The sequence below is a fragment of the Archocentrus centrarchus genome, unplaced genomic scaffold, assembly GCF_007364275.1.
Source record: "Archocentrus centrarchus isolate MPI-CPG fArcCen1 unplaced genomic scaffold, fArcCen1 scaffold_52_ctg1, whole genome shotgun sequence".
NCBI classification, from domain to species: Eukaryota; Metazoa; Chordata; class Actinopteri; order Cichliformes; family Cichlidae; genus Archocentrus; species Archocentrus centrarchus.
Window position 1 is genome coordinate 84971 of NW_022060274.1, and position 71167 is coordinate 156137.

Below are 71167 nucleotides of genomic sequence, written 5' to 3' on the forward strand. Positions count from 1 at the left end.
AAGAAGCGCTCATATTTTGGCTGTCCTTGTTGTACACGTCTGAAAATATGTCTGACCACTAGAATACGCGACTTCACTGAGCTAGTGGGTATTTTAAAGTGGAAACGCAGAGTGCAGATAACCTCCCTCCAATTTAAAGAGTTGATAGTTGTTGCTATTTAGTGTACGTTGAAGGTGTGGAATGACCTATGATAGCCTTCTGTCCATGGTAGATGTCATAATAAACACAATACCACTGCCTATAAGTTAGGCTGACAGGAAGAGGTGGAGGCTTTGCGTTTACTTTACCAGTTTAATAACATTTAATAACTGAAGGATCTTGTTAATTATTGTGTAATGAAAGAACAAATAATTACATTTCACTTAAACTGACCTAACCTGCAACTAGTTCCCAGTAGTAATCACAGGTTTGCTCATAAATGCATGAAAATATAGACTATATGGATCCAGGTGATGGTTAATTTTTCAGCTAAAGCTACTTTCAGCTGCTCCCTTATTCACCACAGCAGGTGGCTCTGCATGTTTGATTTGGCATAGTGTCTATGCAGAATGCCCATCCTGTCACTACCCCAAAAGGATCGCAGCTGTGCCTGGGATTGAACCATGGATCTTTCACTTTATAGGCAAATGTGTAAACCACTACACACTAAGGGGGGTCACCAACGTTCCATTAAATGTTAGGAAAAAAAATTTATTTGGCTGTTGATCACCGGGCTGGACATATAGCCTAAAATTTTATGATAAAAATGTTCACATCAGTTGACACTGATCATTATCATGATAGATGTTAAAACATTATTTCTTTATTTAGTGTAAAGGTTCTGTGCTGGAAAATACTGGCTCTGTTGTGGTGACAGGGTTAGTGCTGGTTGAGTCTACGTCCACTAACAGCACTATGTTGGATGATGTTTTAACTGGTGAAACAGATTTGTAGTGTTACCCATCTGCAGTGCACACAGAGTGAAAAATTATCTTCATTTACTTACACTTATAAATGATGCTGCTTGCAAGCTTCAATAAGACATTTTTCTACTTTTTTCTATATTGTCAGAAATATCATTATTGCACATTTTCTTGAATTAATGTGATATAATTTTGTGGCCCCTGCTTGTCGGTGTGAATAGTCAGTGAGCCTGCAGTTTCCCATGGCTTCTCAGTCAGATACACCCCTTGTTCATCACATCTGTTTCCAGAACACTCCAGTGGTGAAAAGGATAAGCTTGAAGCTTCAAAACAGGATTTCCTGTTAAAAGGGAGTTTTTACTTCCCACTGTCACCAAGTACTTGCTCACAGGAGGTCATGCAATTGTTGAGGTTTCTTCATAATATTGTATGAATATTGTATTCATAATATTGTTACCTTACAGTATAAAGCACCTTGAGGCAACAGTTGTTGCAAACTGGCACTATATAAATAAATTTGAACTAAATTGAATTTTTGTAGTTATGGCTAAGGAGGCGCAGTGGTCCCTTCAAATGTCCAGATTCACTGTTTTACATATTCTCTAACGTGTTCCATTAAAAAGGGTTGTCAAAAAAATAGATACTCGGATACTAATTGACACGAAAACTTGCTATTGGATTAGATAGTCATTTGTATCAATACCAGCAGTGCCATCTTTGCCTCCTCCAGCTGACACAGGACTTCACACAGTAGCACTATAAACAGCAGGTACCAGCCCCCTCATTCACAACACTGAACAGCACTTTATGAGGACTGTCAAGGGTCAGTAAAGCGCCCATTTCAGTAACATAGAAATATTAAACAGTTATCATAAACACTGTGAAACCCCTTTGGGAAATAAAAGAGCAGCCAATAGTATCTTTATTTAGACACATTAGCCATCTATTAAGTTATCCTTAAGATAGCAGCTGTGGCTAATAATAAAACTACTAGCACAAGCTAAGAAAGACAACTTAAAAATGGTGTTGCCATTGATTTTATTGTTTATATTATTTGTAATTATTTGTCCCTATGGTATAAAAAAAATGGTATCTGAGTATTTGTTGAGTTTGAAATTATCATATTGTGACAACCCTATCATAAAATCAGTTTTGTTATCTTTTTTTTTTTGCCAGCTGCTCATGACAAACAAACATAGCAGGACCATGAAGACAGTCCATCAGCAGGTCCCGATTATTACTGTAGTCAGATTATGTTCACTCATAATCTTAAAACTTACAAAAGCTCATTAAAACAGCAGCTTAACCAGTAAGTTACAACACGGGGTCAAACTCAGCTACTGTTGGACAAAAGAAACAGTCTGAAATGGATAAAATAGCGTGTCAACCGGTCATAGCTGTACTCTCTTTTGACATATCTAGGTCAGTCTGAGTGTTGAAGTCACAGTGAAGCTACAGCATGCTGTCATTATTTATTCCATTTCATAGCTCAGATCTTAGTAAAACAGCACGTGGATGAATCCCAAAGGAAACATCTCTGTTTTTGACAAGCGTGCGTGCAGGGCCCCTTCTTAATAACTCAGATCGTGACTAAGGTGTGACTCTTAGAAGCTTGCTACATTCAGCCGTTGCAGGTTGACTGTATTGCTACTGCTCCAGACAACTGAACGAGCTGTGTTATGTTGCAGATGGACGGAGACAGCTCAACCACTGACGCCTCCCAGCTGGGCATCACTGGAGAATACATGGCTTCCAGTCACTATGTTCTCCAGTCTCAAGAAGGTGAGGAGAAAAACAGTGTCAGTAGACAGTCATTGCAGTGCTTTCTGGCTTCGTTCTTATAGAGCTGAGTGTCTGTGTGTTTTATAGATGATGGTGAGGAGAATCTGAATGACCATGAAGATGGCGGCATCAAGGAGAATTACAGGGAACAGGACATATATCTTCCCATTGCTAATGTGGCTCGCATCATGAAAAACGCCGTTCCTCAAACTGGAAAGGTGTGTGAGGGAGGACAGGGAGCAGAAATACCAGATTTTCTTTTAAGATGGTTAACATCTTGGTTATTTTAATGACAATAGTAATAACTTTGTCTGGAGAAGAAATGATTGACCCATAATAAGCTTTTTGGGTGTTACTCTGTCATTTACACTACAAGCCACACTCGCCCCGTCACAGTGTGCTCACACAGATGGACATGTGGGAATTTGGTGTTCAGTATCTAGTCTGGAGGAACATAAAAGCCATTTTCTGGCTGAATAAATGTTTAAAAAAAGTTATATTTCAAACTCCTAGCATAGAGTTTGATTAGCAGTCTTTGCTAATCAAACTCTTAGATATTGCTAAGTGGTTGTTGGGCAAGAACCTTCAGGCCTAAAGTGTATCTGTGTGCCTGATTGTGTGTGAGCTGGTAGACGAAACAAACACACAGATTTCATGTATTATAGTTAGAGTCCAATCCCTGCTCAGCGGTCAAGGTTAAAGTAACATATGCACATAGCATATGCTAAATTTTTTTGTTTAGACATAATTGATGAGGAGTATAAGCAGAACTACCATCAGTACAGTATTTTTTAACGATTTCTCTTTGGCCTGATGAAAATGTGTTTTATTCTCAGACAGCTTTGAATCCTCTGTAATGTCTGCATCTCTTTTTTTTTCCTCACAGATTGCAAAAGATGCCAAAGAGTGTGTGCAGGAGTGCGTGAGCGAGTTCATCAGCTTCATCACGTCCGAGGCGAGCGAGCGCTGTCACCAGGAAAAGAGGAAGACCATCAATGGGGAGGACATCTTGTTTGCAATGTCCACTTTGGGCTTTGACATGTACGTGGATCCGCTGAAGCTTTACCTGCAGAAGTTCAGAGAGGTGAGGCTCAAGTTCCTCTTCTTCTAGAGCCCATTTCATTTGATATTTAAGTTCAGATTCTGAACTACGTCACGTTTCTGTGACTGCTCAGGTTTACTGGTCAGAACTGCTGTTTGATGAATTCAGAGCTTCCAGCGTGATTTAACCAACTAACACTTTTCAGAAGTAACCTGGTGTTATGAATGTAAAAAGCAGCAATGATGAGATACAGGTTTAATGTATGGTGCAGTGATTATGACCATATCTGTCAGTTGTGATACAAGGCAGCCCATTTTGGCAGCACCATAAGGCGGATAAACCAGATGTGTTTGGAACTCATGCAAGGATATCAGTAGACCTCCAACCTTCATGTGGCCTTCAGATCAGCTCAAGAACAGTGTAGATATGCACATGTGCCGCAGTGGATAGGGCCAGTCACACGGCTCTGCTTGCTGTGATGTGTGGTGACCTTTTGCACTATAGTCATTTAGGCTCACGATACATAACAATACACATAGGGCCTTTTGGGGGGGGGGGGGGCAGGTGTATCATGCAGTGGTTAGTGAGTGAAGCTGCCGGCGTGGCCCCACTCGCCTCATCACTGCTCCCTGCTCCTCAATTTTATCTGCACCTGAGACACTGGGGGGGAAGCAGTAATGGTGCACTTGGTTTTTCACATGACTGCATGGAAAACAAACCTGAAAATGTTTTCAAATTGTGTTTAGTTTCAGGTGTTGCTGTGTTCATAACTGTAATGTTTCCTGCTGTCTCTGCTGTTTTCCAGGCAATGAAGGGGGAGAAGGGAATGGCAGGTATGTCAGGGGGAGAAGGCCTGAGTGAGGACCTCTCAGAGGACAGCTTCAGTAAGTGGAGCACAGGCCGTGTTTTCTCTTTAGGTTTTTGCCCTCTCACTCTTTTTCCTCCAAACTGTTCATGAGAAATCCTAATAAATTCCACTCTTTCTCTCATCAGCAAATCCACTGCCAGCCGGGATTATCACAGCAGATGGTCAGCAGCAGAATGTTATGGTGTACACCACTTCATATCAACAGGTAAAACTCACATAATTGTTGCATTTGCTGTTAGTATCAAACATTATGATTTGTTTCCTTTTATTACCACCATCTGGAATAAACAGATCAATTATTTCACCCTGAACTGAATAAACTCTGAAGTTTTGGAAAAGTCTTTAATATTAGCTGACATTAGTATATGTGCCTCAGTTAAAATCTATATGCAGTTAGTTATAGACTCTGACCTAAATTGCAGTGTGCACTTAGAGTATATATATTTTTATTAATGCTGGGAAAATGCAGTTTGGGTCCAGCTTCATTTGTAAAAGTATTAGGTGCTGCCAGGACCCAAGATGTGCAGCCTGTGGACTGTGAAGCAAAAGGTTAGATATGTCAAATATAGAGGAGGATGCACAGCTCGCCTTACTGACGGAGTTTATCTTCAGCTGCTGTTCTGCACGAAGCCGCTCTCAAACCTATCAGCAGCTTTTTCATCCCAGTGACATGTCACCCACTACAAGCTGCACTGCTTCACACAAGCAGCAACACAGTACTGGGTGCTGAAGGCATAAAGCAGCTGTCATAATGTAGCTGTTATGTTTCCAGTTTGAATCTGTTTTCATGGCAAAACGTGGTCCTGGAGACGCTTTCTGTGAACTGTCATGATGGTTTGGAGTAGTTCAGCAGGTGTTCTCACCTCTTTCTGTCTTGTGGGAAGCTCATGGAAAGCTACACACTGTTGCAGTCGTGTGCAGATGCTCCTTCCATTGAGGAGGAGCATCGTCAGAGCACAATCACTTTTGCAGGGCAGTGTGCTTGAACCACACAGATGTTATTGATATTAATACGTTGTCCCTGAAGAGAACATGCTTATATAGAACTCGAGGGGCAAATAAATATTACTCAACTCGTGTTTTCCAAAATGAAGGAATCAGGTGGGATTTTTTTAAATTGGCTGGCACAGGGGTGGGGATCAATAATCACAGGTCCTTCTAAAAATTCTATCAGAGTTACATAAATTGTTGGAAAATCTTTGAGGCTCTTGTGCAGCGCTCTGTGCCAAGATGAGACACTTTTAAATGAAAAACGATGCTGCGCAGGAGCCTGAAAATTTGTTAATGTTGAACAAGAGTATGGCACGGAGGTGGATGCATGATTGAAATCCTCTGCTCAGACTAAGGTTGTGATTGCTCTTATATGACGTGTAGTTTTTGTCAGCTAAAGAAAAACAGCTGCCATCTCGTTGCTGTTGACTGAGTCAAATAGGGAGCAACTTATTGCTGAGGCTGAATATCAGCAATAAATTTGCTTTTGGTAAATGTGATGACAGGGTTGAAAAAAGGCACATTTGTGTTTTTAACTGTGTGCACAACACTCCCAGTTGTGCTTTCATACATTTTCCCATTACCTTTTCATGTTATTTATATTTTGCATGTCTATAGATGTGTCTGATCATTTTTTATGAAACTTGCCTCGGTTTTGCTGGTAATGCTGTGTATGAATGCTCTTATCTAACACACTTTGTTCCAGATTCCCACTGTACAGCAGATCCAGTTTTCATGACGAGGCCTCACTCTCCCAGCCTGAGCACAGCGGCTCCGCGCAGAGCTCCACTCACCGGATGACCTGTGACCCGGCCACTGGGTAAAGGGTATCAGACAGAGAACAGGAGGCATCTGCAGAATCCCTCATGTACAGAGAAGTCACTACCTGTTTAGTAGAAAGTGTAGTTTCTAGTTTCAAGGTTCCAGATGTTTTGGAGAGCTTCCAAAGCAGCTGGAAAATTCAAGGCTTTATTTTTAAGGCTAGTCTTCATACATGATTTAGTGGTGGAATTCTTTTTTTGTGCGTGTTAATGTGTTTGCTTTTATGCATCTTTTTTCTGGGGCAGGGGCTGGAATAGAGGGGTTACAAAGGGAAATGTTGCATTGGATGCTTTTTTTTAATGTCTTCTCTGTTTGAATCAAGAGGAGCCATGTTGTTACTGTCATAATAGATGATGCAGCTCTTTTGTAAGTTCACAGTTTACCATGTGCTTTAATGTCATAAAAATCCTTTGAATAAAAATTCAAAAGTGATGTTTCAGACTTTGTTTATTTCATTGTGTAAAGTGACCCCAGTTTGCACTTCTCAAAAGCTGAGTGGTTACTTGGTGTCCTACCTGACTGCAGAGTGTCGCAGCTTATAGAGCGGTGGTGGTCTTGAGAAGGATGCAAGACCTCCAGAGCGTAGCAGGCAGCCAGCAGCTACAGCGGGGGAAATATTTGACCCCCTGCTCAATTTGAGTTTGCTCACTTAAAAAGAAATGAAGTCTCATTTTAATAGAGTGAAGTAGAACATGAACCAAAGGTCCAGTAAAGTTATAAATTGATTTACATATCATTGAGTGAAATAAGGATTTGATCCCCAAGCAAAAGAAACCTGGGACCTTTCCTGATTGTGGTGTCAGTGAATCCGTTCTCTGTCACGTATGAGCTCGTCCTCTTGGCCAGTACAGAAAAGATCATTTTGGCTTCTACACTCGGCACTGTGTTGTTCTGAATTGGTCGACAGTTGAGGAGTTTCCTTCTTTTGGCACGAAACAGCCCTCAGCCTTCTTCAATAAACATCATCTTCAGAGAACTTGCAGTGCCATGGGAAGAGGGGTGCAAACACGCCTTTGAAAGGAAGAGTGCCAAGTACCAAGACCTCCTGCATGACTGCAGGGGAAAAGGATGGCAGGCACAGCTGTTCCCAGTCAAGGTTGGCTGTAGAGGATTCACCACCCAGTCACAGTCAGACCTCAGCTCCTCCACAAGCAGAAGATTCTGGGAGAGGACTTTTACATGCTGTAGGCTGATGTCAGTGAAACAATCTTGTTTGCTTCAGGAGTGGAAAACTAGCAGCTTCCATCGGGACCTATTTTTATGCATCTGACCATCAGCTTGCCTTTGCACCTGGGAGGACTAACAAGGCCCAAGGTTGCATTTTCCTCCAGCTGGCCGAGTAGATAATGACATAATTAGCAACTTAAAACACAGCTTTAAAAAAAAAAAAATCTAAATAAAATCAACATTGCTATAAGATATTTATTTTAATTATAGTTCTAATATTCTTCTCGTGCACTGGCCTAAACTTGAGGTGGAATGACCCAGGGAGCCAAGGTCACCTTAAACTGATGATAGGAGGACTGACAGTGTCACTCCCTGGACTGGTCAGCAGTCTGTCACTCAGCACTGTGTGTAGTCAGTCTGACCTACATGTCTTTGGGAAGAAATGGGAGCAACAAGATGAAACCCACACAAAGACTTGGAAAACATGCAAAGTCCACAGGAAAAGGCTCAGCTGCTCCGCAGGTCATCCTGCTCACTGTCAGGGAACAAAGCAGCCACAGCTAACTGAAGACATCGACCCTGAAACACTCCCATCACCTCCCTGCTGAGAATCTCTGTGGTCTGACCGTCTTCTGGTCAGAGACTGAACTACAGCAACAAACCTGCATTAACAGAAAGAATGCTGCATCAAACATAATGTGGGAGAAAAGGTATTAATAGTAATATATGACATTTAAAGAGTGTTCAGCATTCTAATATTACATATTTAAAAGTTTAATCAATATTTTAACAAATCAGTGAACTCGTGTTGTTTTCTTTCTCCCAGCCTTCAGTGTCCACACGGGAACCAGCTGGTTTGATATGGGATGAAATAAAATGCTTACATATGAAATGAGTTTTGTGTGTTTTGAGATCGTGTGTCCTCACTGATGGGGGGGGGGGGGTCAAGGACTTGTTAAAATACTGAATAACATGTCACATTTAAAGGGGGCCTCTGACAGAAGGTGTACTGAGATCTCACGCAGACTGCTCACAGTCTGATAGTGGATTAACCTGGAACATCTGTGCATGTTGCGCCTCCCAGTGGTCCATTTAAGCATTGTTCAAAGTGCCCTGAAAAACTCCCGTTTTCAAACATGGCAATAGAAGATGTGCAGATGTGGCATTTTATAAAGCATGAAAAAAACATAAATATTCTGCACACACTAATATTTTCTTAGGACTAGTTTGCGTAGATGGTAAAAAGAAGAGGCTTTTGTCATCTGTAAGCTTCTAGTAGTGTATAAATGGGGAAGCTGTATTTTCCCAGGCTCCACAAAGAAACCTTCCCATCTCAGGATCACTTGAGAACCAAAAGAAACGTTGCTGTAGGTAAATGAGAGGTTGTGAGAGGATGCTTTATTATTCGGCTTGTAGATGATTGTTACTACTTCTACAAGGCTACAGGTACAATAATACTCAAATCAATTTTATCGATCATAGGTGTGGAGATGAATATCAGGCAACTGCTGGGGTTGTGTGAGGGGCACTAAGCACAACAATCAATTCAATTATATTGAACTGAATTGAATATAAATAATTTGTCTTTTGTGGATTTTGTTATGTAAATAAAAAATATTTTAATATTTTCGAATCCCGTATTAGTTCATTCACATAATCGGACATATAAAGCGCTTTATAAGAACTAGTCCATTTACCGTTTACATAATCTGCAAAATGTTGTTTTACCAAAGAATTTACTAAAACTAAACACCAGGACTCAATGAAAGGTTAATAAATTGAATTTACAAAACTGAATTAAATTTAACTTGCAACTCTATGTTCATATATTCATATGAATTTATCAAGATAGATTTAAGTACACTTGATTAGTTTAGACAGTAATATGGTAACTGTCATAATTACACAGAAGATGGACTCCAAAGACAGACTCAGCTCACAGATGGAAATTTAAAAGGTTTATTGAACAAGTTATTGGAGAGTTATGGGGACTGGAAAGTGAGTGGCTTGGAAAGAGAAACAGGTTATCGATACACAAGTGGAGATTCTGCAGACGAGGAGAGAGGGTGTTATTCTTGAGAGTGAAGAACTGGAATTGCCTTATTTGGGATTATCCAGACATGATGCAATATAAACCATAGTGCTGTTGGTACAAATCCCTGTCTTACTACAGACACACATACAGCCAGTTTACATATGAACACAAAGAACATTTGAAAACCAACCCCTGCTCCTCCCCGTATTGTGACTGGATCATTTTTTAAACTCAGTTTTCATCAGCCATTTGGACCACCTCATCTAAGTAAAGACTTGTTTTAGTTTCAGTCTGTTTTGCAGTCTGCAGTTTGTGTCTGAATTCCACTCACATTATGATGTATTTTTGATTGAAAACCTAGTCTGTTGGATGGGATAATAAAGATACAGAAGTAACTTCATAAACAGGGACTGTGGAGTTGCTATTGGGCACCCAGAGAAATCCCACACAGACATGAAGACAGCACACCTGCTCTTCCTGCTGGCTTCTCCACAACTGTGCCGTCTTCTGTGTGGTTCAGTTGTCACATACTGTGCTGCTCGTAGGTGGGAAGTGTAAAAGTTTATTCTGGCCTCCATCCATTAATGCTTGGTGTTCAGACACCATTATTCATGCCACAATTATCAGGACCTACCCTTTATTAGTCTGCAATATTTCAAAGATTACATTTAAATTGGTCCATCTGAATTTGTACACAGTATATTGTGTAATTTGAACTGAATATTTTCCCCTTTGTATATGAAGTGTGGAAATTCATTTATGACAATAACTAAAAACAGTAATTCTGTAACTTTCATTTAATTTTGGACAAAAGGATGAACCAAATCAGGCAAGTTGTGCAGCTAATAACAATTGTGTTAGTGTGACAAGTTTGAGGGTAAAACTGCAGATCCACACAGTCATCTGCAGTGTGGAGCAGAAAAGCTGCGATTATAGAGGTGCATCAGGTACCCATTTTGAAGGCTAAATTTAAATCCAATACTTTTCACGAGTGGAGTCACCAAACTTTTTGATTATACTTGGAATTTGTATAAGGTACAAAGTGTGATGTGTGAACAATTTAATATTCATCCTTTGAAGTGATTTAGGCCAAGGTTTGAGGTTGTCAGCAGTCTTCATTCAGTCACATGTAAATCTCTACATGTAAATTCCTCCATTGTCCTCATGATGTCATCATCTTAAACTGCTGTCCACTAAGTCAGAAAGGTTCAAACACACACCCTGCCCTGCACACTCCCTCCTCTATGGTCAGTCAGTAGTTACGGGTTCCCCTGCTTTGTGCAGTGAAGACTTGAAGTGATCTGAGGGGGGAGGTGAGGGAGCCTGCACCAGTACTTATAGTGTGTCTGACATAGATTTTATATATATATATATATTTGTTTTATGTTGAATCATAAATTCAGATTTACAAAAATCAAATATCTCCTGAGAAAAAAAAAAAAAGTCACCCAGCCGCAGCTTCCCTCTTTCTCTTGAGATTTTTTCTTCAGCATCCTGACTCCATCCTGTTGCAGTCATCACTATTGGTCTGCCCCACACAGTCCTTGTTCATAGGCTCATTTGAAGAGGCTGTGCTAAAGTGCTGGGTGCTCACTGTGTACCTCCCTTGGGAATCGAACCCCAAAGCAGGGACAAAGCGGCAGTTGAACTCGATTTCTTGGCGCAGGTAGGAGGTTCTTTTCTTGCAGGAGTCCCCAGTTCCCTCCTGAAAGGCTGACAGAAAGACCACCAACTCAAAGTGGGTGGAGGAGCCCTCACAAAGTGCAGGGTAGAGGGGGCTCTGATGATCCAGGGGGTGGTAAAAGGTGAGTGGGAACATGAAGAAGGGGCATGCCTGCTGGCCCAAATCATCTAAATAGAAGCCCAGAGAGGTCTGGTGCAGAGCCTGACCTTCACGCTCCGCGTAAAGCACAGCACTCACCTTTACGTCAACCAGAGGTCTCTGCAGCACATTGGTGGCTCGAATCATGAGGCATGTCTGACCCAGGTGTTGGCCTACCACCGCTCGGCTGCTGAACTGGATGGCAGCAGCTCGCTTCTGGGGGCGTGCAATCTTGGCTACAAATGCACCTGAATGTTGAGACAAAGACACTTCATTCATGAAATATTTGGACCTTTTTTATTTATTTATTTTTTGTGGATCATGCCAGAAGAAACGTTGTTGGACAATATGGATTAGTAATGTGCCAACATTTGGATATTCTTAAAGATTGGAGCCAAAGTGGGAGGAAGTGGAACTGTTGCCGGCAGTGTGTCTTTATAGAAAGAAATGTTTTAAATTATCCTGATCAGATGTTTCTGATGGTGCAGATGTGCTTCTGTTTCATCACTGCCGCTCTCCAGCCAAATGACTTAATATTTTATCTGTCACTTGAATTTTGCATAAAGCAGTCTAATGTAGGATCAGTCAGTGTTACAGGAATGTCTGAATGAAGCAGAGATATATCCAAACAAAAGAGATCAGGGACTTTTTTTCCCCCATTTATAGATTTCTTGAGATGATTAATGGAACAAATAACTTATAATACAATAATCTCTTGTAATATAGCTAACATGTAACAACAGATCTAGTCTTCCACTTTAAAGATCTATGTTTAAGTTGTAGAGGTGGTTTTATAGGTAACTGGTTGGAGTTAAGCACTGTGAGGAAAATGAGAAAATGCCCACTTTCACAAACAAGCCAGTATGAGTTCATGAAAACACCTGCTGTTGTGAATATGTAAATGCTCATTTCTTTTAATATAAAAGAGCCCCGACTTTCTCAAAAAAAAAGAAAGTTAACTTTAACAAATGGAACAGTGTGGAAATTAGCTTCTCGTTTGTCTCACAATTTGTAAATTAAAGCCAGCGATGAGACTTGCATTAGAACAATTGATGTTTTAATCGAGAGGTTTACCTGTGATAAATGCTTCCAGCATGAGACCCAGCAGCATCTGTACAGCCAGCAGTGCTATGCCACTGGGACATTCTCCACTGGGATACATGGTGCCATAACCGATGGTTAGCTGTGTCTCCAAGGAGAAGGAAAAGGCAGCAGTGAAGCTTGTAATGTACTTTACACAGACTACATGGCCTTCTGGTGGGGCATCGTGATCCTGCACATCAAGGTCTCCATTGAGATGGGCCAACAAGTACCAGAGACAGGCAAAAAACAGCCAGTGGGCCAGGAAGGAACTGCAGAAGGCCAGAAGGGTCCACCTCCAGCGAAGATTCACCAGCAGTCCCCACGGGTCCTGTAGAGCCAGAATCCAGGCTCTGCACAAGGACTCACACCATGAGCCCGAAGGAGACTGAAGCACACAACGTCCATCTTTGGTGATCAGGCGCTGGTGATGTGGAGACGACAGGAATGGAGATGAACAAGCCTTGCCATCTAGAGCTCTACTCTTGGATTTGGTTGTCATGGTTGTAGGAAAAGGGCTGAGGATGATCCTGAAATGAAATAACAGGGGCTGTCACAGGGAAAAGTCAGCACGTAGAATCAGAGACTGTTATCTGTGTGTGTGCAGAAATAGATCTGAGACCAGACTATCACTGACACTTTAAAGTTTAATCTTTATTCTACTGAGAAACCTGGATTCAAAGATTTACATGTAAAATATTATCCAGTTAGCTCATACTAATATGTTAACCACACTGTCATGTGAAATAGACTGGATGGAAAAAAGGTGGGGGCCAGAACATTGGTGGGCTGTGGGCGAATTATTGTACGATGAGCTACTCATTAGATAGGCTGTGATTGTTCTAAGTGTCTTCTCAAGTCCCAACGTTCCCAAGATTATATCCTGACATTGGAATTTAGTTCAAAAACACGTTGTCCTGCACTTATCCCTGGAACTGTTTGGATTTTGGTGGGTGTAGGCTTGTGGGTCCTTTGTGCTACTGACATAATAGCAATGTAATTACTTCAAGTCAAACCTAAGTGTGTGGAGGAAACACAAAAAAGTAATATATCGATATATGTACATAAATATGACATAATCCATCCATCCATCCATCCATCCATCCTCCTTTCTTTCTCTCCAGAGTTTCCATTTCTATATCATTATTGTTGGCAGGAGTAAAGACATCCCAGCTGGGAATCTGAGGAACATACTGGCATGCAGAATGGGAATGTGTCTTTCACCTGCAGGGTGCTTTAAGCTTATTACACTACATGGCTCTCTGCTCGTCTTGTACACCAGTTAAAATAGCCTATTTTTTCCCATCCTTTCATATGTATTTATTAAGCAGCTATTTTTTTAACTGGAAACTTTATACACACAAAAATAGTGTAAAAATACCTACAAAACCAAATGGTAATAAATATATGATGTGGGTCTTCAGAGACTAGAAAATAATCTACAAAACCTGAAGTAACAACTAATGTGTAAGGTGAATGTGTAGCTGATCTGTTAATAGGTTTAACTTTTTAACTTCTGTGGGGAAACAGTGGTCTGACATTTAGCAAAGGTAGCACATGGAGCTAATATAAGTTTCATCTGTGTGTCATACAGAGATAGACCTGAGAGGAGACACTGGAACTGTTCAGCATGGCAAAGATTTACATGTGAAATATTATCCAGGCAGCTCATATTAATATGGTACCCACACTGTCATGAGAAACACACAGGATGGAAAAAAAGGTGAAGTGAGAACCTTGGTGGGATATTTGTGAATTATTGTGTGATGAGCTAACCTTGCTGTTTGCTCACAATAGAGTTTCTGTCTTCACTTTTTTTAATTGTTTTTTTTTTCTGTGACCAATAAATAAATAAAAAAAAATAGTAAACATTTATTTTTTATATAAACCTAAAAAAGTATATGTTTTATATATACCTTATTAGTCACAGTCAAATGTTAGCTGCATTTATAAAAAAATACAAAAAGTAAATAGCACATAGAATGAGTATTACATACATACATACTACAAGACAGTATACATCAATACTATAGCACCAATGCTCTTGTGAGAATTCAGTCCACTATGTATCAAAACGGGTTCGACAAAAACATCGTCCTTATAGTGGAACCGACATGTCAAATAATCCACAGAGACAGAATTGAGTATAACTTTCTGCCATTGTATCTTGAGGGGATTTTTTCAGCTACCCAGTTCAGGAGAAGGTATTTTCTAGCACAATATTCTGTAGAGCTTTCTTTTATATTTGTCATTGATAACAGGATCAGTTATTCCAAGTAACAACAATAAAGGATCAGCATTTAAATTAACGGGCAGAATCTTGTTTATTTCCCCACCAACGATCTGCCAGAATTGTTTCATTTTAGTTCAAGATCAGAAGCAGTGTGTAAGGGGACCAGTCTCAGTCTTATATTTCAAGCTGTGGAGATTACGTAGGTTTGAATTTTTGCCTTTGATCAGGTGAAATGTGAGCTCTGTGGAGAATCATAAGTTGAGTTGCTTTGATTCTGTTACAAACACTCAGTAATACTACAGTTAAGTTCTTTTTCCCATCATTCCTTCAAGTGAGAGGTTTTCCCTGGATTGTGACCTTTAAGAGCGTTATAAAGTGTGCTAATGGAAGTAGCCGACTTGGTCAAAAAAAGTTGTCTTTCTTTATCTGATATGTCCTGACAGACCAAAAGTGTTGTGTTTCTCCTAATAAAATCCCTAACCTGTAAGTACTGGAAAAAGTCCTTATTTGAAAAATTGTATTTTTCAATTAGTTGATTAAATGACATCAGGGCAGGTCCTTCTAATAAGTCCTGTGATTTAGAGATTCCTTTATCAGTCCAATTTGTAAAATTATTATCTATCATTCCAGGTAAAAAAATCTGGATTTCCACATATTGGAGTAAAAACAGAAGTTATTTGCGACCTGCCCTCCAGTTTTCTGATTGTTCACCATGCCAAAGCTGTGGCTATTGTAATTGGGTTGGTACAAAAAAAAAAGTGATTATAACTGTATGGATATACACTCACTTTATTAGGAACCCCTTTGCCTTCAGAACTGTCTTAATTCCTTGTGGATTCAACAAGGTGCTGGAAAGATTCCTCAGAGGTTTTGGTCCATGTTGCCATGATAGCATCACGGTTGCTGCAAATCTGTCGATTACATGTGCATGATGCAAATTTCCTCTTTCACCACATCCCGAAGGTAGTTTGTTGGATTGAGATCTGGTGACTGTGGAGGTCATTTGAGTACAGTAAAAATCAAGAAAGCAGTCTGAGATGATCTGAACTTTGTGAAATGATGTCCCATCCTGCTGAAGATGGGTACACTGTGACCATAAAGGGATAGTCATGGTCAACAGCAATATTCAGGTATGCTGGATATTTAAATGATGCTCAGTTGGTACCAAAGGTCCCAAAGTGTGCCAAGAAAATTCTGAGCCATGCTTTGATGTTGTCTACACCAAATTCTGAACCTGTTATCCAAATGTGGCAGCAGAAATTGGGACCCATCAGACCAGTTTTTTCAGTCTTCTGTTTTCTAGTTTTCATGAGCCATGCAAAATATAACCTGAGTTTCCTGTTCTTACCTGACAGAAGTGGCACCCGGTGTGGTCTTCTGCCGCTGTAGTCCATCTGCTTCTGTTCAACGTGCCAGAGATGCCCTTCAGGTCAAGATCACCTTAGTAGGTCACCTTGACCATGTTCACATGCCTAAATGAATCATGTTGCTGCTCATTAGATATTCGTGATCAAAAGCGCTTGAACAGGTGTACCTAACAAAGTGGCCAGTGAGTGTATATTTTCGGGTATATGTTTTAATTACAGCTCAGGTGATACTTCATCTTAAAGGCAAATCATTACAGCTTCAACAATTTAAGCTGTCATTCACGATTTAAAGCTGCTCCCGTCTGCGTCTTTTTCACACACACATATACTGATGGATAACAGGCAACACTCCCAGACCCTGACAGTGACTAGCAGGAGGGACCAGGCGTGTCTCAGATTTGCAAAATAAATGGCCTCAGTTAGATAAAGCAAGTTAATAAAGTACCAGTCAGGGATAATTATAAAAAATGAAAAGGATTAAATACTAAATTTTTCATAGATAAAAGCCTTACTTATTGGATGTTATCAACTGGCATTTTCTCTGACATTTTCAAATTTAAAAGTCTCAAGTTAATTTTAGAAAATTAACAGGATACTCAGAATTAGTTCAGATTTTCAAAATGAGTTTATCAGCATGATTCAAGGTACCAGATTTTACACATAAAATGTCCCTCTTTAGTTATTGAACATTTTACTAAAACTTCCTTTTAAGAGGAAGAACCCGCTGGCAGAACCAGGCTCAGGGAGGGGCAGTCATCTGCTGAGGGGAGAGAGTCAGGACAAAAGACATGCTGTGGAACAGAGACAGAGATTAATGATAACTAATGATTAAATGCAGAGTGGGGTGAAAAGAGGTGAGAAGAAACAATAAATGCATCATGGGACCTAGGTCTATTGCAGTGTTACTAAGGGATGGTTCTGGGTCACCTGGTCCAGCCCTAAGTATAAGCTTGATCAAAAAGCCTCATCTTAACAACAGAGAGGGGACTTTCTCCCAAAACCAAACTTGGAGCTGGTTCCAAGTAAGCCAGCAGTCTAAGAGTGCAGTGCTCTATTAGGGTAATATAGTACTATGAGGTCTTTAAGATGAGATAGGACCTGATTATTCAAGGCCTTGTATGTGAGAAGTGCAGTGGAGGTCTTGAGAGGAAACAGGATCTCCAGAGCCTGGCAGGCGTGTGTGTGTGTGTGTGTGTGTGTGTGTGTGTGTGTGTGTTAATCACTGCCACTGAGATATGAAACACAGCATGTTGGAGCACACTTAATTATGTCACAGTATGTGACCCGATCTGGCAAAATGAGTTGCAAGTTTCAGGGGCTAATTCTTAGGCAAATAACATATGAATCAGCGCTACCAGTGATGTCATCATTAAAATTACTTTGCATATCTAATATGCATATCTAAAGCAGTAAACCTCAGAGCAGCATGTCGTAGCATGCTCATCACAGCCTGTACACATAGAAAATTTGCTGGAGCTCTCAATAGAAATTATTGTGTTGTGAGTCTTTTCCCCAGTCTGAGCCAAATGAGGGGTTCCCCCACCTGCTGAATCCCACTTTAACCCCTGGCTGTACTCATTTTTCTGTTTAGTTGTTGAGGAAGAGTTACACGCCACAATGTAGGCGACAGCAAATAGAGCTAATTATTAAAATCAAGTCTCTCTTCTTTTCTGCTCATGTTCTACATAACAGTGTTCAAGATGAGAACAAATATTTGAATTAGAATTTAAACTGAAAAAAAGTTTGCGTTCTCGTGTAATAATATTATTTTATTTTATGTTAATATTGCACAAGGTTCAGTTAGCTTTGCACAAAAATATCTGGTACAAACGTCCCCCAAAGAGTTACTTTTGCTTTCTTACTTTGAATACATTTCAGAGGCTGGAATAATACAAGTATCTGTACTTCTAAGTACAGAATGTCTGTACTTTTGCCACCTCTGCAGGGGGTACACAGTGGAAACACAAACACTCACGCACAAGTAGTCAGAATGAGACCAATCCAAAAATGATGACAAATCTCCAGCTAGCTCTCACAGCTAGATAGCAACCAAATAAAATCAGGCACAACTTGATTTGTACAGATTTGCTGAAGGTTAACCTATATCTAAGGCTGCAGTAAACTAAAAGTACAAGTCATTATAATTCAGGGGTTTTATGTACAACATAACAAATGTGAGCAGTTAGGCAAACCAACTTGTTGTAGACAATTTGAGTAAAAGTTGAGTAAGTGTTAAACATGGCAGCAAACATGCCTGATCACACAGTGTTAGTACTAGTTTAGGTTCTCCACTTTAAATCACAGTTTTCACATTGTCTTCATCTTCTATTCCAAAAGAATCCCACTAATGTTGAGGATTGCTTCTTGTCAAAGTTTCAGCACCTACTCTTGAGAAAACTGAATATATTGTAAAATATGATCAAAATAGTAATGAATTTGTAGTCTTAGTTTTCTTCTAAGAACCAGCGCCTGTAAAAATTACACCAGGCATGGGCAGTCACATCTGGGAAATAAGCATCTGACTTGACATGCGACTTGTGTTATTTCCCATTTTGGACAAAGAAACTCACATCCTAAGCATGAGCCTAGTTGCTATACAAGTGACCACATCCTGCCCTTGCCCATCATGCTGGAGGCAAAGTCTCCATTTGCTTCCTTTGTGAAGTGTGTGATGTTTAGAAAGGTGTTGGAGGATGTTGTTTAGGGTGCTATTGTTTCACTAGTGTTTACAGTTGCATAGTGTAAATACTGAAATAAATACAAATAAACACTTTACACGTCCCTAAATCAAACTGAAAATGCATCTAATACAAGTGGATAGACATTAACCTGATTCTATGGGGGAAACAAATGGTGTTGATGGTAACTCAGAAAATGACCCCAAACCTATTTAAAAAAGAAAAAAATGGAGCATAAGTACAATTTGCCATTGAACATACTGTGTGTACTGAAAAAATTTTACATAGAAAAGAGTTGAAAAAGTAAATAATACCAGATACTCACCAAAGTTTATACAAAACACCTACAAGATATTGTCTTAAAAGGATCCACGTTAGGTTGTGATATTACTGTTGTACCTATTTTCTATACAGAAGACTTATTATTGAGACTGATCAAGAAAGCTAATTTTCCTAGTGGTTTTCTTCAAGTCTATCACCTTTATTGATAAACACTGTCACAGAAGATCAAATATTTGTTGGTCCAAATATGTAAAAAACCTAACAAACAAAAACTACAGGATGTACCATTTTCCACATGACTGTAAACAGGAGAGTAGGTCAAATAAAGGTCAAATAAAATGGCAGTGTACCATTGAAGGCCTTAATCATAGCATTGAGGGCTTCCACAGAGACATTACTGTAGCCTTTAGCCAAAGCAGTGATTCACAGTGCCAGCAGCCTGTGTTTTGCTCAAAGTGTTTATTAAACAGAGGTCACGTAACTCTGTTAACCCACCAGCACAATGAGAGTGACCCACATTCTTCTGCAGTCCCTGGAGGTGGTGGAAAATAATGACATTCTGGTGAACCTCAGAGTGATCAGTCAGGTGTTGTTGGGATGTCAGCCTGTTGATACAGTTAAATAATAACTTCTCTTACACCAGTTGCTCTTTTGGGATGAGTTTGCACGTAAACTTCCCAAACCCAAAGCTGAGTCCATACACAACTACAGTGGGAAAAAAAAGTATTTGGCATATTTGAAACAGAGTGGAAACTGCTACTCTTGGCCAAAGACAAAGGAAAAGGAAAGGGCAAAAGGCATGTTGGGACACAGGAAGAGAGAAGGAAAGCCAGGAGAGTGTAGGTAAGAAAAGGGACTTTAAATGTAGGCACTATAACTCAGAAAGGGAGAGAGCTGCCTGACATGATGGAGAGAAGGAAGGAAGGTATACTGTGTGTTAAGGAGACCAGGTGGGAGGGAAGTGAGGCAGGGAGCATTGGTAGATTTAGAGTAAATGGAGTAAAGTTGATCTTGAAGGACGAGGATATGGATAGTGTTGTGGAGGTGAAGAGTATGTCAGACAGAAGCTAGAAATCAACGGGGGTGGTGTTGAATGTTGCCAGTGCATATGCCCCATAGGTTGGATGTCAGAAGAGAAAGAAAAATTTTTGAGTAAGTTGGATGAAGTGGTTGAGAGTGTCTCCAGGGGGAAAGAGCTGTGGTTGGGGCAGACTTCAACGGACAGAGTGAAGGGAACAAAGGTGACGAGGAGATGTTGGATAAGTATGGTGTTGAGGAGAGTCAGAGCTCTGTTCAGCCAAGTATTCCTTTCACTTTAACTAGCAGTGATTTCATGAATTTCTTTACAAATAGAAAAAATTATTCATAACCATCTCAAAGATTATTCTTCATGTTCGGCTGCTTTCAGCACTGCTGGTATTTGTTTAGACTCTTTTGCTCCAGTTGATCTTTCTGAGGTAACTTCAATAGTTACTTCCTCCAAACCAGCAACATGGTTATTAGATCCCATTCCTACTAGACTGTTCAAAGAAGTCTGCCCAATTATTGATGCTTCTATCTTAAAAATGATCAATCAGTCTTTATTAGTTGACCACAGGCCTTCAAGGTGGCTGTAATTAAAGCACTACTTAAAGAGTCATCACTGACCCAGCTGTCTTAGCTAATTATAAGCTTCAGTCCATTTTTTTTTTTACACCACTGAAACTGAGGAATATTAAATAGTTAAAATATGTTGAATTTCCTCATTTTAATAAGTACACAGGGAGAAACAAAAAGCCATTAGGGTTCCTGTTAGGGTATGAAACCTGGGCATTGCTAAGTGCAGTAATTATACAACTTTGTACTCCTCACAGGACAATGCAGTTGTGCGTGGCTGTCAGTTAGACAATCAACTTCTTCACCCCAAAATGTTGCCTTGAAAACCGTGTAACTTTACTCTGCAGCAATATGATTTCCTGCTACTAGTAAAGGTGAAATTGTGTAGTCATTCCATCTTTTTAACCATTCTAACATGTTCGAGCCCATAAAGGTAACAGATTATTAGGGTTCATTTTCCTAGCCACTAAGGTAAAACCTAGTAATTCACAGAGACCTCGATTAGTAAGGGGAGAGCTGATGTTCATGGGTGCAGCTGGTAACTGTACCTGACCAGGTGTGTGTGTTAGGTACAACTGGCTGCTTAAACTAGTTTCTGTTGATACCAACTATAGTAATGCCCCTCAGGAACAGACACTGGGCCCATTTAAACGGAGTGCTGGTCCAGAGCCTACTGTACGGGGAAGGGGGGGGGGTCATCTGGGGTCAAACAAAATGTATCGTCCAAATTTTTATTATAGAAAAGTAGAAATACACGTCTGTATGGGGATATTAGGAATGATTCCTTAGTTCCAGAGCTGAGGGGTTGGGCCTCAGAGGAAATGTGAAAGTTTCAGACATGTTTTATACTTTCATGCTGTAAAAGAAAATGAAAAAGTTAACTGTGGGATATTTTAATATGTTTAAAAAAAAAACATGCAACTTTACAGCATTACAGAATTCTTTTTATTGGTCAAATCCAAGATCAGGGCAGAGGTCAAAGATCGGAAATTTGTTGAAATTTCTTATATAAAACAATTCCAGTTCATTTGAAATCAGTTTCATATGAAGGTTTTGGAATGGTGGCCATCTTCAAGAGCCAATGTATTTCCATTATTTCTGATTGAGCAGATGTGGAGCAGTGTACAAAGAACAGAGACTTCAGGATCCATTGAACTAAAATAAGACTATTAAAACAGATTTAAACTGTTTGAAAGAACATTTTTTTTCTCAGGATTTTGAAAAAAAAAAAGGTGAAAGTTCTGAAAACTGATGGGGGGGGGGGGGGGGCTTTTAGAAATGAGGAAAAAAAAAAAAAAACATTTCCACCTGATCTTAAAGTTTCAAACACAAAATCTTTAATTTTTTCCTCCTTACAGCTTCTGTCAAATGCTGACTAAACAAAAATGTGTTGCTATGCTTGCTTGTGAATTCATGCCAGTGTTTCCTTTCTTTTATTCCCAGCAAGACTAAAAGCATGTGTTTAAATCCTACATGAAGTGACATAACAACCAACAGTAATATGTACACAGGGAAAAACCAAACAGTATCATCATCAGCGGTGGACCAGCTTTCTCCTGCCGCTGATGCGTGTCCACAGGCTTCGAGCTGACTTGGAAATAGTCGACCTGTGGGGCAGGTGGAGGCTCTTCAAAGGCTCTCTGACACAGGCCAGCACGCCTGGTTCTGTGGTCTGTTCCAAGTGCTCATGGGAAATGTAGTTTATTCTCCTCAGCTGTTTGCTATAGTAGTTCCTGAGGTCACAGAGCTCCTGTGCTGCTGTGTCAGAGATGGATATCTCAGAAGGAGAGCTGGGTACAGTGGTGTGGGTGGACGGACGGGGAACACTTGCTGCAGCTGTTGCTGGGTGGGCATGAGCCTTCCTTTGCATTCTCTGAGTGGTGGTGGATTTGCATTTGGAACAAGGTTTAACTGAATTTAATGGTGTTTTCTGAACATCACTAATTCCTACATTATGTACACTGTTAATTTCAACATCCACCTCAATCATATGTTGGAATGTGATACTCTCCTCCTCCATCTCTCCACATCTGTCTGCTCTCTCCATCTGTTTGTTTGTCTGGCTGGTTGGCTTCAGGTCTTGTTTTCTGGACAGGTTCCTCTTTTCTTTAAAGATTTTCTGTGTAGGTTGTGGGGAACAGCTGTTCTCCATGTCAGAGGTCATAATGACCTCTTTGTTGACTTTAACAGCTGGGGTGTCCTGTAAACAAAGTGCAACATTAGTGAAATCCTTATTCTTGAATAAGCCAGTGGATCTACATATACAGGAGGTGATGTTCTTGAAGTGTAAACAGCAGCAGAAGATTTAGCCTAACTGTCCACGTGGCCGCAATGAATGGAATATGATGAAATGTTAGTGACAGTTGGTTGAAGCATGAGTGTGCAGTCTGATACCAGTGACCACGAGGAACAGGCCTGAGCGATACAATACAGTTTACAAAAGAGATGTGGGGCCATAAATGATTCTGTGTGTTGGAATTTATTGGAATTCAAACTATGGACGCATGATTCAATTGGAATTGTGTGTCCATTCAAAGCCAGGCAATTCCTGGATGATGAAGGCATTTATGCCACTGACAGGCCTTCATGGTCACCAGACTGGAATCGAATTAAAAACCACCAGGACATTAAACATTGGTGCATCCAGTGCCACCTGATCCAGGTCTGGTACAAGACTGTCAGGGACACCCAGCTACAATTGTATCAAGAGCATCTCTGGATGCTGTCGTGGATGCATGCAAGTGCTTGGGGGCCATAATAACTACTGAGCCACATTATGACAAAAGTTGGATCAGCTGATGACATAAAATTTGAATCCAGCCTTAAAAGGGTTGATGGTTTTAGTTCCCCCTGACTGTTGTTACATCATTTTTTCTTAACAAATTATACAGTGCATTTGAGTCAAGATTTTCAACTTTAATATTTTACTCAAGATCCAACGCGTGACTTAAATGTTGCCTTAATTTTTAGACTTCAGCAGAATCTGAAGTGAATAAGGGACCTGGGGGCAAAGTGGAAATTTTTGGCCAAAAACTGTCGTCAGGAAGTTTTTAGCAAATGCCGAGGCCATTCAATCCTGTGATAGGGAGGTTGTGATATTTGTAATCGCCCAAGCCTGCTGGTTAAAATCACTACTTGACCCCCCCATTCAAAAGTAAATCACCTTCAAATCCTGAGTCTAAATCAAATGTAAGCATGAAGTAACAGCGTGGACAGCACCATGCACAAGTGAAGGGAATGATGAACAGTACTTTGTAAACTGGTCTTCTGGATGGGGTGGGAGGGGGCTATGGGACTTCTGTCTTGATTTTCTTGGGCACAGGGGCGTCTCCAGAGCTCTGAACTGATCTCTTTCCCTCTTTGGATTTGCCTTTGCCATGGAAAGCTTTTACCTGCAGGTCATTAACAAACGTTATCTTTAAGGTTCACACCTAACCGGAATGAATAAGTGGACACTAGAAGGGTGGACATGGGACAATCTGGGACAGGTGTATAGAAGACAGAACCTGACTTAATACCACAGCAGAAAACCATGGAGATCCCCCCGCAGTCACCATCCTGAGCATCTCTGCACCGCTGCAAAGATCTAATTTACAACCCCAATTCCAAAAAAGGTGGGAAGATGTTTAAAATAAATTAAAACAGAAGACAAAGACTTCAGAAACCCATATTCTATTCATAATAGAACACACATCAAATGCATCCCCTCTGTTAAAGCGGTCTTTCATACGTTTTCCATAGATGTCTTTGGCCTAAATTTTATTTGCCCTGACATGTTGTTAAAGACACGTGCTGTTTACCGAGCCAAGCGCAGCTGTGCCATTGTTGGCTCAACATTAGCTTGAGGTGGGATGCACATTACTATGATGATAACAGAGAACTCCCTTGGAAAATATACTATATTGCTAAAAGTATTTGCTCATCTGCTTTCACAGGCATATGAACTAGAGTGACATCCCATTCTTAACATGTTTGCCCACCCTCTGCAGGTATAACAGCTTTAACTCTTCTGGGAAGGCTTTTCACAAGGGTTAGGAGTGTGTATTATGGGAAGCGTATTTGTGAGGTCAGACACTGATGTTGGAGAGAAGGCAGAGAAGGTGTTCTATCAGGCTGAGGTCAGGACTCTGTGCAGGCCAGTCAAGTTCTTCCACACCAAACTGGATCATCCATGTCTTTATGGAGCTGCTTTGTGGACTGGTGCGCAGTCATGTTGGAACAGGAAGGGGTCATCCCCAAACTGCTCACACAAAGAGCTAAGAGGACCAAACCCAACTCCTGAAAAACACCCCCACACCATAATCCCCCCTCCACCAAACTTTACACTTGGCACAATGCAGGCAGACAAGTAACAAACCCAGACTCATCCATCAGACTGCTGATGGAAAAAGAAAAGAAAAACCTAAAAGAGTCCTGATCTGCTGCACCTGGATGTATTACAATAAAAAGTTCTATTGTGAAGAAAATATAAGCTTTACAAAACTTTGCATTCTGTTTTCATTTGACACAGCATCCCAACGTTTTTGGAACTGGGGTTATGGAAGTATATAATGCAGAGGATAAAAGGCTACAACGACCATCAATATAGCTGAATTTATCAGTATTCACTAGAATGCTTTTGGGTTAATGCTAAATAACTGAAATGGAAATGTGGTTATTCATCACATATTAATTATCCTCAAAACCAGTCACACTCAGCTGTGCTGATCACCAAGGGAAAAAAACAAAAACATATATTTTGTTATATGCAGAGCAGTGGTGGAATCTACACAAATGTCTACCTATGATTAATGAAGTTAGAGCACTAATGATCAGAATCAGCGCTGTGTGGCAGGAAGGTGAAGAGCTTTTTTTGCAAACTGTAAAAACACACAAAAACCCAATAATCAGCTTAATTTCTCATTTACCTCTGTGGATAATTTAAACATTCAGAAATGCATGAAAACATTTTAAAATGACATGAAGGAAAGACATCAGCCACACACGGGGGAGAAGAAACCGCTCAGAGAATGATCTTATTAATACACAAACATGAGAGATACAAAATAAAATGTTTAGTGGACCACTGCAGAGCAGAGGACTGCATTTCTGCTTTTCTGTGTCTCGTTTGTGAATTTTGCAGTATGTGCTGGCCAGTTAAGCGCTGTGGCTGCTCCTGTTAGCTGCTGAACTGAAGAGTACACTGATGGGTCCTTTTAGTTTATTTATCAAAAGCAGAAATAAGATTTTCTAAAGCAATTAGAAAGTTTATTTGCTAAACAAACAAAAAAAATCTGCTCTTTCACCTCATGTGAGATATTTTTTTGAGAGCTTGGAAACTGTAGCAGGATAAGTAGCTGAACATTTTCATTGTGAAGAATTTTTAGGTCTGTTTGTTGAGGTCTGGGGTGTGAATAAAATACCAGATTTTACTTAATCAGAACAGCTGTATGTGCTGCAAAAATGTGATGAAAGTCGTGCATTTTTCTGTTTACACATTTCTTACCCATTTATAGCAAATAGGTTTTTTTCTCCCTTCTAAAATTGTTCACTCTGACTGGGTTTTTTAAAGAGATTGCAATTGGTTTACTAGGCTCCATGTAAACACATCTGCATCTGAGGCACATTAACCCAGCAGTCTTAATTTTAACCTTTTGATTTGTTACTAATAAAAATACTGCCAGTGCTCCCCTCAGCAGTAGCATCTTTAGGTGGCACAAAACCCCAAGAAGTTCTAGAACACATAATTACAGGTCTCAGCAGATCTGCATGGCGTGCATGACTCTTAGCGACTTTATATCAATTCAAAAGTAAATGGCTGAATAAGAACCAGGAGTCAGAAATGCTAAAATCATAATAAACATGAACCACCGAGAATACTGTCAGTGTCTGTGACTGGCTTTATTGTGGTAAGAACCAACTTGTCTGAGATTTTTAGTAAATAGATGCATCTATGGTACGAATTTAAAAATCCGAGGTGGCATTGTTCTTGAGTCATCACGTTTGCAAAGTTGAAAGCTGGCCTGTCCAGCATGGGGATCAGGCTTTTTAGCCTTCAGACATCTGTGTGTGCTCAGTCTCATTATAGCTGTAATCCATTATAAAACAGCAATGTGAGTCCAAAACTACAAGACCATCAGAGGATAGTGTGATGCAAAATTATACACCTGTAACTGAAGTGAATCTTTTAAAATTCAGACCGTAATACATATCATGATTGTAATATGGGAACAGATGAGAGAAAATTGGAGGAAAATTTCTTAGGGTTAGGGGTTATTCCCAAACATTCTGCTGAGTAAGGATGCAGACGTTACTGGTAACAGAAAAACGTGTGTTTTTTATTTCCAAGCATATACTCACCACAGCAGCTCCAGGCTGTGCATCTCTCATCTTCATGCTCAGTGTGTGAGTCTGGCTCTTCAGCAGAGGAGCTTTGTGGCCCAGCTTCATGTAGAAGTAGGTGGTGTAAGGAGTGAAGCTGAAATCCTCTCTGAGGTAACCAGACAGGAAAGAATTACATTTACATCCCTCCCATCAACTAAAGGTCTGCACAGCCTGATCAGTCTGGTCTGATGGTGAGTGTAAAAGATTAGACAAAGAAAGAAAAGGTAAAAAAATGTCTGGCCTTTCAGTTCAATTACTCCTCTCTAGCAGTCCACATTTTATGGACTAAATTTCCTACCCTGCACATCGGCAACAGTGCACTGGTTGTTAGCTTGAGAGCAAACCCAGTTTGGAGGCTTTTCTTTGTATGTTTACAACAAGTTTTACTTAAACATATATTATGGTTAAGTGTGCTGACACGAAAAGCTAAGAAAATGAAGATGTTTGTGTGCTCCTCCCTTTTTCTCTGTCTTCATGTTTATGGAACGCTTGTTCCCTGTATCGTGCTTCCCTGTTACTGAGCCCATGCTGTGATTTTCACTACAGAATCACATTTTTTATGCAGCACCATCTGAACGGTCAACGATAACTCAATTCAGAGATTTCAGAAACATTATGCTCTGTAAATTATTTGGATGTTTACATTAAGTAAAAGTCCATCCATTATTTTAAACTGCTTATCTAATTTAATTATCCTTAAGTAACCAAAAACTGACATGGAAAAAAGAGACTATTTTTACAAAAGTAAGTTGCATCCCAGAATGATAATAATAACAACAACAACAACATCAGAAGAAAGTTCTCTTTCAGAATTATAACCAAAACAAAGCAATCAGCCAAGCTGCCCTCAAACAGCTGTTGTGAACTGACCCCATATAAATAAAACTGAACTGAACCCCAGCGTGAGTCACCTGAGGTATCCCCGCAGGAGCAGGTGAACAATCACAGCTTCGACCTGTGGTCGAGACAGCGTGGTGGTCTGAATCATCTTCCTGCGCTTCGCAGAGCCTTTCCCCATCCACGCCTCCACCAGCTTCAGTGGGGTCAGTTTCTCATCCATGGAGGCTGCCAGCTCTACAATCTGTATCACTTGCCTGGCGTGTTGGGTAATGTCCACAGTGGTGGAGTCTGTTGATGGATTTAGAGCATATGAGCTATATGACTGACACATAGAGCCATAAATTTGATCAAAACACATTAAAAAACACATCCCATACCCACCCACACCTTTTGCATGACGGCAAGTATCACACATCTGGTTGCATCCTTCGTCATCCCACACCTCATCAAAGTGAGCTGCCATGAGAGAGCGCCGACACCTTCACAAAGCAGACATTAAGCTTAAGAGTTACACGGACTGTGCAGGGAATGAATCCACAGTCAGCTTGTGCTACCTGTCAATATTCTGGCAGTACTCCACCATCTGCAGCAGTTTCTGCTGACCAACGTTCTCCATCACCACCATGGTGCTGATTCTGAAGATATCAGCAAAGCCAAAATACACAATGCAGTCTGCTGGACAGTCATCTCGACCTGGAGACACAACAGACAGTTCATAAATACTAATCATAAATACTAGAGCCATATTATTCTTAGCACTAACAGAAATTATAGGCTGTCTACCTGCACGTCCACTTTCCTGATAGTAGTTCTCAATGGACTTGCTTATGGTGTGATGGATGACAAACCTGACGTCAGGCTTGTCAATGCCCATGCCAAACGCCACAGTGGCTACCACCACCTAAAAGACAGCACAGTTACACACAATAATGTGTTCAGGTATGACACCTGCAACTGCAGCATCTTTTTTTTCATAGAAACTAACTGTATTTGCAGCTTCCTGTGATTATTCAATGGGCTTTCAGCTCAGTTTCATTGTTACTGCATGCAATTATGGCACTGAAGCCCTTTTTATGAGAATATCCAAAAAGTCAGCTTTTGGTGTTAACAGTACTTGCGAAATGATAAATGAGTTGGTTCTTATACAGTGCTTTTCTATTCTACTTGAGCACTCAAAGTGCTTTATACCACACATTTACATTCAACCATTCATTGTAATAAAAATCATCTTGTTTTGGGATCAATCCAGTCAACATGAACCAAGGGAAAAAAAGAAAATCTCGACCCAATTCTTAAATGAAAAATAACGTGTGCACGTTTGTTAAACTCAGACCTGGATTTTGTTGGAGGTCCATTTGCGGTGAACCCGGGACTTATCCTCTGGGTCCATGTTTGCATGGTAGGGATATGCTAGGATGTCCCTCTTCTGTAATTCTGTTGAGATCAACTCTGCATCCTTCTGAGAGAACACATACACAATTCCTGTGGCACAGAGGCGTGCATGAAGGAAATATGCATATATGATTATGTATATGGAAATATTCACATTAAAATTATTATTTTGTCATACTTAAAACACTTTGCAGAATTGAGCATATTAACCTTTTTCTAATACTTTATTTTTGAAGTAGTCCTGTTTATCACAGTACCTGACTGGTCCTTGTATCTGCTCTTGATCAGAGAAATGATGTCATTTAGTGCTGTATCAGAATCCTTAATACGAACCTGATAAGAAAAAAGTGGCACAGGTGTTTAGTGGGTATGAAGATGGGTAGAATAGCAATAAATAGTTCATGAACTATTTTGAATTCCCAGGATTTATGCATTGATTAATCATAAAATGTGGTCTGTTCTATATCTAACTCTCAGCTGTATATCCATCCATTTCTGACCACTTATCTGGGTTCGAGTCACGCGGTCAGCAACTTAAGCAGAGAGGCCCAGACCCCCCTCCCCCCGGCCACCTCTTCAAGCTCATCCAGGGGGACAAAGAGTCGTTCCCAAGCCAGCCGAGAGACAATCTCTCCAGTGAGTCGTGGGTCTGCTGTGGGGCCTCCTCCCACTAGGACCAAACCCAAACCACCTCAACTGGCTCATTTCAATTTGGAGTAGCAGTGGCTCTACTCTGAGTCCCTCCTCGTACAGCACCCGCATCACTGCAGACATCGTCTCAATTCATCTATCAATCTCACGCTCCACGTCAAGTTAAATTTTAGGAAGACTTAATGGACAATGTCAAAACTTGTCCAAACCAAGGCATCTGAAACCATTAAACGCACTCTTCTATACTGAATCGCACTTTAAATGCTGCTTAACTGTGCGGCATCGTGCATTATGAACAATGCACATTACAGGAAAAGTGGATCACACAAAAATACTTCAAGGGTTGGGGTCAAGGGTTCATATTCCTCATTTCCTTTGTCACCCATCTGTACCTAAAGTGTTTGTAATTTGCAGTCATGGGCAAAAACAAATGGTCCTTTAACTTGTGTGCCAGGTAAGCTGATGCAGAGCAGTACAGCAGTTCTGAAATGCTCAGACAGGTGCAGAGATGAGCTGAGACTGGTGTGTGTTTGTGTAGGAAGCAGCTGGCTGAGAGGTGTTTCAGTGTGGTGGCTATGGTTACCTCATAATAGAGATTAGTTCGATTGAAGGGAGCAGTAAGTGTGACTGCCTGTGGCACACACAGGATCTTCTCACAGTCCTTGAGGACGCTGCTGGTTGCTGTGGCTGTGAGGCCAAGGAGGGGGACTTTGGTGAACTGCCTCTTCAGGATGCCCAGCAGCTTATAATCTGCACAAGAAGTGCACAGCTAAACCAGTATGCAGCACAGCACATTGACAGCTTTTTACTAAACATAATCTGACTGGAGGTTAGGATATGAAACTCCTCACCTGGTCTGAAGTCATGACCCCACTGGCTGCAACAGTGAACTTCATCCACAGCAATACGACTCAGAAGGTTTGCTTTGTAGGCTTTCTCCAGGCGAGACATTAGCAGCTTGCTCTTGGCAATTTTCTCTGGAGTCACATACACCAGCTTGAAGGGGGACTTTGGATCTGTCATTCCAGCCATGACCATCTTAGCGTGCTCCTGTCAACAGTGGAAAAAACCCAACATTTTCCCACACTATGAAGGCTAAAAAATATTTTGTTAAAACTGTTTAGAAAAACAAAAGCTAGCTGTAATTTGGTGCTAGAAACTCTTCTTTGCATGTCTATGCATTCAGACACAGGCTTGCAAGCTCACTTTCACAAGATGTACTGCAGATCTACCTCTCATCCAAAAGGCTTCTTCTTCAGTGAAGAAGCCTTTCAGATGAGAGGTGAAACATCTTCAAGAAACAAAAAGAAGTCCAGTCGCCCCTTTTCAAGCTCCAGAGTCTCTGTATAATCCACAAATAATAATTTTAATAATGCATTTTTTTTTTTTTCACAGAGAAAAAGAAAACACAGCTAACGCTGAACATGGCAGTCGGCTCTTACCTTGCTACTGGATGCATTGAGCATGACTGCTGACACATCAATGCTTTTCAGGTATATCAACTGGTCCTCCATCAGGGATATCAAGGGAGTTATGACCAGTGTAAAACCTGACATATGATAAGAGTTAAGAGAGCTAAGACAAGCATGTATGTGCATTAAGAAGAAAAGCATGAAACAGTAGATTGATTTGTTCCAAAGCTGCATGTGTGTCTCACTGTACCATTAGAGCAGACTGCAGGAAGCTGATAGCAGAGACTTTTCCCTCTCCCTGTTGGCATGACCAAGAACAGGTCCCTGCCTGACAGGGTCAGGTTGATGGCTCTCAGCTGCAAAGGTCTGAAGTTTGAGAGATGGAACGAGTCCTTCAGGTGCTGCTCCACTTTGCTGGACCATGGAAAATCTACAGAGCATAATGTTAATGCAGGTCAGCACAGATTCAGTGCAGTTGTTGACACGTTCTCCAACTGTTAGTACCCTACTGTTTTTTTTTTCTTTTTCAAGAACTAGGTGTCTAGCATGTCTGTCGAGTTACCTGTGCCATCATATCGCTGCATCTCCTGCTTGCTCATCACTGGCTTGGTTCCAGATGACTTTGAGTAAGAAGAGGACAATGGCTGTGCAGCGTCACAGGCCTCCTCCAGCTGCTGCAGCAGGGCATGCTTCCGAGAAGTGAGCTCGGTTTTCTTCTGCAGGAGCTCTGCAATCTGCTGCTCGACCGACTCCAGCTCGGCCTCTACCGAGTCCAGCTCAGCCTGCATATCTGAACAGCAACACCAGAACAGGGAGAGCAGGCTCCAGGCAGTTATCTACAGTTTAGAATTGTGTGGACAGTAACTAGTGCTGGACAGTCGATTAATTAGCGATTAAACTGCTGTTTTGGCTTTCGGTAATTTTAAAAACAGAATACTCTGGATAAAGATTTTTGTGCTTTTCCTTACAAAGCTCTCAATGTGTCTTGTGTTTAAATCAAGTAAACCCCCTTCAGCTGTGCATTTTGTCTAGAAGCTTTAGTTCACTCTCAGCTGACCCAAGATGATGGAAGGAGAGGCTTTGTTAAAAGAGATGCATCTAAAATCCAGTCCCCCTCCCCCATCTCGTGTTTCCCCCGTTTGTTTGTTTTAATTATATTAACTCAAGGAACCCAAGAAGCCTTAACTATAACATCATTTTCACAATTCTGGCTCTCCATGCCCCCAAGATGACAGAAATAACATCAGATTTAAATCAAAGGGTTGCAAAAAACCATTGCATTAACCATTAAGGAAATACGGCCGTTTTTATACATCCTCCCTGATTTTCAGGGCACCAAACCATGTAAAGTTAAGATGACAAAACTAGTGTTGACTGGTAACTTCTGGCTCCAGAAAACCATCAAGGCTGTTATAATGCTCAGTGTAATGAGTCAGTGCAATGCAACAACAGGTAACCTAACAATTTCTATGTATAGCTGTTATATACGGTCTGTGAATTTAACCAAAACAAAAGATAAATAGATAAACTGCTTGAACAGGAAAGAGAACAACAGCTAAAATAATATTAAAGATGAAAAGAAAAAACACATTGGAGAAGCACAGACAACAGCTGCAGTGGAGAGACAATTATTTTAACACTACGGTTTGATCTACATCTGCCTACCTACTAGACCTGATTACAAAATATGTCGACATGGAAGTTTAATGTTGACCAGTCATATTCTAAAACCACATCCATGATTTTGTAACTGCAATAGACTACAGGAAGATATGCGGGCAGTACTGCCTCCATTGTCTGCCAGTAACACCAACACTAACAGGAATATCATAACGATGGTGGAGCAGAGAGGAGGGCGGAGAAAATGAAAGGAAACTGAAACAGACTGTCAAAGGTGATGCAGACGGTGCAAAGCAGAGCTTTCCTTCCACGACAGCATCACTGCAATGCTGAGCATTTAAAATGCCAGCACCCTGGAGCTGGTAGTGAGCAGCACATATACACTATACTGCCAAGTATTCACTCATCTGCCTTCATATAAACTTCTGGAAAGGCTTTCTTTATTTTTGACCATTCTTCCAGAAGCATTTTTCTGAGGTCAGCCACTGATGTTGGATGAGGAGGCCTGGCTCACAGCCTCCACTCTAATTCATCCTAAAAGTGTTCATCAGGTATTCAGTCAAGTTCTTCCACACCAAACTCTCTCATCCATGTCTTTATCCAGAAAGACATTGCTTTGTGCACTGGAACTAAGGGGTCGAGCCCAACTCCTGAAAAACACCCCCACACCATAATCCCCCCTCCACCAAACTTTACACTTGGCACAATGCAGTCAGACAGGTACGGTGGCCTACCACTTCATGGCTGAGTTGCGGTCATTCCCAATCACTGCCACTTTCTTATAATACCACTGAGAGCTGACTGAAATATTTAGTGGTGAGGAAATGGCACCCAGGTGGCATCTTTCATTCATTCTTTGTATGCCTGGTAGAGATCTAGCCAGAAAAAATTCACAGCCCGGTGGTACTGGATGACCGGGGGATGCCCACACTACCCCACTCCCACGGATATCGGTTGTTAATGCTAATAGCCGCACTTACTTGTTCCGACAGTGAACTGGTGAAATTTTCATCCTGGCTGAGAAATCAACTGCTGGCTAGAACACCGCCTAGTTGTTTGATTTAGATGTGTGAGTGAATACTTTTGGGAATATAGTGTATATGTCCTATCTCCATCCTCTCACCAACAACTGATTGTGGAAGATCACTGCCCCTCCCTCAGCCTGGTTCTGCTGGAGGTGCTGTTAGAGTGAACAGGGAAGGCTGTCAGGTCTTATACACCACCACAACTAATTATCTAATCCCTTTGCCTCCGTCTGGAGTTGTGGCAGGGTTATCTTCTTTGGTCCCCACGCTGACAACATTCTCTCCAATACAAAACAAATGCAGGAATACAGCAAACGAGTATCACATGCTTACATCTCAGAATTGTTCATTAGTTGGTCTTTAATTGGCATTTGCTCATTTTTGTGCAAATAAACCTTATGCAAACAGTTAGTTGGCAAAATATTTTCATTGAAATACTCACCAACATTCATATTTCACTGTCTGATGCTCCAAAAGAAGCCAGTTTTCGGCCTGTCACAGACATACACAGTATAAAAGATGGTCAAGGTCATATTATTCTGCATAATTAGATGTATGACAGAAAACAGGTCAAGTTGTAGCAGTGCTGTTATATTTCTTTTTATTTGACAGAATGAAATGTCTGAATATGAAGATGCACATCATATCAGTTGTGTTCAGATCATTTAGTTTATGAGTAAACGTCACAATTAAGAATTTTGTTACATTCAGTATTCCTAGTTCTTTTTTTAATGCTAATTTATTAAAATTCCGGGAAACATTCCTATTCTAATTTCTAAAGTAGTCAGTTTGCTTCTTAATGTCAAGAGTTACCGACTCAGGCAGCGGGGTTAAATTCTTGCTCCATTAACTTTATGCTGGCTAATCAGTCTCAGCTGGACCCTAAAGCGGCACCTGTTTCATCACGCAGGAGCTAGCTGCTAGCTTGTTAACGTGAACGAAAGCTGGAGATGTTTAGGCTTAGTTTCTGCGCTCACTGCCATCTCCTCTGGCTAAAAAGGGCCACTGTCGCTACTTTAGTTACTTTTCAATGTACCTTCTGAGTGAAATTAGCCTCTGTGACAACACTTTGAAAAAGCACAGAATTCAAACGACTAACCATTTAACAAATGTGTCCACTCTTCCCGCTTGATCCGCTTCGGTTGCTATAGTAAACAGACCCTGGAACGAAAGAAAACGCCGAAGAAGACACGACCAGGAGATTGGGACATTTTCGCCCCGATGTTAACTCGCCAGGCTGCCCACAAATGCGTCTTTCTGCTGGAGGATTTAGACCCTTTACCAGCCATAACTCATTTCAGTGTATTTCATATATTAAATGTATAAAGTCGGCGTTTAATAGGTAAACTGGGAAGTCTCCATTAAAACCGTCGGGCTATTACACGGAGCTACATTGTTTGCCTGACAAACTAAATGCAGGGAATAAAACAACTTAACACTTTGGTACATTCAAGATGAGCAAATAATTTGTTGTGTTCCACTTTTTTAATACATATTCGCGTCACATGCAGTCCAGAAGTTGTGTTATAATAGAGTAGGGTATCTACGTGGTATATGTGTCCTACTAAAGAAGGTAATATTATTAACTATAACCCTAATAAACGGAAGTTACGGCGTTGAACGCGACATGGACATTGTTCCGGAAGATGTCAACGAGAGAAAGTGTGTTTCCGGAAGACGTGGCTGTTGCTGCAGTGGCAGCTGTCATCCAAATTATTCCGAGAAGCTTCAATAGAGTTTTTCTTCTGCTTCTTTCCCTTCCAACTAATATTCAAGATGATTTCACTAACGGACTCTCAGAGTAAGAGTGTTTTTGAGCGTATTTGTAGACTCCTTCTGTCTCAGTTAACCCTGCTCTGTTTGGCTAATTAGCACTGTCAGTACTGGGAAAGTTAGCTCATTTGTCTCATGGCATACAGTGGCACAAGCAGCCAGCAGCGTATCCCTTAATAATAGCCGCTGTGCCTCCTAGAAATCCCATATTTTCACTGTAACTTCTTATTACATTTCTCAAAAGCTCTGACAACGTTAGTAATCAGTGATCGACGGAGCTCCCGTTCTGATTTTAATGCAGACATTTCTGGCTTCCTTCTTTCCATGTGTATTATTGGGGTGCTTCAGTGTGCTGTCATTTGAAATAATCCCATTAGAAGTATGACCATGTGCAGGATTACACTGTGATATGTAGACCGTAGCGTCGCTGCCACTGTGTCCTTTAGCTAGGTAAAAACAAGTTGGGTTGCTCTCGACGTAGAAAAATGCGGAGCATTGCATTATCTCTTCATTTCATCTTAAGAGTTAAGTATGTGCCATCTTCAGATGGATGCTGGTCATTTACCTTTTCCGTGGATTGTGTTTGTCCTGCAGAGATTGGAATGGGATTAACTGGCTTCGGGGTGTTTTTCCTCTTCTTCGGTATGATCCTGTTCTTTGACAAAGCACTTCTGGCTATTGGAAATGTGAGTAACCTATTTATGTTACCAGTGATGTTACGTTGAGCATTTAATCTAATAGTTCATCTTCTATGATGTTAGGTGCTAAGTATGCACGGATGCACTACCGTATTACATGTGACACAGAAAACTGTAATTTGTCAATATATTATCCAGCCATGTGAATGTTAGAAATGTTTGGATTCATTTATGCCTAATGGGATCAACATTAGCTCATTTTCTCAGGTTCTCCAGTCTTGAAGAGCTTTACTTTCTCAGCAACGCCACCTTTGCGTTATTTCAATTACACATTTAAGAAAAAACTATCATAAAGTCACTTAGTTGATTATTATTACCTTTATTTAACCCGGAAGCTCAAATCACTTTTACAAGAGAGATCTCACAAAGAAAGCAGCCATACAGATACAGCCACTTAAAATTGCCGCTACCAGCTGGCTGATAGCTGCTGGAAATGCCCCCTCCTCCCCTACCATGAACACATCCCTTTCCCTCAATTGCAGAGTGTCACCAAAAGATGGCACTTTATTCACAAAAACGTTTGGTTACTGGTGTAAACCTGGTTCTCTGAAAACTGAGTGCGGTATCTCACTATGAGAAACACCCTCTGGTTTGACCAATCATGGAAGCATATAGGCTTCCCTCTATGTGAGGGGGCCCAGGACACAAAGAGCTGGTTGCTCTTCCTTAACCCCTTAGTACTGTCTACATCACGTGTCAATCTCAAGGCCTGCAGGCCACATCCGGCCCGCCATATAATTATATACGGCCCGTGAGATGATTTCATATAGCTATTATTAATGGCCCATGGTTGAATAGCGCTCCCACCGCTTATACTACAAATCCCACAATGCACTGCAACAGATGCCATGCACACTAAGAATTGTGCACTAGCCCATTTTTTGTTGCTGATGACACATTGATCAGTGATCAGAGGATAAAAACATCGGTCAACACTTTTTACAGTAATATGCCAGCCTGACCGCTAAAAAAGGCCAAATGAAACGTGGAAAACAGATTTTCTAAACAGGCGAGGCAGAAGATCTGATCGCTGACATCGGAGGTAAGCCGTCTGTCACTTTTCCTCGCCTGCGATGTGTGGGGAAAAGAGTGAATTGGTGGGACAATGTCCTCCATATTGCTCCAATGTTTCTCTTCTTGATTTTGGGATGCAAGGCAAAGGTCTGGTTTCAGCAGGATGATCAGCAATACTGTAGATTTTGCTTGCACTGCATTGTCAGTTCTACATTTCTAGTGAGTGTTTTAACAAAGTAAAAGGATCACTGTGGCCCTTTTTCCACCGTCGAGGTTCTGGTGCCGGTGCCAGCATTTGAACTGTTCAGCGTTTTTAACACCGCAAATCACTCAGTGCTCAGCCGAAAAATGGGTTCAACTCAGGCCCCACAAGCTGGTCTCAAACCAAGAACGTGTGAAAACAAGCGGCAGAAGGGCGTGACTCTGCCATCTCGACATAAAGTTTTCTACTGCTATTTCACTGCATGGTGTGTATTAGATGAGAAAAGCGATGCGATTTTCAAGGCTGAACTTGCTGCTTTGTATCAGTTCTTATCACAAATAAAAATACGCAAAGTGCATACTTGTCGTCGGCACCCTGGAGCTGTGACGTCAGCTCTGGATGGGTACGTTAGTGCGTCGTTGATACCTGTTAATGTTTGTACAGTAATGTTTCTGTTAGTTTACCTGTCAGAAACAAGCTCTCATGGATGATGTCTTCTAAGTGCCACCATTTCAGTTATGTTAGCTAATGATTGAAGGACAACAGAAGCAGCTACATCGGGTCCTATTTTTTTCTCGCATTAATATCAGCTTCATTCTGAATAGTAAACCTCTGTATGATCTGCATCATCTGTAAACTTTTCAGGTGTTTTGGATGGAAAAATCTTTTTGATTTAATTTGAAGCCTTATTTGCATATTTTGGACCTCATTTGCACATTATATTTTCATTTAAAAATAAAAATTGCATTCACTTTAATATGCATTGTTTATTTGGTATTTATTCTGATGGTCACATTAATGTTAAAATTGATTAGTTTCAAACTCGTATTTTTATTGGTCATTATTTTAATTGTGATAAGAGACAAGGTGATGTTACCAGGTGGGCAGGCATGAACAGGTGAGTTAAGATTGAAATAATTGCTGACTAATCAATAAAAAAAAACTGACAGATTATTCAGCTACCAAAATAATCTTTAATTGCAGCCCTGATGTTCACCTCTTGGCAGTGCTGTTACCAGTGAACATGCTTGTAAAAAGGATCATGTTTTTTCTTTGTCTGTAATGTTGCACAGTGTTAAAAAATGTTCTGGCTTTTTTTTCTCAGCCCTGGAACTTAAATATTTTTCTGATGCTCCAGAGAAAATATATGTATATGTAAATATACAGACTGGTTAATGACTAGTTGACTGCTTTTGGTTTGTAGCAGCTCTACTTGCTGCACAATGGTCATTTAAACCCAATAAAATTAAACTGAATGTATTTCCTTTTATTCATACTTTAATTCATATGATGCTGATTACAGAATTAGACACTTGATCTTGTGTCCCTCCAGTTTCGTACCATTCTCTCATATTTTCGGCTCACTTTTTCACTGTAGATCCTCTTTGTTGCTGGACTCGCCTTCGTCATTGGGCTAGAGAGGACCTTCCGCTTCTTTTTTCAGAAGCACAAGATGAAGGCCACCAGTTTCTTCCTGGGAGGAGTGTTTGTGGTGTTGATTGGCTGGCCCATCATTGGGGTTGTGCTGGAGATCTATGGTTTTTTCCTATTGTTCAGGTAAGATGAATGAAAAAAGGCAGGTGACTGACTTGTTTCCAAAGATCCCATGAAGCAGTGAAATCTGAGCTACAGTAAACTTGTTCTTTACATGAAAGCTATGATGGTCATATGTATGTTGGAAGGGGCACAATTTGAGAGTTGATTGATTGAAAATTAGTTTTGGGGGCTGAATCTTCCAAAGTCCTATATTAAATATAATGCCCCGGGGAGCAGAAATCCAAGCAGAGAAACCCAGACCTCCCTCTCCCCAGCCACATCCCCAGTTTAGCACCAAGGCATTCCCGGGCAAGCTGAGAGATATAATCTCTTCAGCATGTCCTGGGTCTACCCCGGGCCTCCTCCCAGTAGGACATTCCTGGAACACCTCACCCAAGAGGCAGCAAGAAGGCATCCTAGTCAGATGCCACTTCAACTGGCTCCTTTCGATGTGGAGAAGCAGCAGCTCTACTCTGAGCCCCTCTCAAATGACTGCACTCATCACCCTACGTGTAAGGGAGAGGCCAACCCTTCGGGTGAAGCTCATTTTGATTGCTTGTATCCACGATCTCGTTTTTTCAATCACTACCCAAAGCTCATGACCATAGGTGAGGGTAGGGGTGTAGATCGACTGGTGAATTGTCAGCTTTGCTTTTATCTCTTCACCTTCTTGAAGGTAGGAACCACCACCCCAGTTAGCCAGTCTAGTGGCATGACCCCAGATCGCCTCACAATGTTGCAGAGGTGAGTCATCAAAAATAGCCGTATAAGATCCAGATCGTTCAGGAACTCAGGGTGAATCTCATCCACCCCAGGGTCCTGCCGCCAAGGAGTTGTTTAACTACGTTATTGTCCTCACCCCTAGTGATGGGTGAGTTGTCCACCACGTCCAAAGAGTCTGCTTCCTCTACAGAAGGCACGTCAGTGGATTAAGCCGGTACTCAAAGTATTCCTTCATCTGCCTCCTTTGGGACTTTCTTACCCTAATCTTTATACAATTGCATCTGCATATACATGCAGGGCTTTCGAATTGTTTTGGAGTAGCAGGGGGGCATGCCAAAGTAGCACACGCCTTATGACCGAGACCGAAGCCATGACAGCAGCAGACGATATGAATAGTCACATGGCAGTCGTGAACCAATCAAATGGCTCAGATTGAAAGAACGTAAATATTGCCACGTGTGTCCACATGGCGCTGGAAATGGAGACGGCGGACGGTGCAAAAAAATTTTTTTTAGGAAAATTAAAAAGTAGACTGCGCAGAGTGGTGGAGTAGGTGGGAAGTGATGAGACAGTGGCTGGGTTCTAAGATTGTCCCCAACCTGCCATACTAGGTTAAGCACAAAAGAACTTTGAAAAGACAACTGGTATGGAACCAGTCTAATCAGGCAGCACTGTCGCCTCATAGTCAGAAGATTCCGGGTTCAAACTCCACTTGGGGCCTTTGTCTGTGTTTGCATGTTCTCCCCGTGCCTGCATGGGTTTCCTCCCGTACTCTGGCTTACTCTCACAGTCCAAAGTTGTAAATAATGCTAAGTTAACTGGTGATTTTAAATTGAACATAGATGTGAAGTAGCTAAAGTACTTAAAGTGTATACATTTAATTTATGAATGAAGTTTCTTGTCTGATCTTGGAAGCTAAGCAATGTCGGGTCTGGTAAGTACTTGGATGGGAGACCACCAGGGAATACCAGGTCCTGTAAGCTTTATGGAGTTCCACGTGATTCTGTGCTAGGACCAGTTTTATTTAAATTATACATGCTTCCCTTAGGCAGTATTATTAGAAAGCACGGGATACGTTTCCATTTGTTATGCAGATGATACTTAGCTTTATCTGTTCATGAAGCCAGATGATATCAATTAGTTAAACTGCAGGAATGTCTTAAAGACATAAAGGCCTGGATGACCTCTAATTTCCTGCTTCTAAATTCAGATCAAACTGAAGTTCTTGTACTCGGCCCCACAAATCTTAGAAACATGGTGTCAAACCAGATACTTACTCTGGATGGCATTACTTTGGCCTCCAGTAACACCGTGAGAAGTCATTTTTGACCAGGATTTGTCCTTCAGTGCACGTATTAAACAAATATGTAGGACCGCTTTTTGCATTTGTGCAATAATTTTTCAAAAATTAGAAACATTCTTTCTCAGACTGATGCTGAAATGCTAATTCACGCATTTGCTACTTCTAGGCTGGACTATTGTAATTCATTATCAGGCTGTCCTAAAAGCTCCCTGAAAAGCCTTCAGCTGATCCAAAATGCTGCAGCTAGAGTACTGACAGGGACTAGAAAGAGAGAGGATATAAAAGAGAAGGATAGGGGAAAGGGAGAGCCACAAAGCCCAGCCAGCAAGACCCATACACTCCCATCCATCCCCCAGCCGCACTGCCCCCAACATTCACACCACCCCCATCCTGCCCACAGATGCAAAAACATACTCCCCACACCACCACCATGACACCCCACCACCACAGCAAGGATAGTCCCACCAGGCCAACACCTGAGAGCCACAGGGGACCAGACCCCATCAATACCTGGGAGAGAAGAAAGACAGCAGTGGGGAGAACCTATACCCCATACCCTTTCCCCCTTTTTTTTTCCTAGGATAATTAAGAGTAGAATGGGGCCTCTTTTCCACCGATGGGGTTCCGATGCTGGTGCCAGTATTTGAACCATTTAGCGGTTTTTCCACCGTGAATGCACTCTGTGCTCAGCTGAAAATTGGGTTCAACTCAGGCCCTGCAAGGTAGTTGGTCTCAAACCAAGAACACGTGACGAAAGCGGCAGAAGGGCATGACTCTGCCATCTCAACGTAGAGTTTTCTACCACTATTTCACTGCATGGTGTGTATTACATGAGAAAAGCAATGCGATTCTCACAGCTTTGAATTAGGTTGGGCCCTAAGGCCCCATTTACACAACAACGTTTCCAGTGTCGTGCGTTTTGGCCTCCCGTTTACACAGAGACGTTTCAGAAACGATCTGCGTTTACACGGAGACGATGAAAACACTGTAGTTCCCATTGCCAGGCCACAAGTTGGCGGTGTGTTTTTTTTTGCAAAGCTTGTTTACACGACATGCAAATGCGAGGTGGGGCTCGGTGGGATCCGCTGCAAAGATTTGTTCATTCTTTAGAAAAGGGTCAATGTGAGAAGCTTTGCATGGACTGACGATAAGGTTGGATTGTTACAACACACACCACTAAATTATAAAACTGCAAAAACACAGGAAAATATTGACTGGGAATCGTGCCATTCGAAGTACGCAGATATTTAAGTTGAAGTTTAAGTTAGGTTCAAAAGCCTGAGCAGCACAAGAAGCACTCATGATTCCGCCATTGCGATTGTTGTTCTTTTAGCACATGTGCGCAAAACTGTGGCGGTCGCAACCATAGTGCACATGTACGAGTGCCCCCATTTCCAAAAAGCATCGTATTCGTGCGTTTACACGAAGACGGAGACCGGAGCGTTTCTGAAACGCTCCACTCTGGACCCCGTTTCCAAAACGTATCGTTTTCACACTGTTCTCGTGTAAACGGAAGGCCGAAACGCATCAAAACGACGGCGTTTTCATTTTGAAACGGTGTCGTGTAAACGGGGCCTAAGGCTGAACTTGCTGCTTTGTATCAGTTCATATCACAGATAAAAGGACACAAAGTGCGTACTTGTCGTCTTTTCTAATCGCTGTCTGTGTTTCCCTCTGTGCTGCACACAGATGCTGCAGTAGTTTGGTTTGGACCGTAAAATGTGCTCTCAGCACAAGAAAGAGGAGTGTGTTCTCCCACGTTTGTGCACTTCGGCTTCTGTGTCCAGACGAGGACCCGCCCACACTCATACGTAAAGGAGCAGTTCACAAAACGCCGTGGAAACGCGGACCCGTTCTTAAGCGTTTTGCTGGTTCGGTGAAACCAGCACTGGCACCTCAGCAGTGGAAACGTAGCATGTGTGGCAGAGCCTTGGAACTATTTCCCAGTTTGGATTTGTGAGACAGATCCCACTCTGCATTTAATCATTAGTTATTTTTAATTTTTGACTCTCTTCCAGTGTGTCTTTTGTGCTTTCTGCCCCTTTCGGCAAGGTGTTTTCAAAAATATACTTGGTGGGTGATATGATATACGATCTGTCAGTTGCACATTATCACAGGCCAATTTCAACCTATCCGATTGTTGAACCAGAAGATGTAGATAGTGCTGAAGAGGAAAACCAGCCTGAGGTTATTTTAAAGCGAGGAAGTTAGTGTTAATAACTCTGTAGTCAGAGAAACAGAAAACACTGTACATGCTTCAATTCTTTGTTTTCATTATTTGTCTTTGTCTTCTCCCCTCTGTCTTACTCTTCTCACTGTAATCATATGCAGAGGCTTCTTTCCAGTCGTTGTAGGCTTTATCAGAAGAATACCAGTCCTGGGCTCCATCCTAAACCTGCCCTTTATCAGTGCAGTGAGTATTACCCGACACTACAACTAACATGCAGCTTTTCTGTGTTTTAACACAGCATGGCTCTTTTTGTTGTTCAACACCTCAAGCACAACTAGACTGTCCCAAATAAATGCCAAGCTGTCAGGATTATTTAATTGGAGGTTTGACAGGCATGCTATCTCAGTATACACAGCTAGGGTTGAAGCAGTTTGGAGAATTAAATGCCAAGTATATCAGTGGTTTAAATACTTACATTAAAACATACAGTATGAGATGCTTTATGGCTAATAAAAATACTCCTACTATACTGCTGTGTGGAAAACTTGGTTTGAGGTGAGCGTCTCTTTTTTTTTCCCCTTTTTTTTCTTTTTTTAAGCCTTCGTAAGGCTCCAAGGACAATCAGCAGTCGTGGTCAGTCACTGCCGATTTTCCCTTGCATGTTAACTTATCTAACACGCTTTACAATATTCAGATTGCCAGCCTCATCATTCCTGAGCTGGAGTTGGGAATTCCTTTTGGGTTTTGTTTCATTTTGTTTTTCTTTTATAGCACACACCACAGGTAAATTTGGTGACTGATTAAACTTGTGACAGGTTCTTCATCCATTCATTCATCCATCCTTCCGACTTCTTTTGCTAATCCAGTTGTTGTGAGGCTGGAGCCTCTCTCAGCTGTCATGGGGCAACAGGTGGGATGCACTCTGGACAGGTCACCAGTCTGTTGCAGGGTTAGCACAGAGAGACAGACAACCATTCTCACTTATAATCACACCTATGGCCAATTTAGACTCACCAATTAAGCTAATATGCTTGTCTTTGGGTTGTGGTAGGAACCTAGATTACCCAGAGAGAACCCCCTAAAACCCCACATAGAAAGGCCCCAGTGGGTTTGAATCCAGGCCCGTTTTGCCTTGAGGCAACAGTGCTAATCACCGCACCACCAAGCAAACCTGGCAAAACGTACATTTTATACACTGCAAAAAAAAAAGAAAGAAAAAAGTAAAGGTAAAATCCTGTTCACTGCATCTACAAAGATGCCCTGAAAATCTTTTAACAAGCTAAACAGTAATATACTATATATAAGATAATCTGTCACAATATCCCACTAACCTGTTAGCTAACCCAACAAAATCGTATAGATATGGTATATTTGCATAGAGTTTCTTCTTTCTTAATAGTAGCATATTCCATGTTTAGCGCATGGAACTCTGGGGACAGTGATGGGTTCTGGCAGGCCAAGCAGAGCACAAACTTGGCTTTGGGAGGAGTTTGGTGAGACCATGGAATAAGACTTTTGGTTGTCCTCAAAGTGATTTTGGCAAACCTGCAACTCAGGAGGGGGAAGCAATGTTCTAATCTGAGTCTTGGAATCATTGTGGGTGAGATTAATGAGACAGTTAAACAACTCTTTGGTGTTGTTTGTGCTGGATGAGCTTCACCTTGAGTTTCTCAGGGCTCTTTTGTGGAGCTGTTTTGGTTGGCATGCCTCTGCAACATCGCATGGAGGTCTGTGGTGTTACCTCTAGATTGGAAGACTGGGGTGATGGCTCCTCTTTCAGAAAGAGGACTGGAAGGTCCAATTATAGAGGGATCACACTCCTCTTTATCCTCTTTGAGGATATTTGAGGGTGTGTGTGTAAGTTTGCTATCATCTACACACATTTTATTTAATTTAGAGAGTGCATTCAACCACATCGCTCAGGGTGTCCTGCAGAGAGGTGCTTCAGAAGTATGGGGTATCTGCCCATAGAGACCTTGATTGGCATTGCCAACAATAAGTGGGACTTGTTCCCAGTGGGAGTTGGACTCAGGGTCAGGGCTGCCCTTTGTCACAGAGTCTAGAAGAAGAAGAAGAAGAAGAAACAGCCTTTATTGTCCCACAGAGGGGAAATTTGGGTGTAACAGCAGCCGCAGTTATTATAAATATAAATAAAGATATAATAATTCACACTATTAAGAAAAGAATATATATAAAATCAACAAACAATATTAACCTTAATACTACTAATAATAACACTAACACTATATACAATGTACATGATGTGCCTGTGTGTTGAACCTTAACAGGCCGGACTATTTACAGTATATTATATATTATCCTACATTGTGTAGGTTATTGTGGTTTTTGTTGGGAGCAGTGATGATTATAAAGTCTTACAGCTGCTGGGAGGAAGGATCTACGGTAACGCTCCTTTGTGCATTTAGGATGCAGCAGTCTGTCACTGAAGGAGCTCTCCAGCTCAGCAACAGTTTCATGCATGGGATGGGAGACCTTGTCCATCAGTGATGTTATTTTGGTCAGAGTCCTTCTGCCTCCCACCACCTGCACTGAGTCGAGAGGACATCCTAGGACAGAGCTGGCTTTCCTGATGAGCTTGTCTATCCTCTTCCTCTCAGCTGTAGACAAGCTGCTGCTCCAACATACTGCTGCATAGAAGATGGCTGATGCCACCACAGAGTCATAGAAGGTCTTCAGGAGTGTCCCCTGCACTCCAAAAGACCTCAGCCTTCTCAGCAGGTAGAGTCTGCTCTGACCCTTCCTGTAGAGCGCATCAGTGTTATGAGTCCAGTCCAGTTTATTGTTTAGGTGAACACCCAGGTACTTATAAGAGTCCACTATCTCAATGTCCACTCCCTGGATGTTCACCGGTGTCCGTGTGCTGGGTCTGCGCCTGCGGAAATCCACCACCAGCTCCTTGGTTTTAGCGGCGTTGATCAGGAGGTGGTTCCGCTGGCACCAGTCCACAAAGTCCTGAGTCCACTGTCTGTACTCTGAGTCATCCTCACCTGTGATGAGGCCAACTATGGCAGAGTCGTCAGAGAACTTCTGCAGATGGCAGCGTGGGGAGTTGATGGAGAAGTCTGCAGTGTAGAGGGTGAAGAGGAACGGTGCCAGCACAGTTCCCTGTGGGGCCCCCGTACTGCAGACCAGCCTGTCAGAGACACAGCCCTGTGTCCTCAAGTACTGTGGGCGGTCAGTGAGGTAGTCCAGTATCCACTCGGAGATGTGGTGGTCCACTCCTGACAGTTCCAGCTTGTCTCTCAGAAGTCCTGGCTGGATGGTGTTAAAAGCACTGGAGAAATCAAAGAACATGATCCTCACAGTGCTTCCAGGCTTCTCCAGGTGGGTCAGAGCTCGGTGCAGGAGGTAGATGATGGCGTCATCCACCCCGATGCCAGGCCGGTAGGCGAACTGCAGCGGGTCCAACGAAGACGACACCATGAGGCGTAGATGGTTGAGGACCAGCCTCTCGAGGGTCTTCATTAGATGCGATGTCAGGGCTACCGGCCTGTAGCTGCTAAGATCCTTTGGATGTTTGGTCTTTGGTACCGGTACCACACAGGAGGTCTTCCACAGTTGTGGTACTTTCCCCAGCTTCAAGCTCAGGTTGAACATGTATCCCATGATGCCACACAGCTGATCTGCGCAGCACCTCAGGAGCCTGGAGCTGATGCCGTCTGGACCAGCAGCCTTTCGCACCTTGATCTTACGTAGCTCCTTCCTCACATGATGAGTTGAGAGGGACAAGATGGAGGTGGGGGATGGGGGGTGTGAGATGGAGTCCTCAGAAGTGAAGGGGGTGGGTGATGGCTGAGAGCTGAGAGGTGTGAGGTCCCAAGAAGAAGAAAGGTTGGCAGTCATTAAAGATGGTGGGGCTGACAGCAGGGGGGACTGGGCTGGGGGAGGGGTGGGTGGCTGGTCAAACCTGTTAAAGAACTGGTTCAGGTTGTTAACCCACTCTAAGTCTCCCACAACCCTAGGGCTTGGTTTGTGGCCTGAAATTGAGTTCAAACTCCTCCAAACCCCACTGATGTTGCTCTGCTGTAGCTGGTCCTCCATCTTCTTCCTGTAGATGTTTTTTCCATCCCTGATTTTCCTTCTCAGATCCTTCTGCACGGCTCTCAGCTCCTCCTTATTTCCTGATCTAAAGGCTCTCTTCTTCTCCTTCAGGAGAGCCTTTATTTCAGAGTTGATCCAGGGTTTGTTGTTTGAAAAACACCGTACCCTCCTGGTGGGCACAGTGTTTTCCACGCAGAAATTGATGTAATCAGTGATGCAGTCCGTGATGCTGTCGATGTCCTCCCCATGAGGGGCACAAAGCTCTTCCCACACAGTGGAGCTAAAGCAGTCTCTCAGAGCTTCTTCAGTCTCCTCAGACCATTTCTTTACTGTGTGTGTCACAACTGGTTCTCTGTGTACCAAGGGTTTGTACACAGGCTGGAGATGAACCAGGTTGTGATCTGAGCCCCCCAGGGGAGGCAGAGGAGGCTATTCACAACTTTTAGATACAGAATTTCTAGGCATGATCCTGAGACCACCGCTGTGGATGATGTTCTGTTGGCTTTATCAGGTGGTGGCCTCCAGCTTGCTGTGGGGTAGTTTGCAGCCAGGTGTGAAGTGGCAGGAAATGAGAATTGGGAACTCCAAGGCTGAGTGATGGTTCTCGGTCAGAAGAGGGTGGAGTGCCCCCTCTGGGTCAGGGATGAATCGCTACCCCAGGTGGAGGAATTTAAGTATCTTGCAATCTTATTTATTAAAGAGGGGAGAGAAGAAAGGGAATTTAAAACTTGGATTGGTGCACATCACTGCCAACACTATACTGATCTGTTGGGTGAAAGAGCTGAGCATGAAAGTGAAAGCATTATTTTATCAGTTGATCTACATTCCCACCTTTACCTATGGCCACAATCTCTGGATAGTAACTGAAAAGTGAAACTGTGACTCCAAGCAAGAAGTGAGCTTCCTTTATTGGGTGGTTGGGCTCAGCCTTAGAGCTAGGGTGAGGAGCTCAGCCATTTGGAAGAGGTTCACAGTACAGATGACATCTCTGCTAGCTTGGGAACATGATGGATGGATGGGTAGATAGATGTGTCAACTTCTCTATGCAGTCTATTCTTGTACCTCTAAAATTGCAGTTGGTGTTTGCAGTCATTACTACCAATGTAGTGAGCTATAAATTATTTGCTGAGCAATCATTGTCATTTTATCACCAGGGTTGTAAAAATGACCGGAAATTTTAGGACTGCTTGTCCTTGTCACCTGTGGTGTGTCCCTTTAACTCATGCATGTTTAAATATTAAATAAGAATAATGGAAAACACTGCAGTCCAGCCATGTGTGATCCTGCAAACATTGTTCTGTTGAAAACTCCTACATTTGTCTGTGTCACATGTTTTTCACAAGTGCTGAATGTCAACAAGATGTCACTTAACATGGTTTCTTTCTTTTCTTTCAGTATGTGGACAAAGTGGGCGAGAGCAACACCATGGTATAACAGTGACTTTTTGTACCCAGATAAAGTTGCTTGAGTACAGATTTTATAACCCATCAGTCTCCCACGGCGCTGAGGTAAAGCATCTGAAGATAGATCAGATTCAGATTTCCCCATTGATGCAGACAAAGACTGTTTTCTGTCTGTAATTTCACTGCTCAGCATTACCAACAACAATGCCTTGCACCAACAGTTTGTTACTGGTGCTACTAAGGTCACTACAATAAATACCAATCACTTCACCATTGACTACATCTTGCATTAAAGTGGAGGATAGAAGACTCCCTCACGGCCTGACTTTGTCTCCTCGATGTTCAGAATCTGTGGAACTACCAGAAAAAACTGCCTCCCCCCTACAAGGATGAGAAGTGGGCCAACATCCTGCCATGTTTTTCATGTTTCTGTGCCTGTGCTTTTAAACCCACCATTTTGGTTCTTCAGTTATTCTGTGACACATGATTTGTTTTTTGTTTGTTTCTGTCTTCCAGCTATTTGAATACAGAGTATGCCTGCTGTAATATTTCCTTTCTGATTTCTGTTCAGCGTTGGCTAGAAGTGCTTCAGTATAAATTATTTTTTAAATATGATTGCTTGACGTCATGTGTTGTGACAGACTGATCATACTTGCCGGGATAGGTACAATTGTTGAGTGTTTCAATCATCATTAAGTTATAAAAACAGTGTACAGTTTATGCAAAGCTTCTTGTTTTAAAATATACTGCTCAAAGAAAAATGATGGGATACATCAGATCTTGATGAATGAAATATCCAAGTTGGAAATCTTTGCTGACATATATTGTGTAATTATTATACAACAGCAACAAAATATAACAATTATTTTATGGTCAGTGAAAACCAGAATGATCTACCTTTGAGGGCTGGATCTAAAATCACACCAAAGTTGACCACCTACACCGACCTGTTGTGTGGGCCCTGAGAGATGAGATGGTACTATGGTACTATATAATGCATTAGACTTGTATAGTGCTTTTCAAGGTACTCAAAGACACTGTACAATTTCATGCAGTATTCATTCACAGCTACTACTGTAGCCACAGCTGCTCTGGGGCAGTCTGACAGAAGCATGCCAATTTGTGCCAACAGCCACCACCAAACACCAACCCCACAACCACACTCACACTTAGGTTAAGTGTCTTGCCCAGGGACACAATGACAGCATCAGACGGGGACTCGAACCAACAACCCTCCGGTTGCGAGGTGAGCACCTACCCACTGCTCCACTGCCACCTGCTATAAACAAAGATGCAGACCAAAGGGGACTGTAATTATCTAAACCTTCTGCTTGGAACTTCATTGCAAAACGGGTCAGGTAAAGTTACTGTGTCACATATGTATGTGTATGCATGCATGTATGTGGCACAGCTATATGTAGTAATTTAAGAGTGTTGAATAGTTTGCAGTAAATATGTGAGAGAATCTAAATGAAGTTCTGGGGATTTTTTTTCCTTCTGTCCACAGGTAGTTTTTTTTTTTCTTAATTGGACTTTGGGCTTATTGTTTGCAGGACTGATATTTCTAATTAGGTAAAGCCCTTTTTTCTATCTCAGTGTTCATCTCTGCAGTAGGTTGTGAAATTCCTTTGCCTACTTCAGGTGCGGCAGTTTGGGATTTTTGAATCCACTGCTCATATTTTTGGCAGCGTTGCCTCAGTGACAGTGTAACACTTGAAAACAGTAACACTTGAATCTCTTCCAACATTATTAGGCCTCATTCAATTCATTAATATGTGTGTAGAAATGTTCTTATTCAAAATAAGTACACAAAATTATTGTCATGCTTATGAAATGTGAGTTCCAATCAAGTTTGTTCTTACCTCCGTGTGTGTGTGTGTGTGTGTGTGTGTGTGTGTGTGTGTGTGTGTGTGTGTGTGTGTGTGTGTGTGTGTGTGTGTGTGTGTGTGTGTGTTAGTGATTCAGAATCATTCAATATCAACAACCTGTGCCTGCAGTCTGTATACTGCTACACTCTCATTTATCAAGATGAGAGTGAAGGAGGTGAATCTTAGGTGACATTCTGCAACCCATGTTTGAATGATACGAGCATGTCGTCAACTAGTACTTCATAGTTTGTGGTTGGCCAAGAAATTCTGCACCACCTGAACAAATGATTCCCGTGCTCTTAGTTCAAGGGTCTGAGCTTAGAGGGAAGGTCTTTGTCTCTAATAAGCTCGTGGACTTGGGGTCCATCAAAGATCCCAGCTTTAAGCTTCGCATCACTGTGGACCGCCCCAGAAACACGATTCATCACTGGATGTAGCACTAAAACTTTGTTTTTATCTACTGACAGATCAAAGCAGTCACTGTAAGAAACTGCAAATTTCTGGCATTGTTGATCCTCAATGTTGGCAGTTAAACTTTAGTTGATTGAATTTTAATGACCGGATTTGGATTCAGCATCATAAAATCACCCAAATTATTGATAAAATTCTACTCAATTTCACAATTAGAAAATCTTAGCACACTCTACATTTGCATGAGAAGCACCAGTGCAGCAATACATTAGCTAAATATTGACATGTGCATAACTCAAGAACCTGAAGAAGCAAACACCAATTAGCTAGAAGAACAGGAAGGCCAGGCTGGAATTTACCAAGAAGTTCAGAGACAAGGCTCAGAAACTGGGACAATGTTTTATGGACTGATGAGACAAAGATGAACCTTTACCAATGTGATGGAAAGGCTAAAGTTTGGAGAAAGAAAGGATCTGCTCATGATCCCAAACATACAAGCTCATCTGTGGAGATGATGTTATGGCTTGGGCTGCATGGCTTCTTCTGGGACAGGCTCATTAATCTTCAGTGATGATATCACCATGATGGCAGCAGTACAATGAACTCAGAGGTCTACAGAAACATTTTATCTGTCAATTTAAAGAAAGATGCAACCAGACTGATTCATCATGCAGTAAGATAATGACCCAAAATACACCAACACTACAAAGAAGTTCATCAGGGAAGGTTTTAGACTAGCTGATCTCCAGGCTTAAATCCTGTAGAGCATTTTAGGCACTAAAGAGGAGACTGAGACTTTTGCTCAAAAGGTAAATGTGTGCGTTCAGACCAAAGGTGCTATCTTCTGTACTGTGTATCAGATCCAGATATAAATACCTGGAAATAAAAGCTGTTATGTTGATCTTTTGTCTCATATTCATCTTTTACTGTCAAACCCAAATGTTTTCAGACTACAGCAGAAATAAAGCGATTCACCTTACTGTTCCAGTACTTTTGGAGGGGAGTGTGTGTCCTGTTAACATGATATTAGCTCCTGTTTCAAAACAACCCTTGGATACATTATAGTATTCACTTTAAAGGGTTCCTGTTGAAAAGTTGTCTGCTTGTTGAGATCAAGTTGTTTACATGTTCAGCTCCTTCATTTAAAGCATCCTTTAGTAGAAAGACACAGTTTCTCCTCCAGCTAACACCTCCACAAAAAGCTGTGGGAACAATCCTCAAAAGAAATCAATTCACACTTGTTCTCTGGGGTCATCTGACTGTTGGGGTTTTCTCTCTATTATTGTTGGGTTGTTATCTTAGAGGCAACTATTGTTGTGATTTGGTGTTATATGAATAAAATTGAATGGAATTACATTTAAAGAGTAGATCAGAAGAAAGCAGGAGGAGAGAAGTGATAGAAACATCTACCATCTGCTGGTTTTTTTGGAAGCCAAGTGTTACGTTTGGGTTGAGGGCAATACTGAAAGATTTGGAAATCAACAGCAATAATGTGCGCCTTCATCATAGATTCATAAACATGAGCTATTTGGCCGTGAACACTAATAACAACACTTGTACTGTGAATTCAGCTTATATATACCAGTCTCTCTCTAAACAGGGATCACTTAATATTTCTTTATATTAAGCCTCAGACTGGATAAATTATTGAAAATACTAAATGTGTTGTAGGCACAAGCGTGGCATAAAAATTGGGTTCTGTCAAATTTCTTACTGCAGATATCTTTGCTGTACAATCTCATATCAGAAAATCCTGATTAGTTTTATTGTGTTAGTTCTATTCTGTACCAGTATAACTGTGTGCTGCTCTGTACTAATTGACAGTATAACTGATACATCGTGGATGTTGTAGGTTAATGCCACTGTGATCACAAAAGTACAAAATTACCTCAATGTTTTGTCCGGAAACTTAAGACCAAACATATTTTCAATGAAACTCTTTTTAATAAAACATCACATTTCATGGTTGGAGAATTCATATTTTACAGCTGTTAATTTCCGTCACACAGAACAAATCAAAGAGGACATTGTCTGGCAATATTACAAACAACATTAGAAATATTCTCTCTTCCACACCGGCAGCTCCTGGAAGTACACCTCGTCTTGGTTTTCATCAGCTAGAATAGAGAGGGAGGGTAAACGATATGATGGAATTAGAATCACTTGGATGAAAGGAGAGCAAAAGACATCTTTCATTGGAACTTCCTTAAGAGCTTTTTACTCCTCCTGGAGCTCTTTGTCCTGTACCATCAAAACCTCGAATTCAAAGGCAAAGCAGTTATACTCATGAACAGTGTTTGAATAACTTTCATTTGTTTCTCACTTCTTAGATTCAGACATCAATACTATTTAGTTAGGTTTAGGAACAGATAATGGAACAGATAATTTTCAATGAAACTCTTTTTATTAAAACATCACACTTCATGGTTAAAGGATAAGTGTGGTAAAGGGGATTTAGCCCCTTTACCACACTTATCACATGTTAAATAGCTATTACTTTATTATTTGTATGGTGACAAGTCCCCTCAGAGGATGGTTGTGAAAGTTATGCTTACTTTCAAGCTCAAAGCCAGTGAAAATGTTGGCTGATTTAATAGTTTATTTGCACCATATTTCGAAGAACTGGAACTCGTTCAAGAACAAGGAGGGGGTCAGTGAGTGGAAGACCCCAGTGCTACTTCCACCCAAGATATTAAAAGGGGCAGTTTATCTCAAAATCTGTTTGTTAGTATATTTGGCAGTAGTTCAGTAGTTATCTATGCAGTCTGTCTAGGTGTGAGTTAAGTTTTGGAACTATCAGCTGTAGCAATATCTACTTTCTCTTGAAAACAGTTGGTGCCTTCTGATACTCAAAGCACCAAAGACATACATTTGAAAACCTGTCATAAGTACCTCTGTTCAATATCATGACCCAGTTACTCAAAAAAAATAAATAAATCAAACCTAGCTGTGGGAACATTTAACCCTGCAACCAGCTATCATGTGGAACATAGCTCATCCTGTCCAGGTTCTGCTCTCACCTCCCTCTCTGGCCTGCTGCAGGAAGTTGAGCAGAACAGTAGCTGCCTGGTCCACACTCAGCTTCTCTGTGTTCTGACTGCGGGTCTCTGACAATCAAGAAAACACCACACACAGGGCCAAAGGTGACTGCAGTTCAAGGACTGCTGTGGAAACCACAGACTGTATATAAAGATAGAAACAGATTTTTTTTAAAGAATTATAGTTAACCGCCTGAGGTCTAAGTCACTCTCAGTGATGACCCTCACCCTATGCAATCACAATATGTTTTTGTTTTTTTTTCTCCCAAGTCTCAGCAGTCAGGGAACAAAGAAAATGATCATTTTAACTGACACACATCAAAAACTAGATTTTTTTTCTTTCGAGAGTCCATTTTGCCTTCAGGGTAGGATCAGGGTTAGGGCTATCCCCAGTGATGACTTAGACTTAGACCTAGGTTTAAATAAATAAAATGGATTAATTGTTGCATAGAGTACTTATTGTACCAAGGTGCAGAGTGTCATAGACATCTCCTTCTTTTCGGTCCTCTGAAATGAACCTTCTGCCCTCTGAAAAATATTTTTTAAAAGGCACACCATTCTTTTCACAGTTTATTTCATATACATTTTACAGTGACACCCATTTACTGTCATCCTCCTCTTATCATATCACAGACTCATGGCATGCTGACAGATAACTTTGAATCAAAATTAGCATCAGGAATAAAATCACACTATTACTAAAATATTGCACTCTTCAGTATTGAACACTTTCAGTTTCCATTATAGGTTTGTCAGTAGCTAAATACATACGGGTGCCCTTGAGATACAGCATAGCCTGCGGGGTCCAGTTTCTCCGCTGGAACGAGCCCTTTACGGAAGAAACAAAGAAAAATGTTGTCAATATTTTTCTGACATCAGCGCACTGTCAGATAATGAGGAATTTTATTTAGTTATTGTGTAAAAACAGCTCCATATAGAAAAATAAACCAGCTGCACCTTTGGTGTGCTCCATGACTGCGAGATAAATGTTGCCAACAATAAAAGGGTGAGTACATAAGCTGTTGTGATGGTCCTCAAACCCTGACGGCAAAAAAGAAAGAACCAATTTATAATCTCATCAGCATCCTGACTCAGCTGGATATGGATGTAATTAGTGTTTTGCTGTTAGGATTTATGCATTGAGATTTATTTGACAATAGCTTTAATAATTAGGTTTCAGAGTTAGTGAACTAAGTGCAAAATAATGTACAAGAATATATCTGTAAATACAAAGAGAAAAGTGAACTTTTAGCACTTGCCATGTATAAATTTATTTTAATGTTGCTAATTTATTTTTTAGAAAGTTTTTATACAGTATAATGAAGATAATATTTTCCTAATTGCTAGTCTATATCACCTTTTTTAGGTTGCAAAAAATCTGGATACTCAAACTTGAAAAAAGAGAAATTCCCTCCTCAGATTCCATCTACCTAAATACTGCAAACTTTTTATGCCTTGTACCTACCTTCATCGTATCAGAATTCCTGTGTGCCTGGTGTCCTGTAGAGACGATGAGACAAAATCAGGTTCAGAGTAGCTGCTGGCTTTGTTTCCTCTCCCTCTACTTATATCCTCTGTGAACCCTCTGCGCTCCGCACTGCCATGAGTCTGCCAGCAATAGGTCATGCCAGTTTGATGGAAAGTGGGCGGTTAGGGGAACGAATGAGCTGGACCACCAATCAATCCAGGTCCTTTCACCAGCAGCCGAAGTCTACTCTAAATACCTGTGAATAAAATCAGCTACTTTAAGTAATTCCAGCTCCCCAGGCAGGGTGTTATTTATTTATTTATTTTTTAAATTAGTGGTTGGAGCTGCAGGCCATTAATATGAAATGTGGATCACACTGGGTGATGATAACAACAGCAATATTCCCAGCAATATTAATATGTTTGCACCTTGCTCACTGGAGCAGAATACAGAGAAATTGGAGTTATAGTTCATGAATCAAGAGGCAACACATTAAACCACTAATTAAACCAATCCAAATTTATTTATAAAACATATTTAAAACAACAAAGTTTTTTTTTTTTTTAAAACAACAAAGTTGCCCAAGTGCTCCACATGAAACAGAGGGTTACACAAGAAAGCTAACGGCATTCAGTTCAATTCAATTCAATTCAACTTTATTCATATAGCACCAAATTACAACAAACAGTCTCCTCAAGGCGCTTTGTATTGTGGATAAAGACCCTACAATAATACAGAGAAAACCCAACAGTCAAAACGACCCCCTGTGAGCAGCACTTGGTGACAGTGGGAAGGAAAAACTCCCTTTAACAGGAAGAAACCTCCAGCAGAACCAGGCTCAGGGAGGGGCAGTCATCTGCTGAGAGGGGAGAGAGACAGAGATTAATAATAACTAATGATTAAATGCAGAGTGGAGTATAAACACAGTGAAAAGAGGTGAATGAAAAGAAACACTCAGTGCATCATGGGAACCCCCAGCAGCCATGGTCGTAGCATAACTAAGAGAGGGTTCAGGGTCACCTGATCCAGCCCTAACTATCAGCTTGATCATAAAGGAAAGTTTTAAGCCTAATCTTAAAAATAGAGAGGGTGTCTGTCTCCTGAATCCAAACTGGGAGCTGGTTCCACAGTTCCCAATGCAGATGTCTCACTAGCGGATGAACTCAACCACCTCTTTGTCCACTTCGTGTCATCCAGACCAGCCACATGCCTGGTGCCTTGCCAATCACGCATCACTTTCCAGGAACACCAGGTGAGGTGCACATTGAAGGCTGCAAACCCACGGAAAGCTGCTGGACCAGATGAGTTCCTGGGCAAAGTACTCCGTGCCTGTGCAGATCAGGTGACAGGAGTACTGACCAGGATACTCAACACATCCTTGATACTGGCTGAAGTCTAAAGGTAGCCACCATTATCCCGTTACCAAAGAAAATAGCCATAAAAGACCTTAACGACTACAGACCAGCCAAGGTGGAAAGTAACAAAGTACAAATACTTCATGACTGTACTTAGTAGATTTTTCAGCTATCTGTACTTTATTTAAGTATTTATTTTTCAGACAACTTTTTACTTTTACTCCGTACATTTTTACCCGAATATCAGTACTTTCTACCCCTCACGTTTTCAAAACAGGTTCATTATGTTAGGTTTAAGACATTTGAATTCAAATCAATTCAATTTTAAATTGAATTAAATTGAATTAGAGCCAAATCACAAACAGTCACCTCAAGGCATCTGAGGGAAGTTTTTATTTCTGGTCACTGCATGCCTTCAAATATCAAGCCAATATGAGACTTAAAAAAAGGAACCATAACACACAAAAGCAAATCCAACTGGAGTAACCTCCATCATCAGGGCTTATCGCATAAATGAAATGATCAAAGAGACATGGTAAGTAGACTGGTTCTTATATAAAACGCTTTATACAACATGCCTCATTCACCCATTCACACACATTCATACAATCACGTCTGTGTTTTCTATCTAACATTCACACACATTCATTCCCCAGGCAAAACCATATAATTTATGCATAATTTATAGCAGTGTACTCAGGGGTTACAGTGGGCTGGACCAAGTGCAGACGTCGGTAAGTTGTGGTTGAGGTATTTTAGCATCTATCTAGTGCTACAGAAGAGAAGCATAAATGGAGTAACGTGTTTGTGAAAGGTAATTTCAAATGCAATGTTTCTATCAGCTCAACAAATATCAGCAAACACACAAACTATTTATGTGCAGTTTGTCACTGTCATGGTAAAAATCTGCAATATGAATTATACAACATTGGTCACCCAGTCCAGGGGAAGGATTCAGCTTCACCACAGAACCCCTCCTGCAGCCTGTCATCTCTGCACCGCTGTTTCCTCTTCTCAGATGCTCCTCTTCATCACAGTGTGCATATATTGACAGTGTTCCAGTTAGTTCCTTGTCAGGTCATTATCATCTGTCTCCTGTGTGTGTGTGTGTGTGTGTGTGTGTGTGTGTGTGTGTGTGTGTGTGTGTGTGTGTGTGTGTGTGTGTGTGTGTGTGTGTGGTAGTGAGATGAAGCTTCATGAAGCTTTGAAGCTTTCCATTTAATTGGTGAACCCATGGGTCAAAGCTTTATGGTGTTTCATCTGCTCTACTGCGTCATCAAGTGGACAGTCAATGTAAAACAGGCAGAGTGATTATAATCACAAAGTGGCTTTGGTGCATGAAGCCTTGAACAGAATGAATCAATGAATGATGTTTGTGATGGCAATAAATAAATCCTGAACTTATTAATATGGTGTCTGTCTTTATGATACAATGGTGGGGTCAAGAAGGAAAGCAGAAACAAATTGGGGAGAGGGTTGTGATGTGAATGTGATTGTGTTACTGGGTTCATAACTGTCCTCATGTCACTAAGTACATTTTATTTATTCATTTTTATTTAGAAATAACAGCTTTGCCACAGTGCTGGGCTTCAGGCAGTTTCTTTTGTTTGAGATGAGTTCACCTGCTTTAGAAAATACCCTTTCACAATGCACAGATGAAACTGGGGTAATAATTTGTTACTATGCGCATATGTTATTAGGAGAGATCAGCTCAAAATGTTCCCAGACAGGGGAAAATCTCCTCTTTCTGGCTGATTCCATCACCAAAAATGAAACAGCTGAAATAAATTGCAAACCAACATGCAATAGTTCTAATACCAGAAAATGTGAGGGGGGATCCATTGTGTTTTGCTGCCCATTTATATTTTGAATTGCATGCCAAACCCGCAAATTGTTTCCTGAATCAGTCACATGGTACGGCTTGCAAGGCTTCCAACGTCATCACATATGTCATCAAGGCAAACCTCGATACGCGCTTCACAAAAATCTCCCTTGAGTACTCGATACACAGTTCTAAGCCTTGACACAAAAGGACACATCACTATTAGTGTGTAGTCCTCATCTTGCCAAGTTTACTCCATGTTCTGGATTATTGCCTTGTTTTCCGGGAAGGATTGTGCCCTTCTGTATTTTGGTTTGGACTATAATAAAGTGCTTGGATTCATTCACTGAATTCACCTTTTATACAAACAGTATGCTGTCAGTGTAGGGGATGGAAATCAGCCAAGATAGCTTGTGAAATACTGGGTTACATCTTGTTAAATTCACTTCATCCACCAAGAGCAGTAAACCTCAGAGCAGCAGCAGCAGCACATGTTAGCTGATCACAGCGTGCACACAAAAATCTACTGGAGCTCACAACAGAAATTATTGTTTCTTTTCTCAACGCTAAGCCACTGTAACCGATCTTAGAGTTCCCCCACCTCCCGAACCCCACTTTAACCACTGACTGTACTAATATTTATGTTTAGACAGAGTCACACTCTACAGTGTAGGTAACAGGTTCAAGCTGAGTACATTCATTACAATTTAGTTTGGAATAATGTTTGTATTCTCATTTTATACCATTTTAATATAACAGGTTCAGTTAGCTTTAGCTGGTGGAAACATCCTTCAAATAGCTACTTTTACAACAGAGACGAGGGGGTAAGGGCATTATGGAGCCAGGACCTAGCTCCCAGCCTAAAGTTTGCTGATAGTGATTGACGTGCGCCAGCGGTCGTGGTACACTAGCTCCTAGTTCCCACAAATCACAGAGAGAGGGGAGGGGCAAGAGCATCTGTTACACATCGTCCCGGAGAGATATGATTACCGGTCTCAAGGCTGAGGGAGCCGAATTCCTGATAATTCAGATGATTTGGAACAGACTGCCTTGATATTTTCTCGACAGCCTTCAGTTCTGTGGGACGCTCTCAGTAAATCCAATAGTCCATTGGATTTACTGCTCGGTTACTGTCCTCGCTGTGCAGACCAGTACCTTATCTCCAGATCGAATCCCTTTCACCTGCAAACACGTTCTCAGCTGGACTACACATCCAGCTTGCGGCTCAGGTCCAACAGGTACTGAGTCTGTACGGTTCTGCATAGCCCATCCGTTTGGTTAGGCAGTCTTGCCAGGGGCCAAACTGCTGCCCAGATTCTCTTAATTTCCCAGTAAATCAGGTATCCTCCAAGCACAGACAGAAGAGATCCCGTTACCAAAAAGCTGAATATGTATACATCTTCCACATAGTCAACCGACAGTGCTGAAAAACCCACAGGTCTCCACATGCTCCATGACTCAACTACGTATCCGACTGGGTCTGTTCCACTGGGACAAGCAGGCTCCCCTTTTCCCCAATCTCATAGTGGAGAAAATACGATCAGTGGTGTTGGTGTTGAGGGCCCAGTTTGCCAGATCAATGTTGATTCTTGATTCTTATTCAGTTGATGTGTAAGAGAGGCACTTAACGAAAGCAGCAAAGCAGGGAAGAAGGGGAGGGCAGAAGACAGAGAATGATAGGTTCAGATCATTTTAAAAACTCAGAGGACAAACACACAACTCTTTTGAACTTGCGCAAGGAGGAGAGATCCGTTCCTTGAACTCAGCTCTCAGCTGAGCGGAAGTTATCTGTCCTAGCGAACTGCTTCCTGCGCAGCGCTTTTATTCGGATTTTCACAATAAGATCACGTGGGTTACATCAAACACAGTTTACAGCATGTAATAAACAACATTCTTGGCTTTTTCCTTACCATATATGGTCGTAAGCATACTGTGACATGTGCGCATGTAACATGGCGTATACGAGACACGTATCCTATATGTGTTCTCTGCAGGCTGAGAGCAGCCTGCAGATAACTACAACTTCCTTTGTAAGAAATACCACCACGTGTTCCCATTTCAAACATAAAAACAACAGTATCATATGCACATAAAACAACTTATAGAAAATATACAAACAGAAGATATGATAATTTATAATAAACAGAATGGAATTTATACCATAACTCCAACATTTCCCCCCTGTTTATCATAACTTCACTGGCATATTTTTCCACGCCACACCACTTGCTTGCACATTTTCAGTGTGGGTTTCATTCATTGCCAAATATATACATATTTACAAAATATCCTGAGGCATTTCAGCGTCTTGGTCGACCATCTGAAGCTGCAAATATGACACAACATAACCAGTAAAAATCTTTGTTATCATGGATCTGATGCAGGGCAGAATACACATTGTAAACACACAAATCAACACTAACACACACAAAACAGGAGTCAGGCATTTCAACAATACCTGCCACCAAGTTCCCGCATTTAGCCAGGAAAACCAATCACTCTGGCTTTCCTGAGTGTGCTGTTGTACATATTTCTGTAATTCAGTCAGTCTGTCGAGTGCCTCCCTTATGGCTCCACCAGCATCATCTTCATCTGGGATGTAAGTACAACATGTCTTACCAATGATCTTACACACGCCACCCTGGGACGCTGTCAAAAGATCTAATACTATCCTGTTTTGCATCACCATTGCTCTGAGTGAACTTAACTCTTTTAAAGTTCCTTGTCCTAGAGCTATAGTTGTATTTACCAGACGTAATAGTGCATAGCGATTTATTTCCACTTGGTCAAGCACAAATCCCAGTCCAATTCCTGGAAAGATAGACTGGGCAATCTTCGCTCCGACTCCCCAAATCCGGAGCTCCTCTGGGACTTCTGAATGGCTCGTGAGCCACTCTCCAACCTGTCGCTTCGTCTTGTGATGTGTATGACTGGCCTGGTACTGCATGAAAAAGACATGATCTGACACATATGCAACACTACACAGGCCTCCCCAATCTGGGGGAAGGGACACGTATGCTTTGTGACCACAGATGAAATACCAATCCGCTAACACTCTTGTTCCCTTGGGTCCTGGTGCTACTCGTGAGCACTGACTCAGCTCTCCAGTGTCCATCTGTATTCTGTAGGCCAGGTCAGACTGACATTCCTTCCTCCGTACAGTTAGATTATTATAACAAGCAATATTTTTGAGGCAGGTCAGGCATTGTCTCTCATCTGTTGGTGGACAGTACGAATAGGTAGCATTACAGAGAGTGGCTGGTAATCTACCCACCTTGATGGTTCCATTTGCTATAACACATGCTGGAAAAGCTTTCTCTGGCAAATGAGTCAACATCAGTACCTCAGGAAGGGGGTTAGCTAGCTGGGCCAAGTGAGCAAATCTGTTAACATAGAACAGTTTCTATTAATGGGAGAACTCATCCCCTTTACGTTAAGAATTGAGGTAAAATTTGCTTCACTCCATTTAGCTCTTCTCCCTGGATGTGTAGCCAACCCATAGAGACACCATGAGTGCTCCCAGCTAACATTGTAAGGCCTCAGTCCAGTATTGTGTCCTGCCACTGGCATATGTGCACACACATAACAATTTGTCCAATTATTAACATGAGCTGTGACGTTCATTAACTGCCACCATTCATTGGTTGCATATTCATGTGGGTACTGGGTGTAATTTAATGAAGATGTTGCTCCTAAAATTAGCAGTGTGCTCACGCTGAAAATAATTATGAGGCTGCAGAAGGGTGCCATTCTAAAGGAGTAGGGATCAGTTGTTGTCTTCACTGGGTTGAGACGAAAAAACCACTATAAGGAATTTCCCCCTTTGTAACCAGACTTCCACCTTTACTCCGAAGTAAGTGGCTCCACCTTCTTGCAGTGACTCAGATGAATCCACGTAGATCTTTCAGCGATTTTCACTGCTGTTGGTGTGGTCAGTAGAACTTAATATGGACCGTCCCACCTCGGGTTTGACCAGCACTTCCGTTTGATGACCTTGACCAGCACCCAGTCTCCTGGCTGTATCAGTGGCACCTGTGAAGAGAAAGAAGATGCTTCTGGCAGTTTATTAGCATCAGTTACTTGTTTACTTTGTAGAAATTTCCTCATCCAGTCACTCAAATCACAGCTCTCTTCTGCCTTTTCTTCCTCCGTATATACAGGCAGCCTGAATGGTCTGCCATATAATATTTCATACGGAGTAAGTCCTAATTCTGATGGTGTTATGCGCATGTACATTTTCACTAGGTCTATACAGTCCACCCAAGGTCTCCCCGTTTCTGCCATGCTTTTCCTCAACCTATTTTTTATCGTCCCATTTGTTCTTTCCACTAACCCTGCACTCTGCGGGTGGTATGCACAATGGTTCTTCAGTTCAATGCCTAAATTTTGAGACACCTTAGATACTATCTCATTTACAAAGTGTGGTCCATTATCACTCCACAGCTTCTCTGGAATGCCATAATTAGGAATTATGGTCTTACATAAGGCTTTTGCAACCGTCAGTGCATCCGCTTTTGCCGATGGAATAATTTCAACCCATTTTGTAAAAGGATCTACAAGTACTAAACAGTACTTGTAAGTCCTACATTGATTCAGTTCTATGAAATCCATGTGAAGGAACTGAAAAGGATAACAAGGTGTTGGAAATCTACCCCTTCTTGGTCTCAGATTACCCTGTGGATTATTTTTACAGCAAGTTAAACATGCTCTACAAAAATTTTTTGAATAGTTATTAAAGCCTTTTGCATAAAAGTATTTACTTATTGTCTGTACCATCCCTCCTGTTGAGACATGGCAAGGCCCATGACTCAATAATGCTGCAGTTTTGAACAGGGCTTTAGGGAGTACCGGTTTATCATTAATATGATAAATGTTATCCTTCAATGTCGCACCATCCCTAAGCCACTGCTCTATTTCTGCTTTCGGGGCTTGTGTTTGCATGTCCTGTAAAACCTCCTGGCTTATTGGCTCTTGTATATGTAAGTATATGTCGCTGTGGCCATAAAGGCCCTGTGCCGCTTCCTTAGCTATCTTATCTGCAAAGGCATTTCCTAAGGTGACAGAATCTTTGCCCGCAGTGTGGGCTGCACATTTACAGATAGCTATGTTTTTGGGTTTCATAATAGCTAAGAGCAACTGTTTTAATAATGTAGCATGTTTCACTGGCTGACCTGTAGACGTCTGCATTCCCCTTCTTGCCCACTGGGCTGCAAAAAGATGCACTGTTGAAAATGCATATTGGCTATCTGTATAAATTGTCACAGTCTTATCCTTATAAAATAAGCAGGCTTCTGTGAGAGCTATAAGTTCCGCTGCTTGGGCTGAAAGATGAGATGGTAGTTGTTCTGCCTTAATGATTTGTTTATCAGTTACTACTGCATACCCCGTTTCTGTAATACCTCTGTCATTTTTCCTGCTTGACCCATCTATATACACCACGTCGCCTTCTGTTAATGGCGTATCTAACAAATCCTCCCTTGGTTTACTATTTTGCTCTGTTATAGCTTTACAATCATGTGGTTCTCCATCTTCTGGAGTAGGAAGCAATGTAGCAGGATTCAAGGAAGTACAGCGCTCAATTGTAATATGCGGCTGAGATAGTAGCAGAGCAATACAGCTTAAATGTCTCGCTGGTGAAAGGAAAGTCATCTTACTTTGTAATAACAGAACTGAGACCGCGTGTGGTACTTTCAATGTCAGTGGATGAAACAAAACTAACTCACTCGAAGATTCCACTGACATTGCTGCTGGACATACCGCTTGCACACAAGGTGGGAGTGCTCTTGACACTGCATCTAAACGTTTAGAATAATAAGCAATGGGTCGCAGTTTGTCACCAAAGGGTTACAACAAGGCTGAAGTCATAAAACCATTTTTACAATCTACAGTTTGAACAAACTGTTTAGAGTAATCTGGTAAGGGCAGAATTATTTCTGTAGTTAAAGCTTGCTTAACGTCAGTAAATGCCTGTTCAGCTTCTAGAGTCCATTTTACATTTTCAGACATTGCCATGGGCACATCATGTATAACTGATAACAATGGTTGTGTCATTTGTGCGTAGTTTGGAACCCAGGCTCTACAGTAATTGCATAAGCCTAAAAATGCCAACATCTGTTTCTTTGTCTGTGGTTTGGGTGCCTGCATGATGGCTGTTTTCCGAGACTCCAGAAGCTTTCGCCCTTGCTGTGAAAGAATGTGTCCCAAATACCTTACTTCCCTTTGCACCCACTGCAGTTTCTCCAAACTGACTTTGTTTCCTGTTTTTGCCAGGTGTTGTAACACTTCTAATGACTGCGTTCTACAATGCTCCTCTGTGTCTGATGCTATGAGAATGTCATCCACATAAGTCAATACTTGGGAATTTTTTGCTATTGACAGCTGCGACATGCAATTTGCAATAGCTTGTGAAAAAATTGTGGGGCTATCCGTGAACCCTTGAGCCATACGCGTGTAACAGAATTTTTTTCCCTTGTAGGTAAAGGCAAACCAGTCCTGTGAATCCTCATGTAAAAGAATCGAGAAAAAAGCATTACTGAGATCCACAACCGTAAACCATTTTTTGTCAGGGGTCAACTGATTTAGCAGAGTATGTGGGTCTGGAACACAGGGTGCTCTAGTTTGTACAGCTTGATTCACAGCTCTTAAATCCTGCACTAGACGCCATTTATCTGTACCTTGTTTCCTTACTGGGAATATAGGGGTATTACAACGAGCATCAGGTTTTTCAATCAGTATGCCTGCCTTCAGCATCTCCATGATTACTGGCTCTATCCCTGCCTGTGCGTCTGGTTTAAGTGGATATTGACGTACATAAGGTCTGTAATCAGATTTTGGTTTAATAATTACTGGGTCAGCGGTACTTAATAATCCTACGTCTGCTGCTCCCTTTGACCACAAACTATCAGGAAGTATTTGTAATTCTGGGAAATTTTCTATGTTTACCATAGATCAGGCTGATGTAGAGCTATTTGTGTGTTCATGGACTTTAGTCATGACTGTCCACTGCAGTTCGATTTTCTGTACCTGGCCATCAGAGGATTCCCACCAACCTTGACCCATGTCCCTCCAGTCTGTAAGTTTTTCAGCGTCGCACAGAAGCTGGCCCACATCTTCCCATTTAGCTGTAGGAGGTTTTGACAGTGACACATGAGGTACTGATAAAAATGGATTAAAGGAATACAGACCTTGGGCTTCAGGAGTCAAAGTTACAATGACACCACTATACTCTCGTTTTAACACATAGAGAGTATGCAAGTTCAGTTTTTGAGTCTGCAGCTTCCTAACCTTTTCTGCATAGGTTTGGTCTGGGCCTGGAGTCTGCTTGTACCTGAGAGTGCAGTGCATAGTTTCGGGAGGCTGCAAATCACTCCCTGATTTTAGGTAAGAAGCTATTAGATTTAATAGCTGTCTACCCGTTTGAGCAAGATCTGATTTTGGAAAATCCAGGCTCCAGTAGTAATAAGTCTGAGGTAGTTCTTCTACTTCATGAACCTGATTTACCACTGTAGCCTGCATTCCCATTGGAGTGGGAACTATAGCAATTCCCAGAGCTTGAAGCATGTCTCGCCCTAGCAAATTCACTGGACACTCTGAACTCAACACCACAGGGCCCTGACTGTAAATTCCTGTCTCTGGATCACTAATTATCACTGGAGCTGAAAGGGGTAAGGCACTTAATTGCCCATTAGCTGATTTTACAAAAACTCTCTTCTTAGATTCTTTTAATTTTGGGATGTGTTCCTTCACCACTGTTCTATCTGCACCTGAGTCACACAGAAATTCAGTTGTTTTGCCATTTACCAAGAGAGTTATTAAAGGTTTCTGACCTGGTGTGGAGATTACAGCTAATATTAGCTTCAGATCAACACTGGTAACCTCAATGTCATCTGAAACTTCACCTAGTCATGTAGAGCTGTTGTAAACTGGATTGTATGGAGGATCCCTAAACCTCCTGTCCCTGCAGTCTCTGGATATGTGTCCCTGTTTTCCACACAGCCAACAGCCGTCTCCCCTGGGGACAGGTCTGTTATACTGACCACGGCCTCTTCCCCGGCCTCTGCCTCTACCTCCTGATTTAAATTCTACTCTTTGAGGCCTTTGATCTCCCACCAAAAACACTTGAGTTGCAGAGCCATCCGTTTGGCTGTCATGATTATAAAAAACTTGCACTGGTTTCTTATCCTTTTTTGATTTTATCACCTCTTCTGCATGATGAGCCCAATTCATAGTGTCCATGAGGTTTCCTGTGGCATGATTTACATTATGTTTGCGTATGAAATCAGAATATTTTGGGTGGAAACCAGACATCAATGCTTGTTTTAGTTGTCTTTGATAAGGACCATTTGGGTCTTGGTCCTCTGGTATGCCACTGTGTGCTTTAAACACTTCCTCTAATCTTTCCCTGAATTCAAAAACACCCTCTCCGTCTTTCTGTTTGCAGTGATAGATTTTATCATAATTTGGGGGTGGAATCAGTGTGTTTCTAGTCCGCAACACTACTCCCTGAATTCCCTGCCGTAGAGCAACTGAATCATGAGGCAGTGTTACTCCTCCCGCATCTTTCCCAGTGAAATCTCCTCTCACTCTTCCCCAATCGTGCTTAAAATGGTTTCTGAATACAGAAACCATTTCATCACCATTCAAATTAAACGAGGCTTGTAATCCTACAACCTCTGTTGCCCACAAGTTTACATTAGTTTTATGAGATGTCAGACCTTTAACTGCCTCTAACATTTCTACATTTGTCCACGGTCTAAAAACTAAGATTGTTTGTGCATTATCATTACCAACACCCCTATGTGGATTAGCTACTTCCACCATAGGAAATGTGTTTACTGCCGGCCGTAAAGAGTCTGAATGTCTCACAGAACAATCACAACTCTCAACCCCCGAGCAATGTTTCACACCATATTTACACAGGAGGGGCTCTAAATCTGGATAACCTCCTTGTACCAGGGCAACCACATTCCCTGTTTGTTTGTTCTTATCATGACTTCTAAGGACCATCCTTCCTGCCGTTAAATTTAATTGCTGCACTAAATCCCCCTCCTCCTCAACCTGTAAATTACCATCTGCCCCCTGTAACTGCGGGGGAGATGCTTGGGCTGAAAGAGGTGGCTGAGCTGGGGGAGGTGGTTGAGGTGGGGGTTGCACCCTACAAGGCCTAACTGTCTCATCCTCTGGCCTTAACAATGCAGCATGCACATTACAGGAGGTTTGTTTTCCCTTCTTTTGTTCTCTGCCCGCGGCCCTTTTCTGTGCTTGCTCCAACCACGTTTTTGCTACCATTAACTGTCTTTCTTTTTCAACTTTACACTTCCCTTCTTGTGTTGCCACACTTATTTTTAAATTTCTTACCAAATCTTCACATCCCCTCAACTCTAACTTTCCACTAAAACCATACTTTTTCTTCCATTTATTGCAGAACGTTGTGCTGCCCGGAGAGTATCTCTCCATATATTTTAAATCCCCCTCTAGGGCAGGCTTACTCAGTTTGCTGTTCATAATCCCCATTTTACTTCCCGTGCTTTGTCCCGATCGGACCACGTGTCCTTCTGGGACCTAATAACAAATCCGCCCGTCACTGTGTACTTCAACAGGCCGTAAAGTTCGTTGGCACCCGTAGGGTATCCCTTCACGCTGCTGCTTCCACGTCAAAAGGCGGCGTTCAAGCTCTCATTCACTCACATTCACACACACATACGCGTATTTTCGGCGCCTATTTTAAATCTCTAAAATCCGAATTTGGGAAACCTCTCTTCCTGGCGAGAGTTGCCTATTTACTTTCTTTTTATTACCAAAAGTAAACCCCACAGTACCGTCTTCTCAGCGTGTGCAGCCTGCCATTCCCAATGCAGCGTAACCACTGAGGATAACCAATTTTCTCCAGCCCGAAGCAGACCTATACCTCACTGGTCCAGAAATCTGGACCAAGGTTCAGAAGTATAGCGGTAACCACTGGAGTTCTTTTTTTACGTTCTTCCAACCTGAGCAGACCTGTGCGTTTCTGAACCGAAAACCACAGCGGTAACTATCGGATAAAACGGACTCCTTTCGGCGAGCCTACCTAATTTATAACGCGCGGCTTTCACATACCTGTGTTACAGTTGGTGTTGCGTCCCCTCGGACTCCGGGAGAGCGATGAACGGCGCTGGAGGAGCGAAGCTAATCACCGGCCTGAAGACGAATTCACGGTTCAGGACTTCTCTTCAGGTCAACTGATGATCCTGGCTGTCAGACAGTCTTCGGTGTTCGTCTCCTCCAGCGTCAGTCAGCAACTGTCCCGCTCCGGCTCTCGAAGGACCAAAAAATGATAGGTTCAGATCATTTTAAAAACTCAGAGGACAAACACACAACTCTTTTGAACTTGCGCAAGGAGGAGAGATCCGTTCCTTGAACTCAGCTCTCAGCTGAGCGGAAGTTATCTGTCCTAGCGAACTGCTTCCTGCGCAGCGCTTTTATTCGGATTTTCACAATAAGATCACGTGGGTTACATCAAACACAGTTTACAGCATGTAATAAACAACATTCTTGGCTTTTTCCTTACCATATATGGTCGTAAGCATACTGTGACATGTGCGCATGTAACATGGCGTATACGAGACACGTATCCTATATGTGTTCTCTGCAGGCTGAGAGCAGCCTGCAGATAACTACAACTTCCTTTGTAAGAAATACCACCACGTGTTCCCATTTCAAACATAAAAACAACAGTATCATATGCACATAAAACAACTTATAGAAAATATACAAACAGAAGATATGATAATTTATAATAAACAGAATGGAATTTATACCATAACTCCAACAGAGAAAGATGCGACCGTCTCCATCGAGAGCAGGAAGAGAAGTTAAATCAGTACTTCAACTTTTACCAGAGTATTTTTGATACAAATATCTGTACTTCTACTTGACCTTTTAGCATTGGGCGATCACCGCAGATACACCTGTTAACAAGCCCTTACTGTTTGTGAACAGCTGGTTAACAGTTAGTGTATCACCACTGAGATGTCTGATCAAACACATTTTGAATTACCATAGTTATATGACCATTTGGCCAATCGGAAAAATTAAAATGGTTTCTGAGAACAATGAAAAAATCTGAGAAATCGCGCTTGCCCAACAGGGTTATTACAGAAGTTCACAGGCCTTGTATGCCCTGCTGACCAGCCCCAGCCTCCATAGTTGAGACTGCTGCTCAGAGCTGTGGCTGCAAGGTAGTTGGTGCCTGTTGGTGGTAACCCCTGAACCAGATGGTGGTCACTGAAGGTGAAGGGAGCCATAAAGTTGAAGAAGAAGTCTTATCGGGCTTGGTTAACCTGTGAAAAACGCAGCTTGGGCAGTGGTTGAAGCAAAAACTTGGGTGTGGGAGGAGTTCATGAGGCTATGGAAAAAGACTTACGGATGGCATCAAAGCGATTCTGGCAAACCGTCAGGTGACTCAGGAGGGGAAGTGGTGCTCCACTCACATGTTTTATAATGCAGGTGGAGTGCTGCTGACTTCACCTGAGGCTATAGTCCAGCAGTGGAAGGAATACTTCGAAGACCGCATGAATCCCACTGACACACCTTCTGTAGTGGAAGCAGAGTCGCACATCACCAGGGGTGAGGTCACTGAGGTAGTTAAACAACTCCTTGGTGACAGGGCCCCTGGGGTGGATGAGATTCGCCCTGAGTTCCTGAAGGCTCTGAATGTTGTAGGGCTGTCTTGGCTGACATGCCTCTGCAACACTGTGAGGAGATCTGGGGCAGTGCAACTGGATTGGCAGACCGAGGTGGTAGTCCCCATCTTTAAGAAGGGAGACTGGAGGGTGTGTTCCAACTTTTGGGGGATCACACTCCACAGCCTCCCCAGTAAGGTCTATGCCAGAGTGCTGGAAAGGACGGTTCGCCCATTAGTCGCCCATGTTCCAAGAGGAACAATGCTGATTTCATCCTGGTCGTGGAACGCTGGACCAGCTCTTTATCCTCTCAAGGATATTCGAGTGTGTGTGTGTGAGAATTTGCCGAACCAGTCTACATGTGCTTTGTGGACTTGAAGAAGGCATTTGACCGCGTCCCTCAGGGCATCCTGTGGGAGGTCCTGCGGGACTACGGGGTGTCTGGCCCGTTGTTGCGGGCCATTCAGTCTCTGTACAACCGCAGTGAGAGCTTGGTCCGTATAGCCCGTAATAAGTCGGATTTGTTTCCTGTGGATGTTGGACTTTGTCAGGGCTGCCCTTTGTCACCGATTCTGTTCATAATTTTTATGGACAGAATTTCTAGGAGTAGCCAAGTAGAAGAAGGCTTTGATTAGGGCTGTGTCTGCAGTGATGCGGACGCTGCACCGGTCTGTCGTGGTGAAGAGGGAGC

General features: G+C 41.7%; 5 protein-coding genes across 8 annotated transcripts in view; 2 read left to right on the plus strand and 3 right to left on the minus strand.

Annotated features, from left to right (window-relative positions):
- The window catches only part of LOC115777390 (nuclear transcription factor Y subunit beta-like), a 7622-nt gene extending 783 nt beyond the window's left edge, over positions 1–6839 (plus strand). For both annotated transcript variants that reach the window (XM_030725291.1, XM_030725292.1), the window contains exons 2-7: positions 2592–2685; positions 2773–2903; positions 3572–3769; positions 4533–4611; positions 4721–4800; positions 6292–6839. In XM_030725291.1, coding sequence (XP_030581151.1) covers positions 2592–2685; positions 2773–2903; positions 3572–3769; positions 4533–4611; positions 4721–4800; positions 6292–6324 — 615 coding nt within the window. In that variant the 3' untranslated portion in view covers positions 6325–6839. The remainder of the gene's footprint in view (positions 1–2591; positions 2686–2772; positions 2904–3571; positions 3770–4532; positions 4612–4720; positions 4801–6291) is intronic.
- Positions 6840–11095: 4256 nt separating this feature from the next.
- LOC115777372 (inward rectifier potassium channel 13-like) lies at positions 11096–13013 on the minus strand. The gene is made up of 2 exons (XM_030725269.1): positions 12506–13013; positions 11096–11679 (listed from the first exon to the last, which is right to left on the minus strand). Exons 1-2 carry the CDS (start codon positions 13011–13013, stop codon positions 11096–11098), a joined length of 1092 nt encoding a protein of 363 aa, XP_030581129.1.
- An 8917-nt stretch (positions 13014–21930) lies between these two features.
- LOC115777392 (ATP-dependent DNA helicase Q1-like) lies at positions 21931–35150 on the minus strand. 3 transcript variants are annotated; one of them, XM_030725295.1, is made up of 16 exons: positions 35070–35149; positions 34413–34462; positions 31888–32115; positions 31576–31755; positions 31356–31462; positions 30765–30963; positions 30497–30663; positions 29520–29595; positions 29204–29352; positions 28654–28771; positions 28425–28563; positions 28258–28349; positions 27942–28158; positions 27007–27136; positions 23919–24059; positions 22733–22867 (listed from the first exon to the last, which is right to left on the minus strand). In XM_030725295.1, exons 2-15 carry the CDS (start codon positions 34420–34422, stop codon positions 23955–23957), a joined length of 1917 nt encoding a protein of 638 aa, XP_030581155.1. In that variant the 5' UTR covers positions 34423–34462; positions 35070–35149; the 3' UTR covers positions 22733–22867; positions 23919–23954. The 3 variants fall into 3 exon arrangements, with proteins under 3 accessions (XP_030581156.1, XP_030581155.1, XP_030581154.1); XM_030725294.1 differs by having other exon boundaries at positions 28252–28349; XM_030725296.1 differs by lacking the exon at positions 23919–24059 and having other exon boundaries at positions 21931–22867; positions 35070–35150.
- A 310-nt stretch (positions 35151–35460) lies between these two features.
- LOC115777394 (vesicle transport protein GOT1B) lies at positions 35461–49464 on the plus strand. The gene is made up of 5 exons (XM_030725297.1): positions 35461–35771; positions 36338–36429; positions 39036–39214; positions 43551–43632; positions 48847–49464. Exons 1-5 carry the CDS (start codon positions 35747–35749, stop codon positions 48883–48885), a joined length of 417 nt encoding a protein of 138 aa, XP_030581157.1. The 5' UTR covers positions 35461–35746; the 3' UTR covers positions 48886–49464.
- Positions 49465–53185: 3721 nt separating this feature from the next.
- LOC115777408 (spexin-like) lies at positions 53186–55691 on the minus strand. The gene is made up of 6 exons (XM_030725316.1): positions 55637–55691; positions 55129–55212; positions 54943–55000; positions 54637–54699; positions 54154–54240; positions 53186–53250 (listed from the first exon to the last, which is right to left on the minus strand). Exons 1-6 carry the CDS (start codon positions 55640–55642, stop codon positions 53186–53188), a joined length of 363 nt encoding a protein of 120 aa, XP_030581176.1. The 5' UTR covers positions 55643–55691.
- Between the last annotated feature and the right edge of the window lie 15476 nt (positions 55692–71167).

Coding starts and splice junctions, on each gene's coding strand:
- LOC115777372 (XM_030725269.1), bottom strand. CDS start 13,013: ATGACAACCAAATCCAAGAGTAGAGCTCTAGATGGCAAGGCTTGTTCA. Junction 11,680..12,505: donor GCTGGAAGCATTTATCACAG/GTAAACCTCTCG, acceptor CTCAACATTCAG/GTGCATTTGTAGCCAAGATT.
- LOC115777392 (XM_030725296.1), bottom strand. Junction 31,463..31,575: donor TCCTGCAGTCTGCTCTAATG/GTACAGTGAGAC, acceptor ATCATATGTCAG/GTTTTACACTGGTCATAACT. Junction 28,159..28,257: donor TACTTGCCGTCATGCAAAAG/GTGTGGGTGGGT, acceptor ATCCATCAACAG/ACTCCACCACTGTGGACATT.
- LOC115777394 (XM_030725297.1), top strand. CDS start 35,747: ATGATTTCACTAACGGACTCTCAGA. Junction 35,772..36,337: donor TTCACTAACGGACTCTCAGA/GTAAGAGTGTTT, acceptor TTTGTCCTGCAG/AGATTGGAATGGGATTAACT. Junction 43,633..48,846: donor ACCTGCCCTTTATCAGTGCA/GTGAGTATTACC, acceptor CTTTTCTTTCAG/TATGTGGACAAAGTGGGCGA.
- LOC115777408 (XM_030725316.1), bottom strand. Junction 55,001..55,128: donor AGTCATGGAGCACACCAAAG/GTGCAGCTGGTT, acceptor TCTTCCGTAAAG/GGCTCGTTCCAGCGGAGAAA. Junction 53,251..54,153: donor GCAGCAGGCCAGAGAGGGAG/GTGAGAGCAGAA, acceptor TCTCTATTCTAG/CTGATGAAAACCAAGACGAG.